The sequence below is a fragment of the Notamacropus eugenii genome, chromosome 2 (genome assembly GCF_028372415.1).
Source record: "Notamacropus eugenii isolate mMacEug1 chromosome 2, mMacEug1.pri_v2, whole genome shotgun sequence".
Taxonomy (NCBI): Eukaryota; Metazoa; Chordata; class Mammalia; order Diprotodontia; family Macropodidae; genus Notamacropus; species Notamacropus eugenii.
The window spans coordinates 478,247,969-478,299,403 of record NC_092873.1 but is presented as its reverse complement, the minus strand read 5'-3'; the positions used below and the strand labels follow the sequence as shown (position 1 = coordinate 478,299,403).

The 51,435-nt window shown below is 40.0% G+C and overlaps 1 protein-coding gene across 3 annotated transcripts; it reads left to right on the top strand.

Annotated features, from left to right (window-relative positions):
* Positions 1-9,278: 9,278 nt before the first annotated feature.
* On the top strand, positions 9,279-45,407 carry SFT2D2 (SFT2 domain containing 2). Of its 3 annotated transcripts, none has more exons than XM_072648714.1 (9): positions 9,304-9,542; positions 19,154-19,240; positions 19,459-19,544; positions 29,241-29,322; positions 30,990-31,025; positions 31,126-31,184; positions 35,885-35,914; positions 37,739-37,808; positions 44,828-45,407. In XM_072648714.1, the coding sequence occupies exons 1-8, from the start codon at positions 9,480-9,482 to the stop codon at positions 37,776-37,778; spliced, it is 483 nt and encodes a 160-aa protein (XP_072504815.1). In that variant the 5' UTR covers positions 9,304-9,479; the 3' UTR covers positions 37,779-37,808; positions 44,828-45,407. The 3 variants fall into 3 exon arrangements, with proteins under 3 accessions (XP_072504813.1, XP_072504815.1, XP_072504814.1); XM_072648713.1 differs by having other exon boundaries at positions 43,474-45,407; XM_072648712.1 differs by lacking the exon at positions 44,828-45,407 and having other exon boundaries at positions 9,279-9,542; positions 37,739-37,953.
* Positions 45,408-51,435: the final 6,028 nt, after the last annotated feature.

Here is a 51,435-nt window from a genome sequence, read left to right as displayed (position 1 = left end):
GTACTTCTGCAGATGTTTCAAGTAGCCAGTGCTTCCTGCTTCCTGGGTTAATGCTTTCTTTTCTTTGTAAATGTGGAGAGCTGTTCCTGGCATTATTATATAATTATTTCTGTGGTGATTTCTAAAATGCATTTGCATAATAGTTTATTAGTCATTCGTTACAGTAACCGTTAGGTAGAATGTTATGTCCATCTAAACACAAAACGATATATCCAGGGCATACACCTGTCTAGTTTCTTCATTACCTGTCTGATTCATTTCCATAAGGATTTAAATGCTTTCTATGTGACAGTCACTGTCCTAGACACTGGTGACATGAAGGCAAGAATTGGACAGTACTTGCTTCAAGGAAGTTATATTCAACAAGGGAAAACATGTTGCTGTCATAATTGTTTCAGTCATGTCTGACTTTGTGACCCCATTCTTGGGGTTTTCTTGGCAAAGATCCTGGAGTGGTTTTGTCATTTCCTTCAGCTCATTTTACAGATGAGGAACTGAGGCAGACAGGGTTAAGTGACTTGCCCAGGGTCACGCAGCTGGTTAAGTGTCTGAAGCTAGATTTGAACTCATGAAGATGAGTCTTCCTGATTCCAAGCACTGTGCACTATGCACTGTTCCACCATGTGTGTAAGAGAATACAAAAATATATGCAAAACAAATACAGATTAAACAAGAAAGTTCTTTAGTTGGAGGCCATTGCTCTGAGCCTTGGGAAGATGGGATTCCAAGAGATGGAGACCAGGAGAACAAAGCTACAAGCCTGAGGGGGTGGGTGAATGTGCAAAGGCCAGGAGTTGGATTGTCTTAGCCAGGGAACACTAAGTGGGTCAGTATGATAGGTGAGGGTGAGCAATATGAACCACAATTTTCTTTGGTGTACAAAACCAAATGCTTTTATGAATTATAATTCCATATGGATATATGTCTACCACTACTAACTGTGAGGTTATGCATTGCATTATATTTTTGTGTATTTTTGGCCAAAGCCTCTTAGTTTTTGGACAACATTATACCTTTGGAAAATACTACCACTGGCAAAAAATAAATACTCTCCAGTTCCTAGACCTTCAATATACTTGTAACAGAAGTTGACCACAACAAAACAATCTAGATAAAAGTTTATTGAATGATTTGATAAGTGGTGTGTGTATGTTGAGGGCAGGGGTTAAAGAAATTTCATTAATCTCACCCACAGTTACTACCATTAAATATCAATCAAGAATCACCAACAGGGACACTGAATATCACCAACTGAATTGTAGCTTCTTGCTGTGACTGAAGGCTTTGTGAAGTTCTTAGTTGATGGCAGAAGCTTTCCAATGAGTGACCATGTGAACTCAGTATCTAACTTACATGAAGACATGGCTAGCCAGAAAAAAAAATCACTTGCTAGAGGTGGGGATGGGATGCCATGGTCCTTTAAATGTGTGTTCACATTGGAGTGGTGGTATTGGCAACTACAAATGACTAACCTCTCCCTTTTTGTACAAGAAAAATCACCATTTCTGTCTTTTTAGAGATCCTACCCCCTTTTCAGTGATTCTAGGATGGTGGTTAGTGGGGAATAAAACATTGCCTCTACTTCCAATTCCATGTCATGGGATCTTTTAGCATAGTAATTAGTTGAAGAGTTAAGAATATAGGATTCAGGTGTTCCAATTTACTCCAAGTTAGCGATTGAGGGGGATATGGAGGATCTTTGGGTACAGGTTGACAACTTATGAAGTTAAAATTTGGGAACTGAGGAGACCTTGACTGGTTTTAGGAGTGAAAGTGAAAAAACAAGAAGCAATTAAAATGATATAGATATATAGGATAGTAGCCAGTGTGGTCATAATTGTTTGCCTAACTAGTGCCAGGAGGGTGGCTGTGGGTTCTTTCAAGTCATCAAAGGCCTCCAATGGAGGTACATATAACTTTCCTTTGGAATTCTGAATCTGAATGCTGACTAATTTCATTGGGGGGGGTGGTGAGGAGAAATGATGGAGGAAAATAAACTTTCAATATATGTTTCAGAGGATTGATGATAAAGCATTTTATCTATCCCCTTTGCTTGACAAGCACATATACAAAGAATTTGTTTTTCTTTCCCTTCTTTCTTTCCCTTTCTTTCCCTTTCAGGGAAGGGAAACAAGGAAGAAAAAATAATTTCTCTTAATTAAATTAAAAAAACTTTCAAGGGTTGAAGGAGATAGTTCTTAATACAGCTATAGGTAACTGCATGAATTGTATTATAGGGAGATAAAAATTCATTTTTGAAGCCTTTTTAAAAATTTTTTTGAGTTCTAAATTCTCCCCCTGAAGCCCCTCCCTACCTTATTGAAAGGGCTAACAATATGATATCTGTTATACACGTGAAGTTATGCAAAACATTTCCATATTAGCTGTTTTTTTAAAAAATGTGAAAAAAATATGACAATGCACTCAGGACTCATCAGTTTCTCTCTGGAGATGGAAAGCATTTTTCATCATGAATCCTATAGAATTGTTGTGGATCATCATATTGACCAGAGTAGCTAAGTACCTCTTCAATGTATTCCAACTTGATCTGGAAATAATACCTGGGAATGAGACTACTGCTATAAAATCATTGTGTCTGGAAAACAAATTTGGATTAAATAACATAAACCCTTGTGCTCCTATGACCCTTGGTGGAGATGGGTGAAGGGATTCTTTCCTGTTTACCATGGCAGTGACTGTAATGGCGATAGTTCTCATGCTGGCCTTATCATAGTCCCTGCTTTGGAATCTGACCATCATGGTTCCAGTAAGGTGGACCTGAGTTCAAATCTGGCCTCAGACACTAGTGGTGTGACCCTGGGCAAGTCACTTAACCCCAGTTGCCTCCCAGAATATACGTGTATATGAGACAGTATGTAAGTCCCAAATGAATGGTTCGGACAACAGGTACCAAAGCTATAAGTCGTGTAGGGTGACCGGGACTTTATGTCAGGGTGCCCATGTAGGAGTGTGACATCCCCCCCCCCCCCCCCATCTTGAGTTTTCTACCTGTATAACTCTGGCTGTCCTGACACCTTACCTACTAAGGATCCATTGCTGTGGTACCCCTGGGTGCAGTAGGGGGATAGGAGTTCACCCTGCCCTGAAAGCCTGGGTTTGAGACTTCTTGGGGGTGGACCACACCCTCTCACTACACAACTGCTTCTGAGATTGGATCTCTACTGCCTGCTCTCCCCTGGTGTTCCGCAGACATTGCCACAGGTGCAAGAAATCTCAAGTGTATTGTAAGAGTTTAGAGGAGGAAGAAAATCCTCCAGTTCCAGCATGACATGGAAGAGGTGAGGACAAGGTAAGCCTTGAAAAGGAATAATATAAAATGTTAGGAAAGGCAAGTAGAAGTCAGATTGTGGAGAGCTTTAAAAGTCAAGCTGAGTACTTTGTATTTTATCCTAGAGGTAGGAGCAGTGCAGTAAATGACATGATTGGTCCTGTGCCTTAGGAAAAAACTAACCGTGGCCACTCATCACTCATCAAATCAAGCCTGAAGTCCTAGAATTCAATGCTGTCTACAGCCTGGTCCTACCCTGTCAGAGGACATGTGATATAATAGAACACTGGATTTGGAATCAGAATACCTAGGTTTGAATCCAAATTCTCCTATGTCCTACCTGGGTAACTTTGGACAAATCACTTAATCTCTCTGGTCCACAGTTTGGTCAATTTCCTAATTGCTAAAATGAAGATGTTACAATAGATGATCCCTAAGGACCTATCAATCTCTAAATCCTGTGATAATTGATCATAGAATGACATAGGAAAACAAGAATTGCCTCAATGAAGTGTGTGTGTTTAAAGTCTGAAGAAGATCAAAGAAGGGATAAGGACCATTGTTTATGGTGGATAGGACAATGATAATGGGACGATTTTGAGAAGACAACTTGTACTTACTTGCTTCTGATTTCTCTGCCAAGGAGAAAGACCTTTGAACTGAAATGATTTAGTAAACAAAGTAATGTTTAGTAGGGAGTTGAAACTCAGGAGAATAAGAGAATAGTGCTTACCCATCTATGATGAACTCAATTCACCAGTTCCAGATGAATTACATTTTAGAGTACTGGAGGAATTGGCAGAAGTGTCTACAGAGCCACTGTCAGTGACCTTTGAAAGATCTTGGAGAAGTTGTGCCCCAGGAGTGGTAAGGGTCAAATGTTCTAATTTTTGAAAAAAGGAAAGAGAGTGAATTTTGCAAACCATGATCAGTTGATTTAGAATCCTTGAAAAATTTTAGAATATATTTAAAGAACGATTTTTGAACATCTACAACGGGTAGACTATGATATGCATACAGGATATGTTCGGTGTGTCCAATCACACCCTACCTGAAAAAAATTTATATTTTGTGTTATTTTAAAAATTTATAGTTTAAAAGTAAGATTCAGTTGTTTTTAAAAATTAAATTCACTCAAGTTTTAGTTCCTTTAGTTTGATGAAAAAAATAGTCTTTATGATTGAGTTGTCAACAAATGTTTATCTTAAATTCTCGGGGTGTATACCCCAATGAAAAATACTATGTATCCTTATTGTGGTCGCTAAGGACTGTCATGGCTTTATCTAAAATAAATGTCAGATTAACCTTACTTATTGACAAGGTTACTTGACTGGCAGCACAGCATAGTGGATAGGTTGCTGGAGTTGGAATCCAGAACATGTGAGTTGAAGATCTGCTGTGTAAGAATGGTCGTCATGCTGAGGGCTGCCAAGTGGCACATTGGATAGAGTGTCAGGATTCTTCTTGAGTTCAAATCCAGCCTCACATACTTACTAGCTGTGTGACCCTGGGCAAGCCACTTAACCCTGTCTGCCTCAGTTCCTCATCTGTAAAATGAGCTGGAGAAGGAAATGGCAAACTCCTCTAGTGTCTTTGCCAGGAAAACCTAAAATGGATCACGGAGAGTCTGATGAGACTGAAGTGACCCAAAATAACAAGCATGCTTTGAGCCTCAAACAGTTCTCTACTAAGACTTACCTAGTAAGTAATGGATAGTTTGTAATCTAAGTCAGTCACTGACAAAATCATTGATCCTCAACCTGTTGACATACCAGAATGGTAGATCGAGGGAATGATGCAGACATAATTTATATTCTCCCTGTTGTGGCAGCATATCATCTTCTGGCACAGGTTTTTTTTTCTTCAGGTGCTTAAATGTTTTTTGAATAAATGATGAGTCACTCTTATGAGTTTTCCCCTTCCCAAGCTGGGACCCAGCCAAAGAAAGGGCTCAACTGTGTCTGAGCTTTGGGGTCACTGTCTGCCTCTTCCGCTGCCAGTTCTGAGATGGACGTTTTCAGTCTGGGAGGCATTGTTGTATGTTTGAGAAATTGGGAGATCCTGGGTCTCAAATTGGAGGAAGACTGGACAAAGTAGTTATAGAGAGGATGGTCATCAGAAGAGGGAGGAAATCAACCCTTCTCCTGACTTTCCAGAAGACATGGACCTCAAGGAATTGTTTGTTCAGTGCAGAACCAAGGTGAAATGTAGAACGTTTATTCACAAGTCTCTCAGGTTGCATTGTTTTGATGTTTTAAGTATCAACTTTTCAGTAATTAAATGATTACTGCTGCTTCTTTAAGTTTTTCTGTCAGTGCCTACTTGTGACTCTTGTGTATATTAAGCAGTTCTTTTATAGAGAAGAAATAAACAGCTCTCTTAGATCTGTCCTTTATTGTACAAGAACCTTTTCTGTTTCCTCTTTGTGGGAGCCCCTAGATATGAACCAACCCTGAACGTAAAGTAATTCATAAACATGGTTGAGGAGATGGGTGTAAGAAAAGGAGAATGACGCCTTTCATCAGAAGCCACATTTACACCTTTTACCTTTGACAAAGTCAATTTAGGGGTCCAGAGCTGACAAGGGTCCCGCAGTGGAGAGGAACATCTTTAGCCCCCTGGACCCAACAGTTCTTATTGTTAAAAAAAAAAATTAAAACTGACTCTGTAAGTCTTCAGGCAAAGTTTGGATCAATACTTACTGATAGTGGTAGAGACAATTTTTGTTCAGGAGGTGTTTGGACTATGTGGCCTCTGAGATATCTTCCAATTCTGAGCTTCTGTTGTTTTTGTTCATCCTTCATTCTTGAAGATCAAGTATACCATTGTGAGAGTGAAGTCTTTCTTGACTTGTTCCTGAATTGGATTTAAGTGAGGCAAAGCTGCACAAAGTGGTCATCCTCACTGTATCCTCCAGAGTCATCAAAGTCCAGTGGCAGGAAAAAAGTCAAGATGACTGGCTATGACCCAGGTTGTAAAGGGTGACCTTGGCTTTTCTAAATTAAGGTTTTCCTCTGGTCTCTGTCTGAGGCGTCATCCATTTAATGACTAAGGGCTAGGTAAGAATTGAGACTAAAGATGACCTAATTTTCCTTCTCAAAAATATCAGTCCAGGAGGGGAAGACCCTAAGACCCTTCTGTTCTCTCCAGGACAGAAAATGATTGCTATTTACACATTCTAAAGCCATCAGAACCTAAACATTTAGCCATAGAAACTTGGGCTGGGGGCTATTATTGGCTACTCAGTGAAAGCCAGAGTGATTTGGATTTAAAGGCTAGTCAAAGGCTAGCTTCATTTGAAACACAATGAACTGGTCCAGAGAGTTATGACTGCTTTTAAAAATATTTTTTAAAAGTCTGTCTTTTCAGAGCTATATTTCAAGAAAATCGTAAATGAAAACTTCACAGGGCACAAATTAAATTGGCATGTAAACTGTCTTAACAGTTCCTCCATGGCCCTCCAGCTATAGACAGGAAACTTCATTTTTAAACCCCCTGAATCACAAAGCCATACCCTTGACCACTGTGCCAGCTAGGACTAGGGAGCCAAAGCTACCAAAATGACAATAAGAAAGATGAATTCACAGTGTTGGATAATTGGGAAGAGACACCATTTGAAGATTTGAACATACTAAGCACAGGAAGAATATATTACCTGAGTGATTAATAGTCTACAGGATAAGAGTTACAAAAGACATTAGGAATCTTCTAATCCCCGTGTATCAAACACTTATGTGGTCCACAACACTGATAAGAGATCTAAGAATGCTGTGAAGGATCCAGCCTTGGACCTTACGTCCCGCTGATCATCAGAAGCTCTCTGTGTGACAATGGCCTGGAGGACTATTCTTTAGAATTTTGGGGTTTGATTACCACCTTGCTAAGCCTTTTCTGAGTCCTAACGAAAAGTATGAAATCTTCTGGACATTCCTGGGACCCTATTCAACATTATAACCTACTACTCACCAATGTGTCATCTTTACTCTTAGCAGCTAGTTGGCACAATGGATAGAGAACCAGGCCTGAAGTCAGGAAGCCCTGAGTTCAAGTCCAGCTTCACAGATTAGCTATGTGATCCTGGGCAAGTCACTTAACACAGTTTGCCGCAGTTTCCTCATCTGTGTAAAATGAGCTGGAGAAGGAAATGGCAAACCATTCCTATATCTTTGCCAAGAAAAATCCAAATGGGGTCACGAAGAGTCTGACTCAATTGAATAACTTCACAGTTGTTACCACCTTAAAAAAACCAAAAGCAAAATTCATCACAATTGCTCTCTCCTCTGTGTCCATGATTGTTCTGCTTCCCTGGTTTTAAATGTCTTTCCTCCTTTCCATTAAGAAGCCTTCAATATCGTCTCCTCTTTTCTATTTTTTAGGACATTTTGAGAATTGATTATTTTCTATATACCTACTGAAAAATGATTGCCCTGTATTTTCTAATCATTTAATGTATATAGATAGACGCCCACAAGCGTGCTCGTTATTTTAAGACAGGGATCTCAGCATATACTTTTTATATCCCTCACTCTACTTAAAATAATTTCATGTAGACTCAGAACGATACTTTTGAATTGAAATGACCAACACAACAGCTTGTGCACAAGCTACAATACAGAAATTGGCTGTGAGTGTGACCCTAATGATTGATCAGTTAGCAGCCCTTGAATTCTGAATACGTCCTAAGGGTGTAAAGATCAATACGTGGCTATCACTGTTTTTCTAAGGCCACCAGAGCTTTTATAGAAGACAGCTTTGGGAGAGAAAATTAAAGGATTTATGGAGTGGCCTTCCCCAATAAAGCCCGTCTCTTTGACTTCCTTCTTCCTTCCTGTTTCACTTATCGTTTACATCTGAAGCTAATATAACTTCTTCCAAGTTTAATCTTGACCACTGCTCTCTGTATGGCCCACAGATATTCATGCTTGTAGGTCTGCTGTATTTAATATTTACATCAATGAATGAGATGAAAGCAAAAGTGGCAATTTATCATTATGCAGCTGACACAAAATTGGGAGGGCAGCTCACAGACTGAATGCCAATGCCTGGTACATAGTAAATCTTAAAAAAATACTTTTTATTGATTCATTCAAGTTTAGTGCCAGAAATTTGGCTACAGCAGTTCTTGACACTAAAGGCCAAGCAGCTGTGAAAATCAGTGGGCCGAGTACTGCATACTTCACTAGAATCATGGATTTATTTCAAGCAGATGATCTGGGCTACAACTGTCTTCACATTATCATCCTCATAAAATAATCCACATTTTTCATGGTACTTTGCTCACAACAAATCTGTGATGTGGGTAGAAGGAGAAGACTATGGCTCAGAGAGGATTAAGTAATTTGTCTCTATTAAGCAATCAACTGTTGGCAGAACTGGAACCCCCATGGAAGGATCCATGGAGGTCATGTAATCCAACCCTTTTATTTTTACAGATGAGAAGGTTGAGGCGCACAGAGGCGACTTGCCTAGGGTCACAGGTAGATAGACAGGTGGTGAGTTCACTTAGGAACCCAGGTACTCTGACTCCAGACAAATCTCAGGCTTTTCCTATCATCCGAAGACAATCATTATACCCAAATGTATGGGTTCAGAACGCGAAAGAATGGGGCTTTTTAGTGTGTTTTCTGTGACATTCTCAAGAAACCATCCAGAGAGACCACCTTACTTTCGTGGACCTCCCTGGGAGTTTCAAGCAGGGCAAACCCGAGGAGAAAAGAGGGTGGGCAGGGTGGGCAGAGTTGGGTCAGTTCTACAAAACAGAAGGACGTCCAACCTTTCCTCGGCTGGCATCCCTCCTTCACCTCTCCCGCACTAAAGCGATCTACAACAAAGCCTGTGACAGCCGCAATCTGAGCGGAGGAATCTCCCAGACCCCGGGCCAGAACAAAGGGATGGAAGGATCGGGCCCCAGGGGCGGTCCGAGCCTAGGAGTGGGAGCAGTGCATGCCGGGCTCTGTAGTTTCCAGGAATCACGCCACAGGTGGGTGTGAAACAGCGTGGGGTGGGTGGGGGGCGGGGCCGGACGACGCTGGGCCGGACTGCGCTCGGCGGGGTGGACCCAGCAGTCTGGTTGTGTCTCTAGAGCCGCGCACCTCGGAAGATAGATACATTGTTACAATAGTAACAGGAAGCGAGGGAGGGGTAGGGGAGTTTGCTTTGGACGGAGTTTTGAGTGGTGTCGAGGCCCGGAATGGACAAGCTAAAGAAGGTGCTGAACGGCCAGGACGCGGAGGATCGGGGCGGACTGGCCGAGGTGAGGAGGCACCAGGCTGGGCTGGGCTGGGCTGGCAGGTTGGAAGGTTCCTGGGATAGGGGCGTGCCCCTTCTTCCCACCCACGCGGTCCTCCCTGTCCCCTTTCCCCTCCTCCCAGGCCCCCTTCCCCTTCCTCTGCCTTCTCCTGTGCCAAGTTGAGCAGCCGTGGTTGTCTCAGGTTTCTAGCAGGTATCAGAGCGACTCGCTTCCGACCCTTGTTGGTGGCAAGTGAGACACACAAAGGAAGGAGGTGAACATCTCCCACCTCCTCTCATTTTCCTTCCCAAGGCCCCTGACAGGCTCAGAGAGGGCTCGAGGTGTCAGGAACGAGGCACTTTTCACAAGCTGAAATGTTTGGGAACTACCAGAAAAAAATTAAACACACACACACAGAAAGCAAAGGAGAGAGAAAGAGAAACTTTTACAAAACCAAGATCTGCTTCGAATCGGGGTCGGGGCAGTCCCTGAAGCCAGGTTAGTTCCCATCCACATCCTCTCCAGGCTGTGACAGGTCTGGAGCGAGCTCTGTGCCAGTCAGGCAGCAGAAGCCTGGTGTCAGGTAGGAGTGACTTCAGGAGGTCTGTAGTTCCTGGGACTTGGACAGGAGTCTGATCCCCCCCCCCCCCAACTAGTCACCAGGTTGGCTGTTTGAATCCAGAATAATGACATGGCCATAGCTGGCTCTCCCGTGTGTCTGTATTGTTTGGTGCTGTGCCCAGAATCCTGGTACATTTAGTTTCCTGGTATGTTTCACTGCAATCTAATAAGCGTTTGACGGGCTAGGAATGCCCAGCCCACTCCAAGTATCCCATTCTTAACCTTAATGACAGTTGATGTTTCTAGTTTTTTACAGAATATGGACTTGGAAAGCATGGGGTCTGTACGATTATATTATATATGCTTTATGCTTAGAATCATAGATTCAAAGTTGGAAGGAACTTTGGAAGTCAACTCATGTAACTTCCCACCCATTTCTGGAATCTCTTCTGTGGAATTCCTCCTCCCTACTTTCCTTCCACTCCTGTGATTTCATCTGTGTAAGACACTCCAGGCATGGAAAACCCATCTGTTAAAATGACTGCCCAGCATCTTGTCTTCTCACTTCCAGTATGAATGGAAGGCAGAGAACCCAGAAAGCCATGGCGCTGAGGCCCTTCAGTCCTTCCTCTGATGCCTTTCCTGTTTTGTGATATTCCTGATAAAAATTCATCTTTATTTTGCTTGACTCACTCCATTCAATCAGAGCTTATTAACCCTTGTGAGTGTTTGTTACACAGGTTTTTAGTGGAGCCACAGTTTGCCTCCTGGTAGCTTAGATCCATCAGTTCTGTTTTCTAGAGTGATGTGGAAAACCCCTGGTCTCTCCTGCTGGTGTCTGCCCTTTAAATACTTCAGGATAGTCTTGTGTAATTTTTGTCATAACTTCTTTTTCTATCAGGATGCTTGGTGAGATCCTGATCTGTGGTTGCCAGACCTGTAGTTTTACTTTGTCCATCCACAGTGGTGTCTTTTCATAGACTCACAAGACACTTTAAAATTCATAGCTTTCTGTTTTGGATATATACTATGGTGAATGGGGAAAAAATAGGAAGTAACATAACTTTTTTTTTCTTCTTACAAAGGTGGAAGAAAACAAAAAGTTATTTTACTTCCTATTTTTTCCTCTCATTACCCCCCATCCCCCCGAAAAAACCCAGGGCCTGACAGTTTTCATCGTATAAATAGAAAAAAACCAGAACTTGCTTTGCAGTCAGGAAAGTTCTGGGTTTGAAAGCTGATTCTGACCCTTATTGGTTGTACGACTATTTGTGAATCATTTCTCTTTGCTTTAGGTTCCCCATCTGTAAAATGGGGATAATAATATCAGTAGTGCTTGATCTCTGGATTATTGTGAATCTCAAATGAGATAATGTATGTAAAATATAATACAAATATCAGTTATTTTAAAAATTCTTTTAAATTATTTTTATGGGACCTTCCTTTTTTCTTCTAAAATTAGGGCTGGCCTGCCTTTAAAAATTAATAAGTTTTACAGACATTTATTATTTATTTCCCACTGCTCCTCATCTGAATAGTTAAAAAAAGACAAGAAAAAGGAAACCCTTCTATGCATAGTCCATCAAAATAAATTCCCACCTTGACCACATCCAAAAAGTGTTGGTTTCATTCTGCATTTTAAGTCCATCATCTCTCTGGCAGTAGGTAGATGGCAGGTTTCATCTTTAATCCTTTGGATTCATGGTTTTTCATTGCACTGATGAAAGTTCTAAAGCCTTTCCAAGTTATTTAGCTTTATAATATTGTTGTCATAATATGAATTATCCTGATTCTTCTCACTGTGCATCCGTTCATAAGATCTTTCAGGTTTCCTCTGAAACTCTTCATCTCATCATTTCTTATGGTATGGTAATAATATTTCACTCACCTATTGTTATATTAATTGTCCGAGATCATGAAGGCAGTATTGTATGGTGAAAAGAGATGAGGAAAGAGGTTCAGGTTTTGCTTCCAAAACTGACTATCTCAGTGACCTTAGACAAGTACTTCAACCTCCCTGAATCTCATTTTCCTTATCTATAAAGTGAGGGAATTGGGTTCTCTGTCCTTTGACGTTTCCCTTCCAGTTCTAGCCAGATCCTGTAATCCTTTATCTGTGATGTTATCCACCTGTATTCTCTTTGTAACAGATTCAGCTTCACTCTTCTGATTTTGAGATCTCACATCCAAATTCACATTGGCAGAGAGGAAGTTGCTCATATTCGGTGCCAGAGGTATTCACATGATATAATTAAGAAGAAGAGTTGGCATTTGCATGGTACTTGGAGCAGTTAGGCAGCTAGGTGGTGCAGTGGATAGTGCAGCAGTCAGGAGGACCTGAGTTCAAATCTCATCTCAGACACCAGACACTCATTAGCTGTGTGACCTTGGGCAAGTCACTTAACCCCAGTTGCCTCATCCTGGGTCATCTCCAGGCAACCTGATGAATATCTGGTCACTGGATTCAGATGGCTCTGGAGGAGAAGTGAGGCTGGTGACCTGCACAGCCCTCCGTCACTCAAAACAAAGTCAAGTGCAAGTCATGTCATCATTTCTCCGATAATGTGGTCTTCTGGCAATTAAGGATGAACACACACTTGGAGTTCTGTAAAAACACTTTGCCTACTTTATCCTGTTTGCTTTTCTTGACTCTGTGAGTTGTGAAAGTGTTATTCCTATTTTACAGATTAGGAAACTGAGGGATGTATAGATTGTGGCTTGTGTAGCGATGCAGAGCTGGAACCTGAACCCAGGACTTTTGACTCCAAGTCCATTTCTTTTCCCAGTAGACTACACAGGCAACAAGCGTTGTTGGAGTAGATAGTTTCCTGAGCTGTGCAAAGCATTGTACAAGGTAATCCTTTGTAGGGTGGGGTCAAATAGAAGAAAGAGAGTAATTAAGAAAAATAGGCCAATTTTTAAAACTTTTTTTTGGTGCTAAAATATGGTTACCACTTTCCCTTTCCAGAATGTGACATGCCATTTTGGAATAGGTGCCTTTGTATCAATACTGACCTCAAGGAATCTGTTTGTGGAAGGCATTTCACAATTGGCTAGTTTCATTTCAGTTGGGGTTTTGTTTTGTTTTTGTTTTGGGGTTTATTAGGTCATGACCTTTAAAAATGTTGGTCCTATTTTTTGTGGTTTTGTGGTTTATCAGATTTTTCAAAATTCAGATATGATAAAAGGAAGGGAGGCTGGTATTGATGGGAGATTGAACCAGATGACCTCATGTCAGAGTGAGAAAGAGCCTTGAACCAAGAGTCTGGAGGTCTGAGTTCTGGAACTATATATCGCTAGTGATCTGCTATGCAATCTTGGTTGAGAAAGTTTACATCTCTTATTTAGTTTCTTCATCTGTGTAATGGGTAGTTGGACTCAGTGTTCTTTGAAGTGCCTCCCAGCTTTCACCTTGAAAAATATCTCTTACGGGTCTAAATTCTGATTCTATAAAATGTCATTGCATATTTTTCTCACTCTGTAAGCAGAATAACGGGAAATGTAATTCTCACCCCACCCCCCCTACTTGTTTCCTGTTCTGTCTTTGATTTTTTTTAATGGTAAAAATATAACTTTCTAGTTTGTTTTTCTAAATTAGATGTTAGTTGCAAAAAATTCATTGAAATGAAAAATCCCAGCTAAATTTATCATGACTGTTTCAGTATTTATTTTTCATCCTGATGAGTATGGGTTTAAATTTCTCTTTTAAAAATTGTCTTTGAAATAATATTTATAACTACTTGCATTATGTGGCCCTTTAAGGCTGCACAGTACTTTTACATATATTATTTCATTTGATCCTTACAACTAGAAGGTAGTGTTTTTACATTTTACAGAGGAAGAAAGTGAGGCAATGAGAGGTTCAAGTACTTGTCCAAAGTCACTGAGCTGGCAAGTGTCTGAAACATGATTCAAACTCAAGTCTTCTGTACTCCAAGTTCAGCACTTTACCCTATCATCTTTCTGAGCGAGAAAAACAGGCTCTTATAAAATCTTAAGAAAGAGAAGGCAACCACTCAGTGAAGAAAATTAATTCAGTACTCTGACCTTGTGCACCAAGCCTGTTGCAGGTGCCACTCATCTTGGATGGTTCTTCTCCTGATCTTTCCATAAATCATCTGTAGAGGGTAAGGAGAATTTCTGATCCTGGGAGTGCTTTCAGGTTTGCCGAATACTTTATGAGCACTATGTTATTTGATCCTCACAACAATTTTAGGAGGTAGGTATTATAGTATTCCCATTTTGCAGGTGAGGAGAATGAGATTCAGGTTAAGTGACTTGCCTAAGGTCACACAGTATGGGTCTAAGGTGGGATTTGAACTAGGGTCTTGCTAATTTCAAGTTCATTGCTCTATCCACAATGAGATAATGTGTAGAGTTTTTATAAACCTTTAAGTGCTATATAAACATTTTTATTATTTATTGTTATTATTTTTGTGCCAGTAGTTCTTAGTGTGTGGTAGGAAAACTCCTGGGGGGCTCCCGAGACTCCTGGGGTCCAGGAGGTCAAAACTATTTTCATAATAAATGCAAGATCTTTTTTGCATTATAAAACTCTTTTCCTTACTAGGTATCTGTCTTCTTAATGTCAAGTTCTTTGCTCCATTCATTATGACATAATGTGTATAGTTTCTTTATATTGCCACAGATTGAATGCAGAAGGAGATAAGAGAACCAAGCTGTTTTTAAAATTTTGTCAGTTTTTATTTTTAACGTAGTAAATATTGATAGATATTACTCACATAAACAAAAGCTCTTTGGGGTCCACAACAGTTTTTAAGAGTGTAAAGGGATCTTGAGATTAAGAAGTTTTAGGCCTGTTGCCCTAGAATTCACCCAGTGTTCTGGAGGTTTTTGTTGTTAATTCATTTCAGGCGTGTCTGACTTTTCATGACCCCTTTCAGATTTTCTTGGCAAACATACTGGAGTGGTTTGCCATTTCCTTCTTCAGTTCATATTACTGAAAAGGAAACTGAGGCAAAGAGGGTTAAGTGACTTGCCCAGGGTCCTACAGCTAGTAAATTTCTGAGGTCAGATTTGAGCGTGGCAAGATAAGCCCTCCTGACTCCTATTTGCTGCGCCATCTAACTGCCCACTTCAGGAGGTACTCTTGTTCTTTTAAGTCTGTTGATACCTTTGCAACATGGAGAATGTCCATCTGGTGTTATTTTTTATCCATAATTGGCCAACCCTTACTTCCTTTTCCGTTAATACATGTTCTTTAAAACCATAGCCAATATACCACAGCCTATTTATAGCCACCATGTGTCTCTTCATTGTTCCCTGGGTCACCTGCAGTTGTGAAGTAGCAGTGAAATTTTAAAAAGATGCATTGAATGTAATCCAGTTACAGACTTCGAGGTTTACAGATAAATGTCAGACTTTTAGTTCCAAGGAGTTTCTTTAAAAAAAATGTTCTTGCCTTTCCTCTAAAAGGTTCTGGAAACAAGGCAAGTATCTCTTTTAAAACAAAGAAAGTTCAGTATTTCTCCCTTTTTTCCTAGTTCCCAGCATTTTTTTCCCAACAGTTCTTAGCTTTCCTTTCCTTTGAGCAGAAACTCATCATTCTCTCCCTCTGTCCCACAGTCTAAAGGGATCTTTTGTATACAAATACCGGTCTGCAAAGCTGTGATCAGATAGCACTTTAAAAAAAATGCTTAACTGAATTTCAGCAGTTCCAGTTTTCAAGAGGGTGTGTTAGCAAATATCCTCTATCCAGCCTTACCTGGGAGACCAGCCTTTTGACATAAATTCAGTCTCCAGCAAGTCTGTGAAGTTTTGCAAGAAAAGATGTTTGTAGCTTTGAGTGGAGATTATTGTTGTTGTTTAGTCATGTCCAAATCTGTGAGGCCCCATTTGAAATTTTCTTGGCAAAGAAATGGTTGGCCATTTCCTTCTCAAACTCATTTTTCGGATGAGGAAACTGAGGCAAAGAGAGTTAAGTGACTTGCCCAGGGTAAGACACCTAGTAAGTGTTGAGGCCAAATTTGAATTCACGAAGGTGAATCTTCCTTTCTCCAGGCCCAGTATTTTATGCACTTCACCACCTAGCTGTCCTAAGTGGACCTGAGTTCAGGTTTGAGCCTGTCCTCTCTGCTACTGGGCACCAGTGGCTGAAGCTGGTGGATGACTAAGCTTGGGACTTCTGAGCTGCAGTAGGTCTGAAGCTACTTGAATGCCCCCACTAAGTTCAGTACTGATGCCGTGATCCCCTCTCCCCTCAATCCGTGGGAGGGGTGTTGGAGGCACCAGGCTTCCTAAAGCAGGTCAAATGGGGCCCATGTTGGAAAAGGAGCAGGTGTTGGCTTCCTGGGCCATCAAAAGTGAAATCAGCCTGGTTAGCTGCGTTTCCAGGCTGGGTGAGATAGGGCCACCCGGTCTCCTCAAAAAGGTCCTTTCACTGAGTTTATATAGAAACAGATGATAACGTGCGCACATGCCACTTAGACCTGTGTGTGTCATAGGGCTTGGGCACAGCACCCCATGTCTTTTTTGAAGGAGTGGAGTGGGGTGTGAAAGGGAATAATGGTCATTAAAAATGAGACTCTTTGAGGAAGGGGGAAAAACTTAGAACTCAAAATCTTAAAAAAGTGAATGTCGAAAACCAAAAATAAATAAATAAAATGAGAGTCTTAAAAGAACCCAAAGTATCATTTTCCTTTTTGTAGGTGACAAACCCTTACAATAGGGTTAACTTAAAGACAAAAGCCCTTTCAGTAACAGAGTGCTTGGGATAATGAGCCTGATCTTGTCTAAGCTGTGACTTCTACACTTGGGTTGTTTGTTTTATAGTCTTAGTACCAGGATTGCCTTAAATTTTGTTTCAGTCATAATTTAATGATTTATCCCTAAAAAATGACCTGCTGACTCCACTAATAAACAAACGTCCATAGGAATTTTGAGTTGAATGTATCCTTTAGGGAGTATTTAGCCCAATTCTTCCAATTTACAAATGAGGCAGCCCTGGAGTGGGTGCCTGGGGATGTCTTGCCAAGGCCCCATAGATAATAAACAGTAGTCAGAATCTGAATGCAGATCCATAGATTCCAAATCACATGTTCTGTTATTTCATTCCAACATGCAGTCTAGTGTTTCTTTCCACCTTCATAAGGTAAGTTCAGCTATGTAGTTCTTGTATGAGTAAGATGAATGACTGGCTTCTCATGTCATTCCTCTCTAGGGAGGGTGGGGAAGAAGCTTAGTCAGAAGTAGCCTAACTCGATTGTCTAAAGACACTATTAAATCATGGTAATGATCGGCGTCACTGGTTCAGGTTGAAGAGGCTGCTGAAGTCTGATTGAGCCCTGCCAAGGCAGAGCCTCTTTTCGATCCTCCAGCTCAACAGATGTTGCTGTCCACAAATATCTTATTTGCTGCGTTCTTTTATGTCACTGGTGTTTGTTTGCATGGAGTTTTGGTGTGTATTGTGTTGCAGCATTAACAAGCCCTCTTCTGGGGTATGTGTGAGTGTGGGTGTGAATGGTGTGCAGAGGAGAGATGATAGGCAAGATACTGCCTTTTAAGAACACCCGATCCCATGTGAAGATTAAGTCCTGTGACATTGTTTTCTACATCTGGAGGTGACCCGACATTCCACCTTCTAGTTTCTCATTCAATAAGAAGACTGGAGGTAAGGGCTGGTCTCCTACAAGAAAGGACTCTTGCCCCCTTCAGTAATCAATCAGTAAGCATTTATTAAGCACCTACTGTGTATCAGGTACTGTGCTAACCACTGAGGATACAAAAAGGGGCAGAAGACAGTACCCGCCCTCCAAGAGTTATCACCTTCATGAATGGAGACTTTGGAAAATATGCACCCATGAGGTTGATACCCATGTGTCACCAGGATGTGAGGAGTGAATTAAGCTTCCCATTAGCCTACGTTTTTATCTAGCTCAGAATGATGGGGGCCAGGAGGCTATGGAGGTCAGGAAGTGGTTTGGTAACACTCTCCTATGCTTTGCCTGAGACTTCTTCTGAGACTATGGATAAAGATGTCCTACCAGCTTCTTGTGGGGTGCTACCCCACAAGTTGTTCCTTTTTGCCCTGTCCCCTCCCCTTTGTCTTTTTACCATGGGGAATAGAAAAGTTGGTAAAGACCCAGGAGGAACAAATATGGTAATTAATTGACCAGGATCTCTTGTAGCCTTGGCTATCTCTGCTACTTTCAGTGCTCTGTGGGCTGCCTCTACAAAGAGTGGGTTCCACCGTAGGACTTATTTTGCAGGCAGGAGGCTTCAGGCCCACATTCTATCACTGAAATCATTTCTTTGGTGACCCCTTTACTGAATACCTCAGGCCAGAATGAGTTATTATTAGAAAGCCCTTCTTTTACACCCCAGCAACTTCTCTAAAAGGAGCAAATATTTCTAACCATCCTACAGGCAACTTTTGCTCTGTGATGAAGAGATCTGGCCTCTAGGATATCTGTTTAGCTTATTTTCCTCTTTCTCCTGCATGTTTCTTATCTAGGGGCTGGGGGGAAAGGAGAAAGGAGCATAGTTAAAGAGAGTGTTCCTCACTGCCTTAGTCCATTTCCCTGTTTGCCCATTTCCTCCTCAAAGTGGGGAGAGTGGAGGCGACTTTTTGTATAGGGAATCAAAAGCCTTTTTTTTCCTTTTAAGGCCCACTTCAACTCCCCCCTTCTTCAGGAAGTTCTCCTTGATTTCTCTGACTTTCTCCATTTGAAAGAAAACTTTTCCTCCTCAAATTTTTCTGGAACCTTTTGTCTAGATTTCTCCTGTTACATCCCACTATGTAATATACTTATTTGTGCGTATGTTGCATCTCCTCTATTGGACTGCAAGTACTTTTAGGGTAGAAATTATGTTAATTCTTGGTGTTTCCTGAGCCTCCTAGAGTACCTTGTGTTTGGACCCCAGCCCTAAGATCATGGTCTGAGCACAAACACCCCATTGTCTTGGACATGATAAGAGCTTAATAAATGTTTGAATTGAATTGGTTTTGCTCAAATATAGTCTTATCTCACATTGTTTCTTTGCTACTCCACACCCTTACTTGGAAACTTCCTTATATGTATCCTTTGTACAATGAACGTATTTGTAAATTTCAGGCTATTGAAACACCGTCATTAAGCTGGGGCACAAGAATCAAAGGCTTTGCTGCTTGTTTCGCCATAGGGATTATCTTCTCACTGATGGTAAGATTGCCCTTCTGTGGTGCACTCCCCTACTGAAATTCTAGTAATACAGATTGAAAAAAAAAAAAAAGAAAATTTTACTAATGATTGGCTTGGATGGAGATGATTTAACAGTTCTGATTCATTCAATGAAACTTATTTTCCTTCATGAAGGTCCTTGGTCACTTTGTTGCCTTAAGAATGCTCATTGTTTACCTTTTCTCTTGTTCTTGTTCTAGGGGACTCTTTTCCTGTGGGTACCTCGGAGAGGACTAGTCCTTTTTGCAGCATTTTATACCTTGGGGAACATTGCATCACTTGGGAGGTAACAGACTTCTTTATCTAACCTGCCTAGTCCCTGGATGAGAAACTGGGGCTAGGTTGTGCTAGAGGTGAGGGAGAAAAGGGTTTTCAATCAGGAATTTTGCATTTTTAAGGATCTAGAGAATATAGAATAATACTTTTAGGAGTTATTTTATTGGATATGCCTTCATTCCTGTGGCCAAAGAAATGCGAAACAGTCAGCTGTCTGGTCATGAACTCCTTCACACTTAGTTGGTCAAGTTCTCAGTGACAGATACACTGTCTGCCTGGGGCCATATTCAAAGCCTTTATAACTTGATATGACGCTTCAGAGCTTTTGTTCTACTTGCCCAGGGTCACACAGCTAATAAGTGTCTGAGCCCAGATTTGATCTCAGGAAGATGAATCTTCTCAACTCTAGGCCTGGCACTCTATTGGCTTAGCTGCTCCAAGGCATTAGAGTGAACCTTTCCTTGGGTATGGTGCTTTCAACGTCTAAAAGAATAGTAACAGCTGCCATTGATATTTGTAGGGTGCTTAGCACAGTGCCTCACGCGTAGTAGGTGTTTAACAAATGCTTCTTCCCTTCCCCTGCTTTGATAGAGCGTTTTAAGGTTTGCCGAGTACTTTACATATACCATCTCATTTGCTCTTTGCAGCAACCCTGTCCAGTGAGCGCTGTCATTATCTCCATTTGACAGGTGAGGAAGTAGGCTGAGAAAGGCCAAGTGATTTGCCAAGTAATACAGCTAGTAAGTGTTTGAGGAATGTTTCAGACTTAGGTTTTCTTGACTCCGTGTCCATTTTACTGTCCACTCTACTACCTAGCTACTGCTAAAGGATGGGCATACAGATTATCCTGTTGTATAGCTTTCTGTCTCCCCTTTGAAGTGGATAGAATTGGAATCAGATTATCAAAAAAGAACAAGAAGGTATTTTGGAGCTCCTCTAATCAAGAGAGCTGAAGGAGCAGGCCCAGAGAATTCAAAGGCCTTGTCCTAAGGTTCTTTGACAAATTGTGGTAGAGCAAGGACCAAGAACCCTGGTTTTCTGGTTGCTAGTCTTATGCTGTCTTTCCAGTGTACTTTATTCCTTTCTTCATATCTGTTTTGCAGATGAGGAAATTGAGGCATCGAGAGGTTAAGTCATAGATTTGTGGAGTCCCAGAATTGGAAGGGACCTTGGAGGTCATTTAGACCAACCTGTATAAGAATATGAATCTTCATAAACCCCACAAGTGGCCCTTCATTCCACCTCCACTTGGAACACCTTCAGTAACTGGAAATGTACCTATTCTCCAGGAAGACTGCTCCAGTTTTAGAGAGGTTTAATTGTTTAATTTTGCTTACAATGAGTGTAGATCTGACCATGCCTTCACAGAACTTGAGTAGGAAAGGATGTCATGGTCCATCCAGATCAACCTATACCTCCCTACAAGAGGCCTGGTCATCTAGTCTCTGCTTGAATATTGCCAGTTAGGGCATAACTGGACACCTTCTGTTAAGTTGACATCAAACCATTAAAGACCGATTGCACTAATTCAAATACTTGAAAATAGAACTTCTTGGCTTGAAGGCTAACTCTTTATCTACTATGCTATACACTTGTTTTTTCTCATCATTTCATCTGACAACTTGAGAAGTATGCCCCCTGTGCTTTTATCCAAGTCATTGATAAAATACTAGGACTGGGTGGGATAAGTGCAGATCTCTGGTACATTCCACTGGACACCTTCTGTTGAACTGACATCAAGCCATTAATGACACTATTTCAGATATGAAAGCTCTGCAGAAATCTAGGTGAACTCCGTAGCTTTCCCCTGATCTAACAGTTCGAGTAAACTTGTCAAAAGAGGAAGCAATGTTAGTTTGACACTATCCGTTCTTGATGTAGTGTTGCAAACTCTTTCTAATCACCACTTTCTCTTCTTGGTATTTATTAACTGTGTCTGATCCATTCTAGAATTTACCCAGGAATAAAAGTCAAGGTCACTGACCTCTCTTTTGAAAATAAAGACAATATTTGCTCTTCTCTAGCTCTGTAGTACCTTTTCTGTTCTCTGTGATCTTTAAAATTTTTTAAGTTAAAAATATTTTAAAATAAATTTTTATTGATTTCCTTTGTTATTTATTTCATAATGATTTTCCCCAGTGTCTCTCCCTCTCCCCCTCCCAGAAAGGCATCCCATATAACAAATAGTATTTTTTAAAGAAAAAAAGAAAAAGGAGAGAAGAAAATCAGCACAGCTGATCAATAGACTGAAAAAGTCTGAAAACATGTGAAATGTGCAATACTCATGTACCTCCCACCTCCACAAAGAGGTGAGTTGTGGGTGTCTTCTAATATCTCTTCACTTCCGTGAGTTTTGCTTCATTATGACCATTGGCTCAGCAGTCCCATTTCTGTAGCCAAGGATGTGGTGCGTTTGGGTTGGGTGACTTACGTTCATCAAGGGCAGCTAATGCTCTCACTATTTTTTTTAACTTATCTTGACTATAAACTCTTTTCATTGTTTTTGTTCTGTCTCAGAACAAATTAATAATTGTGTCCCTCTGCTTTCTTTTGTTGTTGTCATCAATCCATCCATCTCAAGCAGTGATCATTATCTTTTTTAGATTTTCCTCCTTTTTTTTAAACACAGTTTAAAACACTCCTCTCCCTCCCCCTTTTTTTTTCTGTCCTTAGTTTTGGCCACCAGCCTCTCAACTTATTCTGAGCTTTAGTATTCATGATACTATTTGTACCGGACTGTGCCACACCTTTGTATTCACTATCTATTATTTAGAGTTGCTTCTGTCTTCTGTACATACCTTTTTAAAAAATTTAAAAGTTGTGTCTTCAGACTTTTGTTCCTGAGTCTGTCATCCTTCTGTGTTAACTTGCACTCTAGAAATGGGATCCGCTGTAGTCCATGGGATCCTCCTTATCCTTCTGAACCCTTTGAAATCTGCTTTGAAACCAGGGTACAAGTCAGACTTTGCCTGGCTCTCATTTTTCCCTCTCACTCACTCTAGGAAGAAGTACTAATTCCCCAAAGGTTCTCATTTTACCCCAGCAACCAGCTCTTCCCGGTAAGTGAGACAAAGATATCCGGGAGGATCTTGGAGGATCCCTCCACATTTTGAAGGGTGAAATGATCATTAAAGCAAAAGAAGTTTTTTATTCTGCTTTTGGTAGAGAATTCCAGCAAATGGCTATATAATTGAAGTTCCCTATCACTACTACATCATGTGTCAGTCTTATAAAACATTTCCTGAACTTCTCTATTTCTTCTTTCTATCTAGGTTTCTAGTATATTTGAATGGTAAAATCATTTTCGTTTCTCCCTTCATCGGTCATCACCCATATCTTCCCCAACATCCTTTTCCTTTTCGATTGCTCTATTTCTTTACATGGGGCAGCTAGGTGGTACAGTGGATAGAGCACCAGTGCAGGAGTCAGGAGGACCTGAGTTCAAATTTCACCTCAGACACTTGACACTCACTAGCTGTGTGACCTTGCCTCATACTAGGTCATCTCCAGTCATCCTGATGAATATCTGGTCACTGGATTCAGATGGCTCTGGAGGAGAAGTGAGGCTGGTGACCTGCACAGCCCTCCCTCACTCAAAACAAAGTCAAGTGCAAGTCATCATTTCTCTGATGGCATGGTCTTCTTGGGCAACGAAGGATGAACACACATTTCTTTACACGAAAGTACATTTTTAAGGTTAAAGGAGGATACCCTGCCCTATCCGCATTTTACTTGTCTTGTGTCTTTTGAAGAAGATAGACCCATGCAGAGCCATTCCAGTCATGGGTTTCATCCCACAAAAAGTTCATTCTTAGGTGTTCCAGTTATTTCTTTGTGTTAAGGTCTACTCCCATCAATTCTAGTTCTGCCCCTGAAACCAAGAAACACAGGTCTAATCTCTCTCCTATGCGATGGCTCTTTAGATACTTGAAGACACTTATGTTTCCATCAAAGGCCTTTCTTCTGTAGGCTAATTATCTCCAGTTGCTTCAGCTGTTCTTTCAATGATGTGCTTCTTTCCTTTTACACTTCGGGTTACTGTTCTTGGGATGTTTGCCAGCAGGCCCTTGTCATTCTTAAAATGTAAAACCTAGAATGGAACACAACGTGCTAGATGTGTTCTGGTCAGGGCAGAATACAATGGGACTCTCTATCCTTGTTCTGGCCAATGTGTCTCTCATTGGCTTGTTTTGGTTGCCAAGTCACCCTATTATTTCATATTGAGCTTGCAGCCCACTGAAACACCAGATTTATATCACATGGTCCATTTTCTTCTGTGTCTTGTACTAATACTTGTATGGACTTTACATTTCTCCCTTATTAAATTTAATTTCAGTGGATTCAGCCTAATATTCTGACCTATTGAGACCTTTCTGCATTCTGATTCTGTCATCTACCATATATTACCTGCTTATCACCTGCTTATATTATCTGCTTACTAGATAAGAATGCCTTCTACACTTTTATCCAAGTTATTTAAAAAATATTAAAAAAAAAAAAAAGAGGCCAAGGCAGTGTGGCATAGTGAATAGGGCACTATTTTAGGCATGAGGAAGACCTACATTCAAAACCCGGATCAGATGCTTTCCAGCTGTGTGACCCTATGTAAGTCACTTAATCACTATGTAGCTCAGTTTCTTTATCTGTAAAATGAAAGTTGAGGGTGATCCTGATGGCCTATAAGATTGCTTCTAACTTTAAGTCTATGGTCCTATGACATTATTGGGTCATTCTATTAGAGACTTTTCAAAATGACATTGAGCTATTAATTTGTACTCTCTGGTTCTACTCATTCAACTAGTTTTGAGTCAATTTAATTATGTTTTTATCTAGTCCAGACCTTTCCATTTTACCATGAGAATAGCATGAGGTGGTTTTAGATACCTCGCTGTAATCTGGTTATATTATATCTTTGGCATTTTCCCAAATGGAATTCACCCTGTCATTAAAGGAGATGAGGTTAGTCTGGTCTTAATGAAGCCATATTTCTTCTTGGTAATCACGACTATTTTCCTTTCTGTATACTCCCAAACAGTCCATTTAATAATACACTCTAGAATTTTGCCAGAAATTGAAGGGAAGTTCACTGTAGTTCACCTATCATTTGCAGATCCTACTTTCTGCCCTTTTTTGAAAGTAGGGACAATATTTGCCTGCTTCCAGCCCTGCAGACTTTTCCCCCTCCATGATTGTTCAAAGGTTATGGACAGTAGTTTCAATAATCACCTCTTTCAGTTCTTTTCAACACCATAGTATACAGGTCAGTAAAGGTCACTAGGTGCTCTCCTCTCTTCTCTTAACGGAGTTTAAATGCCCTGTTGACCAGTTTAGAGCTACCTTTCTCAGTCTAAACACCAGCACTTTTTGCTAGGAAAAAAATAGAAACAAAATAAAAATTCTTATCTTCTGTCATCTGATATTCATCCCATTCATGCAAGCAAACAGTCCAGTCCCTTCTATGAATTACCTTTTGCCTCATAGCTTAATTTAAAACAAAGGAAAGCCCTTTTCTGTTATCCTCAGAATTCATTACAAGCCTGAGTTTTAGCACTTCCGATAGTATTCTTATAGGACTATTTCCCCATCATTTGTATTCATCCTCTGTTACCTTCCATCGTATCTGTATTCATGTTTGTATCTATGTCTTCATCTATCTCTACATCTATGTCTGTATCTGCATCTATATTTTTAACTGTATCTGTATCTATATATCTACATCCATAGCTATGTTTAGATATATCTACATCTGTGTCTATATCTCCATAGGTGGCTCTCTATAGAGAATGAAAAAAATGAATTTATTATTAAGGCGAATGATTTGTCTTTGTTAACATTCCTGCGCCTATTTCTCCATTTGTAAAATGGGGATAACACTTGTATTATCTATCTCAGTGAGTTTTCTGAAGAACCCCAAAATGCTATGTGAATCTGAGTTGTGATTGTTAGTAGTGTTTTCTCACTCCCCACATTCCTTGCATTTACTTTTCTGTGAATACGTTGAACTTCTCTAGTAGAATGCAAGTATCTTGACTCTTGAATACAAAGGCTATTTTTTGCTGTTTCTCTAATACAGAACATAGTGTCTTGCACATGTCAGTTACTTAAAAAGCACTTGAGTTGTGTTGAACAGAATTTTAATAGTTACGTCACAGGAATTGTCCTAGTTATTTCACAGGAAGATTCCTAGCAGTGCTCTTTCTTACTGTGCCTAAAGAGTGATTGGATTATTTAAAAATGCTCTGCTTGCCCTGGCAGTACCTTCCTATCTTGTCTGGTCCTAAACTTAGTATTTGTATGAGCATGGACAAGTCATCCAACTTTTTTGAGCCTCAGTTTCCTCATTTGTAAAATGAAAATAATAGTGCATGAGGGAATTCAAGCTAGCAACAACCATATGAGAAAATGGTCCAAATCACTAATAATTAGAGAAATCCAAATTAGAGCAGCTTTGAGTTTCTACCTCGCTCCCATTAAATTGGTTGACAAAAACAGAAAATGCCAAATGCTGGGGGATGGGGAACACTCTGACAAAACAGGTACATTAATGAATTCTTGGTAGAGTTATGAACTTGTACATCCATTCTGGAAAGCAATTTGGAATTATTCCCCCAAACTTACTAAATTGTGCTTCCAGTGATACCACTTCTAGGACTTTACTCCAAAGAGATCAAGAAAAGAGGAAAAGGAACCATATTGACCAAAAAATTTATAGCAACTCTTTTTGAGTTGGCAAAGAACTGGAAACCAAGAAGTTGTCCCTCAGGTGGGAAATGGTGAACAAATTTTGGTATATAAATTTGATGGAATACTGTCATGCCATAAGAAATGGTGAATGGGGGCAGTTTTAGAGACATATTGGGAGACTTGTATGAACTGATACAGAGTGGAATGAGCAGAACCAGGAGAACGATTTGGACTTAATGCTGATCAGTGCAGTTACCAAATGCAACTCCAGAGGACCCATGATGAAACATGCCGCCCACCTCCTGACACAGAGACTCAGGGTACAAACTGAGACATGTATTTTTGAATATGACCAATGTGGGAATTTGTTTTGCATGACTATGCATATTTGTTACAGGGATTTTATTTTTCCTTCTTTTTCAGTGGTGGTGGTGGGGGAGGAGTAGGAAGTAGAAAAGGTAAATTTTCATTCATTGAAAGGATACATTTAAGTAAATTTTTAAAAAATGTACATGAGGTGCTTACCTCATGGGGTTGTTGTGAAGATCAAATTGAAATAATTTATAATGAGATATCTGCAAACCTTTAAACACTATATAAATGAAAGTTGTAAGTCATAGTAGGAGAGCATCACATATGTAAACATATATCATCTGAAGCAGCTGTATATGAGCATAAAAATATGGGCAGCTAGGTGATACAGTTGTTGGGCTTGGATTCCAGAAGACCTGGGTTCAAATCCAGCCTCAGATACTAGCTGTGTGAGCCTTGACAAGTCACATAACTTCTGTTTGTCTCAGTTTTCTCATCTGTAAAATGGGGACAGCAATAGCATCTGCATGAGATAGTTGTAAAGTATTTAGCACAGTACCTGGCACATAGTAAACAGTATGTAAATATTGTTATTATCCACAAACTTAGAGTTCTTTACAGATGTTGATTTATTTTTTTCCTTCATAGTAGTCACCTTGTTTACTGACAGTCTTCTCTATTGGTCATAAACACACTCATGAGTTTACATATGGCATATACTACATCTTTGACAAAAAGCACAAAACACCTAAAGCCACATTCTTTCTGTGGAACGTTTCATTGTGCAGTTGGTCACCTAAGATGAAGGTGACGTTAAATATTTCTAGACAAACAACAGCTATTTATATAAGGAGGAAATAGGTATATGATGTACATAGGTATATGTTATATGTAAGATGTAATATAATGTATATGTAATATGTAATATACATATGTGTCTAATAAACTCATAGTTATCCTTTCCACATCGTGACTTTTCCCCATTGTGGTTTTGATATATCGTGGGTCAGCCTAAGGAACTAAATGAGGATTCTTTGGGAGTTTTGCAGAAGCCTCAGATGACATGCAAAGTCTGGTAGACCACACAGAAAAAGGTTAGAAACTCAGAAATGCAAGAAACATATGTATATATGTATAGTATTATGTAATAATATATATAATATCAATACATATTGATTATATTATATTATGATTGATTACATTATATATAATATCAATATATATTTCTTTTAATACCACAATAATTCAGACTTCTCTGGTCCGAAGGGAGCAACAAAAAATTTTATGCAGATTTTCCTGATGTGGAGGTGCTGGGTCCCTAACCCCTGTGATGTGGAAGGGATAACTGTATTGTTGTTAACTAACCTTGTCATCATCATCATCATCATCTTAGCTTATAGATCTCATCATCATCCAGGAAAGGGTTTAGAGGGAAAGTCTTAACATGGTTTGCTGGTCACTTATGGCTCTATCTGATATTGTGACCTCTCATCATTACTTAGACCTCGAGTGATGTAATATATTAATTCTTTTTCTTAGGTGACTGTGCAGTGCAAGGTTTCCTGAAAAATAATACTGCTTTATTTTTGAGTTTCTTTACATTTCTTATTGAAGTTGTAATGTAGATTATATATAATACCTGGTCAAATCCCAAAGCAGCTGTTCTCTCATTGTTACCTAGGGAAAAATAAAATAAACCATCATCTGTAGTGTTTGTGTTGCTGTGTCTTTTTAGTCATATCTGACTTTTTGTGACCCCATTTGGGGTTTTCTTGGCAGACATACTGGAGTAGTTTGCCATTTCCTCCTCCAGCTCATTTTTACAGATTGAGGAAACTGAGGCAAACAGGGTTATGTGACTTGCCCAGGGTCACACAGCTAGTGATTGTGTATTTACTTGATGCTGCTAGTTGCTGTTTATGTGATCTTGGGCCAGTCACTTAAATTCTCTGGGCTTCTCTTATCTGTCAAATGAGATGTTTGCACTAGATGACCTCCAACTTTAAATCTCGGTGTTCTATATATTCATATATGTATATGTGTGTATGTATGTATATATATCTATTTCTAGATACACATATATAGTTCTGTTTTTTAATAATAAGTTAATATACTGGCTAATGTTTAGTAATAGACGTAAATTAAGTGCCCTCTTGAGGAAAGATTGCAGATTTAATTCATCAAGTCAACAAAGGAAGTCATGAAATTGACCAGTAGAAAAGTCTACTTAGAAGAGTAGGTAGGGCATCTTGCTAGTGGTGGGTGCCATAGTGTTGGCTGATGTTGGACATTATCCACTTCCATAGATCATAGTAGTAAAACCTTGGGGTTGCTGCTTTTCACCAGGTTTCAGAGAGAACTCATTTAGGTTTTCAGAACCTCCTTGTACTTTGCCTCACTCATTGCTTGTTTCTTTCTTAGTTGCCAGTTAATCTCACTGTCCTCTTTCAAACCTCAAATACTTTTTGGAAAAAAAGGGAGGAGAGGAAGATGATTTTGTCTTAAAAGCATAATCAACCTTATTAAAATCCTCCTTTTTGTGGGTGGAGGGTCTAATGTGCACATTGGCTTGTGATGGTGGAGGGGATATCTTTATTAGATGTCCCTCAGAGACATTTGTCATGAGGGTTTGGGGAAAAGAACACTACAATGTTCATTGTGTTCCTTTAGCTGTGCTGGTCTCAGACAGGATGTGTTTTGCTCACTGCAGTACTATCTTTCTCATGGGACCAATGAAGCAATTGAAGCGCATGTTTGAGCCTACACGCCTGATTGCAACCATTGTGATGTTGGTAAGGATTGTATTTTAACAGGTATTCTAAAGGGGGAGTTTTTAATTCTGTTGCAAAGTCTGACTTTTTTTTAAAATGGTAATTTGTGTCTTTCTTTGTCTTTACTTTGAACTAGGTCCCATCTTACAATTAGTGTTAAAGTAGAGGACCATAATTTGTTTTCATCTAGTTAAAAACCAAACCAAACCAAACTATCTTAGGAAATAGTTCATTGGTGATTTAGAAATGCCATTGCTGTCAAGCTCCTCCAGAGGGCAATGCCTGTCAAGATTGTAGTTTCTTAACTGACAGGTTAATTAAAAGATCAGAGTCAACCTTCTGGTGAAGAAGGAAATGTACACAATCCAGGTGCCGTGTAATTTATTGAAGAACTACAAAATTCCTTCTATTGGTGTCACCTAGTTTCCCAAGATTAGCATTCCTTTTCTTCATTCTTGATTGACCTGTACCCTTTGGCTTTCTCCTCATCTTCCCACCTTCTCTCCCCTACCCCCATGTTCATTCCATACTCTCTGCACCTTTGCAGATGCTGTTTCCTCCACTTTTGTGCCTTCTTCTCATCTCTCTGGCTATTCCTTCATTCCAGGCTCAGCGCAAGTGCCACTTCTACTCTGAAGCTTCTCCTGACTATTCTAACCTACCTAGGATCCAAGGATTCATACAGGGACCTTTGATCATCTAGCCCAATCTCTTTACCTTGTTCCCTCCTTTGAACTCCTATGATACATCTTGTCGGTATCATGTAACTCTGGGCCTCAGTTTCCTCATCTGTAATATAAAAGGGTTGGGCTAGATGGCTTCTGAAGTCCTCAGATTTAAATCTGTTCTACCAAGAGCTTGGGTTTTATTGTACTTTCTTAATCTTGTGTTCTCTTTAATGAAGGATATGATTACATCTATAGTTACTGTATCATTTAGCACATTATAAGGCAAATAACACACCTGTCATTTGCTTAAGATCCCAGGAGGTTGGGGACATGGGTGACTGAATTCATAAGAATCAGGTCTTCTGGGTCATTCTTTGTCTGACCCAGACAAATTTGAAGATGGTTTTCAGAGGCTTGTGGAAACCATTTGGTGGCAAACTGAGATCCCTCTTCCTCTTTAAGGTGTGATGAGTCTGGTATTGACATGTATTCTCTCACGACTTGATTACTTAGACTTTTTTAAGCTAGAGGGACTTTGCATGCAAATGTGTTTTTGGGAAGAGGATTATGTTATTTTGTGGGACACTGTTTCTCAGCCCTTTGCCAGAGCAGCAGATTACAGGTGGGCTTTGATGGTTAGAGAGACCTTTTTTTCCTTTCCAACTAAGATGGCTTTTTTGCTAGCCAATCTGACTCTAATTCTTCTGTCACATGTATATGTGCAGTTGTTTCAGATGAGAGGTACTTTGGGGCATGGTGGTGATAAGGTTATGAGGCCTGAATTGTACTATTGTATGTTTGTCAGGAATGATGGATAGATATAGTTGTAAAATGAGGGAGGGGGGGAGCCTTTTTTGGTTAGAAAAAAAGATCACTCAGAATAAGACAAACTTTTAACTGTCTACTCTTTTTTAATATATGAGGTATTTCTTTTGCTAAAGTCCCTGCTATATAAAATTTAAATTTTGCTTTTTTTTGTTTCTTAATAATTTTAATGAACATCTTCCTTTTCCCTTCTAGTTGTGTCTTGCCCTCACTCTGTGTTCTGCCTTCTGGGTAAGTATGGTTTTTTCCCCTTCTAGTCTCTCTGGCTTATGGTAGTTGTCTACTTGTTAAAAAGAAAAACCCAAAACATGATTATTTTTTTCCTTTTCAGTGGCACAACAAGGGACTCGCTCTCATTTTCTGCATTTTGCAATCTTTGGCGTTGACGTGGTAAGTGACGTGCAGGTGCCTACTCTGTGCAGAGTCCTGGGGTAGGTGTAAGGGGAGAGATGAAGATAGTCATTTTAAAACAATACTTCTGCCTTACCTCCACCCAAGCTTTGGCATTTCTGAGTCCATGTAGCATAAGGAGATAAAAGTCAGTACCTGTCAAGTAGGAGTATTAAGACGGTAGGTGAATTGAGTGGAGTATGAAGAGCCACGAGCATCTGGCTTCCTTGTGTCAAACTGATTTGGTCCAGCAAGGGTATCTTTTATCACTTTCATTTGGCATTGTGGCCTTTTAAAAAAACCTAATTTCTGACACTGCCCCTCACTTATGGACAGCTATTACCTGCTCCGTGGCTTTCCATTGTTTTGAGAGACCGTATGGCTGTAGTTTTTTGTTATTGTTTTCTGCAGTGTTTTGCTGATAGACTTGTACTCTAAATCAATGTTTCTCTACTTAGTAATGAGACTGAATGTTTGCCTGCTCAGAACGTTTCTGGCTTTTTTTGGTTTCCTCATTGTGGTGCTTTTTTTTTTTTTTTTTAAACATCAGACTTCTCAGAAAGATGATAATATTTGGAGGCATTGTCTTTACGTTAACTTTTTTTGGCCTGTTTTCAAAGTAAGTTCTTATTTAAAGAGATTGGTTTGTGACTGTTCACATTCCATGAAATCTTCACTTTTTCTTCTAGTTTGGTATTATATTGGCCATCATTCTCACCAGTCACTGGTCTGACCTTTGTGTAGGCTGCTGATTTTGAAATGATTCCCATGTCGAGAACAAACTATATTTTGTCCATTTGTATGGAATCCATTTTATTTTATGATGATTGGTGCTCTAAACAACCTATATGTGGTTGACCTTTTCCATTTTCTTAATTTTGAATACACATGAAGATGGCAGAGTAGAAAGACGCACATACACATAGCTCCGAACCCACAACCCACAGAACAGCTACAGGGGAGTAACTCACAGCGAATTCTGCACCCAGAGGCCACAGAATACTGGAGCGAGGGAGATTTCTGTTCCGGAGGGACCTGCAAACCTCTCGCGGGGGGTCCTTCGCGCTGTGGACTGGGCGCCGGGAGTGGGAGCTGAGGGCAGCCCTGCCGCGGCCGTGGCACCGAGAGGAAAAGATCTGAGCGGGCTTCGGGGATGGGATCTCCAGCGGCCACGCGGGTCCCTCCACCCACAGAGGGACCTGCAAACCTCTCGCAAAAGGTCCGTCGCGCTGCAGACGCGGAGCCCAGCCCAGCCCAGACCTGCTGCGGCCACGGCACCAAGAGAAACAGACCCGAGCAGGCTTCAGGGACGGGATCTCCAGCGGCCGCACAAGTCCCTCCACCCACAGGTGATGGGGGTCGGTGAGAGAGTCTCTTTGGCGGGTCGAGAGGGGAGTGGGGTGCCCCCATGATTTGGGCCTCCCGGGAGGTAGAAGCTGCAGACCGGGGCTCCCCAAGCAGGCGGGAGCCTGAATCCATTGTGGAAGGTCTGTGCATAAACCCCCTGAGGGAACTGAGCCTGAGAGGAGCCCTGCCCCCACCTGACCACCTGAACATAATCTCATACTGAATAGCAGCCCTGCCCCCGCCAAAAGCCCTAAGGCTGGAAGCAGCATTTGAATCTCAGACCCCAAATGCTGGCTGGGAGGATCAGGAGGCGAGGTGGGTGTGAGGAGAATATTCAGAGGTCAAGTCACTGGCTGGGAAAATGCCCAGAAAAGGGAAAAGAAATAAGACTATTGAAGGCTACTTTCTTGGAGAACAGGCACTTCCTCCCTTCCTTTCTGATGAGGAAGAACAATGCTTACCATCAGGCAAAGACACAGAAATCAAGGCTTCTGTGTCCCAGCCCACCCAATGGGCTCAGGCCATGGAAGAGCTCAAAAAGAATTTTGAAAATCAAGTTAGAGAGGTGGAGGAAAAACTGGGAAAAGAAATGAGAGAGATGAAAGAAAAGCATGAAAAGCAGATCAGCTCCCTGCTAAAGGAGACCCAAAAAAAATGTTGAAGAAATTAACACCTTGAAAACTAGCCTAACTCAATTGGCAAAAGAGGCTCAAAAAGCCAATGAGGAGAAGAATGCTTTCAAAAGCAGAATTAGCCAAATGGAAAAGGAGATGCAAAAGCTCACTGAAGAAAATAGTTCTTTCAAAACTAGAATGGCACAGATGGAGGCTAAGGACTTTGCGAGAAAGCATGATATCACAGAACAAAGAGAGAAGAATGGAAAAATGGAAGATAATGTGAAATATCTCATTGGAAAAACAACTGACCTGGAAGATAGATTCAGGAGAGACAATTTAAAAATTTTGGGACTACCTGAAAGCCATGATCAAAAGAAGAGCCTAGACATCATCTTCCATGAAATTATCAAGGAAAACTGCCCTGAGATTCTAGAACCAGAGGGCAAAATAAATATTCAAGGAATCCACAGAACACCGCATGAAAGAGATCCAAAAAGAGAAACTCCTAGGAACATTGTGGCCAAATTCCAGAGTTCCCTGGTCAAGGAGAAAATATTGCAAGCAGCTAGAAAGAAACAATTCAAGTATTGTGGAAATACAATCAGGATAACACAAGATCTAGCAGCCTCTACATTAAGGGATCGAAGGGCATGGAATAGGATATTTCAGAAGTTAAAGGAACTAGGACTAAAACCAAGAATCACCTACCCAGCAAAACTGAGTATAGTACTTCAGGGGAAAAAATGGTCTTTCAGTGAAATAGAGGATTTTCAAGCATTCTTGATGAAAAGACCAGAGCTGAAAAGAAAATTTGAGTTTCAAACACAAGAATGAAGAGAACCAAGAAAAGGTGAACAGCAAAGAGAAGTAATAAGGGACTTACTAAGGTTGAACTGTTTACATTCCTCCATGGAAAGACAATATTTGTAACTCTTGAAACATTTCAGTATCTGGGTACTGGGTGGGAGTACACACACACCCATGCACACACGCACACATACATAGAGGCAGAGTGCACAGAGTGAATTGAAGAGGATGGGATCATATCTTAAAAAAAAAATGAAATCAAGCAGTGAGAGAGAAATATATTGGGAGGAGAAAGGGAGAAATGGAATGGGGCAAATTATCTCTCATAAAAGAGGCAAGCAAAAGACTCATTAGTGGAGGAATAAAGAGGGGAGGTGAGAGAAAAACATGAAGTCTACTCTCATCACATTCCACTAAAGGAAAGAATAAAATGCACACTCATTTTGGTAGGAAAACCTATCTCACAATACAGGAAAGTGGGGGACAAGGGGACAAGCAGGGTGGGAGGGATGACAGAAGGGAGGGCATGGGGAGGAGAATGCAATTCGAGGTCGACACTCATGGGCAGGGATAGGATCAAAAGAGAATAGAAGTAATGGGGGACAGGATAGGATGGAGGGAAATATAGTTAGTCCTATACAACACAACTAGTATGGAAGTCATTTGCAAAACTACACAGATTTGGCCTATATTGAATTGCTTGCCTTCCAAAGGGAAGGGGTGGAGAGGGAGGGAGGTAAAGAAGTTGGAACTCAAAGTGTTAGGATCAACTGTAATGTTCTTACCACTAGGAAATAAGAAATACAGGTAAAGGGGTATAGAAAGCTATCTGGCCCTACAGGACAAAAGAGAAGACGGAGACAAGGGCAGAGAGGGATGATAGAAGAGAGAGTAGATTGGTCACAGGGGCAATTAGAATGCTTGGTGTTTGGGGGGGGAGGGGATAAAAGGGGAGAAAATTTGTAACCCAAAATTTTGTGAAAATGAATGTTAAAAGTTAAATTAAAAAAAAAAATTTTGAATACACACACACATTCTTGTTTTCTTTCTCTGTCTCTCCATATGTGTCTTGGATATATATGTATATACATATTCCATAATATGTGTAATATATTTATGAAATGTATAAGATACATTTATAACACATGTGAATTGGATGTGGGCGTGTACATGCACGTGTATATTTATGTATACACATTATGCCTATGTAACATACATCATATATCATACACATGTATAAGATGCTTGAATAATAGATGTGATATATGTGCATGCACACACTTGTATGCATGCACATATGTACATGCACACACAACATCTATAGTATCCATACCACATATTATACATATTTGTACCCATGTTCATCTATATTGTACTCATAACATCTTATACATTATATGTATGTATATTACACGTATTTTGTACATATATATCATACACACATATGGAGAGATAGAGAGAATGAGAATGTGTGTGTGCATTCAGGATTAAGACATGGAAGAACCGAAGGCATATAGGTTGTTTAGAAATCTCCAGATATGATGAACACCAATGATCAAAATAAAATTAAACCTGTATAAAAGGACAAAATAAACTTGTGTATACACACATATATGTCTGTGTATATATACACACACATATGCAAAAACATATGAATGAAATGGGGAAGATTTTAAAACTTGGAAAATTTTGAGTCTTGTTTTCCTTTTGGACACCTAAAATTTTTAATCTATTAAAAATTTGCTCTCCATGTGGCCTCCCCTTTGTTGTATTTTATGGTTACAGATGAGCCTCCTAAGTCTGGCCAGTGATTTGCAAGTGTGTAGGTGCCTTTGGTCACAAAGGCAGTGATGTAAGGGAGTGTGGGTGCATTAGCACTCTCAGTGAAGAGATCAGTACTTTTGATTTTAATATTTTTTTTGTTTCTAGGTACAGTCTTTCCTACATACCATTTGCAAGGTAAGCAAAGTTTAGTACACTTTTATAGCAATTCATTTAATATTAATGCTTTCTACCCCTCTAAAAATATACTTGAGTGAATATTCTTGTAGACAGATCATTAGTATTATTGAGGTTTTGATGGAAGAATTTCAATAGATTTTTTTCCCCTCCTTTCTTCATTATGCCAATAATGGGAAACCATTTCTTAAAATTTCTTTTAACTGGAAACAGCACTTTGTTGAGTATTGGGAGATTTGTTTTCTTGCCACAGCTTTTACACTAATTGTTGTGTGACCTGGGGCCTTTCATCTCTAGAGTTTTGGTACTACAGCAATCTATACAGGCATTTATGTCATTGGACATCTCAAGTTTTGGGACTTAGGATCTTGGTTCCTTATTTTCTCTTTTATAACTTACACCTATAATCACCAAACCTTTTCCAAAATTACTATTGTCCACATAAGTACTGTTCCTGCATGTACTGATAAGATGAGAGAGTCTGTGTGTATTGGAAGAAGATTTTTGTCAAGAGTGTGCCTTATGGGATACCTACCCCTCTACTACTGCTTTTGGGCTCTGTTAGTAGTCAGCCACAGAATGAGCAAGGTGTACGTTATAAACATTAAGGGGACCGGGATGGGTCAGCATGGGATCATTAATCTGAAATAAGCCGTCACCGGTGAGGACAACAGTGACAGTCTTTGATAAAGGATAGCTACCCTTCATTCCTTGTGGCTAAGTTAACACTTGTGTTGGGAACTTAGAAAAGTCAGGAAATTAAATAAAAGGAAAAAACTTCAGTACAAGAGATCACCTTCTGTGTAATAACAAGCAGATGCCCACCAGGCTTGCTTTTCCGTTTGATGGTAATCAGCCTGGCCAAAGTCTTTATCTTTGCATAATTCTCTGGGAATTTGAATTTACTCTGGATTAACATTTACTGATCTGCTGCTGCGCAAGAGTTGGATGTATTCATTCTCTGCCTGTCTCCCCGTATGTATGTATGTGTACATATATATATATATATATATGTACACACATACTATATATATATACACACACCATTACACATACACAGTGTGTGTGTGTGTGTGTGTATATGTATATATACCATACACTATACACACACTACATATATTTTATATATGTATATTCTAGATGAAACATAATTGTCAATGGTGGGAATAGAGTTGGAAAATGTAAAAATAAAACTAAATCTCTCAATTCATAAATTATCTGTGACCCACTATATTACTTGATATAGCGTACATGCATTGACGGCTTTCAAATGAAGAGGCTGGACTAAATGAAACTCTGAGCCCTCTTCAACTCTAAGCCATATGCTATTGAATTTAAAACCTATTCAGGGACAAATGTCACCCCTTATCTCTGCTCCTGCTACCAGCATTTTTAATAGCAGTAAGGACTGAGGCCACATGGAAGGATATCAGGGAATTAGGAGTCTTTGTGCTGCATTGAGGAGAGGATTATGATTGCTTTGTAAAGCGTGAAACCGTGTTTAGTGTCTGGAGAAAGTCTCTTTGAGCTAATGACCAAGAGGGACCAGCACTCTCTGTCCCCTGAGATGGCTCTCTCAGTAGCATGGAGGGAAGAACGTCCATGAGGAGTCTTTTCCTTAGGGCTTGTAGTAGGGTTGGTCTTTGCTCTTTAAAGTACAAGCCACATCTTATCCACCTTCTTGGTTTCCCTCAGTTTGTACTTTTTTAACAATTATTTTTACGTTGCTCTCCATTTCTTGAAGAGTAATAAAGGGAATGTGGGAAATTGAAGATTCGTTTCTGTGTCTGAATACTTGTATTTCTATTTGTGTTTTCTTTGTAGGGATGCTGTAAAGAAGTGTTTGAATGCTTGCCTGGCCTAGTAGGCAAAAAGGCACTTTGGAAAAGCCTTGGCAAGTACAAGAGACCAATTTCTGACATGGTTTTGTAAATATTTTCCTAATTCTGTCTTTTTTTTTTGGCTTGCAGCAGGGTGTTGCTTGCATTGAAAATATTGATGGTTGTTTTTGTAAGCAATGATATGTTTTCAAACCAAAATGTCCGTTGCGCTGTGTCAGTTTTTGTGTGCCTGGATTTTAAAGAGAATGTCACTGATCTGTCATTGTCCACTCCTCTTCCCCCTCCCCATTCCCTTTCCTTTCTCCCTCTCTCTCCTTTCCTCTCTAAACCTCTCTCTCTCTCTCTCCTCTCCCTTTCCTTTTTCCTCTGCCCTTTCCCCCTTCTCTCCATTTGAAATTTCATTGCATTGTTGTTTATGATTTTACAAAACCAGATTTACCCAGCTATGGTTGAGGCTTGGGGACCCATAATTTCTCAAACAGATGACTAGTAGCCTTATTTCTGAAGGGCAACATTTTTTTCACTAGGGGTAGTATGCCCCTGGGATTTTGGACCTGCCCAGATTTAGGTCACTGAGCATGGTCCAACCTCAGCCCCTCTGGGCAGTGGCCAACATCACTACTGCTTAGAATGTAGACTGGGCCTACATTCGTCATTCTGAAGGAATGTACAGAGCCATTACAGGAGTGGGGCAGATTCATGAAGCGGGAAATGAGCTTCTGTTTGTTGGGGGAAAAAAAACCAAACCAAACCCAAACTCTATGTCATTTCTTATCCTCTACCCAGCTGTCTGTGCTCTTACAATTCTAAATGCCTCCCTAGGGTACACTTTCCTACTGCCCGGACCATAGTATCTCCACTTTTCCTCCTTCCTTTTCCCTTTGATTTTTTTAAGAAAGAAGAAATTACCAATGTTCTTTGTGGGCCAGAGCAGGCAGCTTTGCTGTGATCTGCCTTTCTTATTTCTTTCTGCCCCTGCTTCATTATTCATGGTTGGGAGAGTGGCCTAGGGTCCCTGAAGCCTGGAAAGCTTGAGTTCTGGGCCTACCCCTGACACATTCTGGCTCTCTCTGACTCTAGGCAAGTTACAGCCAAGGTGCGAACCAAAGGGCAGCTAGAAATCACTTCCTTGGAACTTCTTGTCCCAACATAATCATAGGTCCCTTCCCCATCCTTCTTTACGACCAAAGGCTTCTGGAGGGAAATAGTTTCCTCTCTTCCGTAGAAGAGGAGCCAAGGAAGAACGTGTATAAGAAATACTTCTTATATCTGCCATTCTTCTAGCAGGATGTGGGAACTTTTACCAGATGACCTTTAAATATGATAGCATTCTGACTTTTGGCTGAAAATACCTGGAAGTGGGGATGGAGGTGGGAGTGGGGCAGGCATCCTATACAGGCTGGGGGCCAGGATGGTCAAAGCTGACAGTTCAGGGCTATGTACCTAATAGAGGTTTTTATGGCAGCGACACCTGGATGTGCCTCATGGTATCCCTCATTCAGTTTACTCTTCTTTTTATAGCTTACTCTCTGCTTTCGCTGAGTCCTGCTTAAAGCAGACTTTGGGCTGTGGAAGATGTTTAAGCTGCACCAGAGCCTTGCTTTGATTCCCCTTTTCTCATCCCTTGTTTAGGGACAGGAAGAGGGAAGAAGACTAGATCTGAAGTCCCAGGAACCTGGGTTAGACTCCAGGCTGGTATGGGACTTGGGCATGTCATTTCAACCTTTCTGGATCTCAGTTCACTCATCCATAAGATGAGGGTGTTGGACTTAACCTTTCAGTAATCTAAAGGCACCATGGTACAATGGAATTTAGAAATAGAATTTAGAATGGAATTTAGAAGACCTGAGCTCAAAATGCAGTTTTGCTACTTAATTTACTAGCTTTGTAGCCACAGACAGTCACTTGACCTTTTTTGGCCCTCAGTTTCCCCATCTGTAAAATGAGGTTTTTTAGTTACTTTTGTAACAGACCTTTCCCTCTAACCTTATGGTGCCATACTCTTAAGGCCCCCTTCCAGTTCTGATAGTCCATGAACTATACAGGTTTCCTTCAGCTAGGGAGAAGAATCTTTTGTTGATCCTTTGGTGATTAGCAGAGATTAAAATTCCCCAGTGGTTCATTTGGATCTAAAGTCACTAAAGGATTAAAAAAAAAAAAAAAGGTCAGGTGCTTTGTTTATAGAAATCCCACTGCCATATCCCCTGAGAACTTAGTAAAAAACTCAACAGGGTTGACTGTTGCAAAAAAAAAAAAAAAATAGGACATCTTCTCTGTGACCAAATGAGCCTTTGCTTAGCTAACCTTTGGACCTCACCAACTGTTCTTCTGTTGTCTTCTGTACTTGAAGAAGCTTATTAGTATAGTGTAGAGAATATTGGGCTTGGAGTGGGAATGACTTGGTTTCAAGTTCTGCCTCAGATACACTAGCCATGAAATCCTGGGTGGATCATTTAACCTCTCTGGGCCTCAGTTTCCTTCTCTGTAAAATGATAGATTAGATGATCTCTGAAGTTCCCCTTTATAGCTTTCCTTTGTCTTTGAATATTGTTTTCCTGGTCACTTGCAGAATTTGGTATTTCTCATTGAACACGTTCAGTTGAACCACCATGAGTCTTGGAGTTTCCTCCCTTTTAGATCTAATGTATGGCCCTAGAGATTCCAGCATCTTACCTATCTTTTCCATTGGCTGTCTCTAGTCCCCTGACGTCAGCATAATGAAATAGGTAGATTGACTCATTTTTTTTTTCTCCCCAGCAGCTAAATGGAGGGCAGACTGGTTAGTATCAGTTAGTTATTTTTTAAAATCTGTAACCCACTTAAGACCCTAGATTTATGTATTTTTTTTAACCCTCAGGCTTAATCTGTGATTTCCAGTTTGCAGAACTGATGTATCAATATCACATTTGTTTGGCACCGTAGGAATTTGGAATCAGAGGGGACCTTAGCAATCCTTGGAGCATGTTTGTGTTTACGTTTATATCACAAATCCATTTCTGCTTTTCCTGCCTCTGTCAGGTTCTCTTCACAAAGCTTTGCTGATTTGATTACCTGAGTTGGGGGAGGGGAGAGGGTAAAAGGTGGCATCATTCTTAGGGTCACAGAATCTCAGAGCTTCCAGGAACCTCAGAAACAATCTCATTTAACACACAATGCAACAAGAAAACCTTACAACATATCTGACAAATGACTATTCCAACCTTTATTTGAAGACCTTTAGTTTGGGGGAATTTGCTGATTTCTGAGGCAACTCATTCTGCTTTTGGACAGCTCCAATGGTTAAGAAGTTTTTACTTCTTACATCAACTAATGAGTAGAGAACTCACTACTTCAAAAGCCCTGTGTATATTAAAACTTCTTCTGTTGAGTTGGAATCTTCTCCCTATAAACCCATTCTCTGGTTCTGTGGTTTAGAGGAAGTTACAGAACAGTTGTGATTACTTTTTCCTGTGATAGCAGTTCAGGTATTTGAAGACTACAGTCACGCTTCTTGCCTCATCCACCCCCTACCAACAAAAAAGCATTTTCTTTTCAAGACTCAACATGCCCAGTTTTTCTAATTAGTCCTCATAGAGACTGATTTTTGTTCCTTCACCATCCATGCAGTTCACCTTGGACTGGTTCTGTCTTGATGATAGCCTTTTCAAAATGTCACATCTGGAGCTCAACACAGTACTTCCCAGATGGGATTTGATCAAGGCAAAGCTGTCACCTCCCTTGCTGTGGAAATGACTTCTGTGAATGCAGGCTAAGGTCTCACTGAATTCTTTTAGCTTCTACAATGACACTGTGAGCTTGGATTTTATACTTCAATAAGACTCCTACGCCCTTTTTCTCATGTGCTGTCCAGCTATGTCTTTCTTCATCCTGTCCTTGTGATGCTGATTTTTTCAGAACCTCTGTGCAGCACTTGACAGTTGTCTGTTGTAGGATAAGTGCATATAGTTGTGGGATTCTTTTGTAGCTGCTCGTTACCATTCTCCTTGACCCAATGGTGGCCTTCCTAAACCATTCTTGGACTCAGACCTGCCAATGTGGAATGACTGGATTCTGATTTGGTAACATCCCTTTTACCCCCATTTCCCTGACCCCTGTGAAATGGGGAGGGTGGAATATGAGTTTGCCAAACACTGCCTCGCCTCTGACTACACTTAATTAGTCCTTAGGACTTGCAAAGGGCTTTGGTTTGAGCTATGATGAGCCAAATGGTAAGTATCCATATAGAGACTAAACTTTGTAGGTTATTTACAGCAGATTTTTAATCGGTAGCCAGCACCTTCCTGCTCCCCAGCATGTCTGGGAGCTCCTTCCCTTGTGTTATCGGTTGGTGTGTACTCATGGAATGAACAGACTCATTTTAGTGTTTGGACTATCTTTGAGACTTAGGAAAGGGAATCTGCTGTTACAGAGTCATCTATATATCACACACACACACACACACACACACACACACACACATATTTTGGCTTATTCAAATCACTGCCTTATCTATAATAAACACTGCATACTGACACTGTGCTAAGCAGTGGGGTCACTGAGAGCAGTCCATACTTCAAGAGAAGCCTGTTCTTTCGTCCCCTTTTTGCTGTTAACCAGGTATCACTGTGGATAAAAAAAGAAGCGACCTTCCTGTGGGCAATCAGAGGCTACTGATCAAATTCAGACTCCTTAGTCTGAAAGGCTCAGACCAGTCTGACTTCAGCCTGTACTTTCACCTTATTCCCTTTCCCGTTTTCTCTGTGTTCCAACCAACTTGGCCTGTAGTCTGATTCTATGCTGGGCATAGGATTGTCAGTTGAAAAACTTAGGGATCTTAGAGGTCATTGAGTCCAACTTCCTTATTTTATAGATGAGGAAACCAAGACTTAGAGAGATTAAGTTGCTTGCCCAGGGTCAAATAGTTAAACTTGAACCCAGGTCTTCTTGACTGCTCATCCAACGTGCTGTCCTTTATATCACCATCTCCCACTTCTCTGCCTGGATTGTACTGCCTTCACAAGCCATCCCGTGTCCCTTTCCTCTCCCCAGACTGAATATGCTTTCTTCAAGTTTGCCTAGAAAACCTAGTCTCCATGTTTCCTTCGTCCTCATCAAATTCTGCACTTCTTGTATTTTACTTATGTGAATGTATCATATTTCCCTTATGATTTGATTCCCTTTGATTCACCTCCAGTGGACAACTAGCTCCTTGAAGGCAGAAGCTATGTTATTTTTTTCATCTTTGAATTCTCCTTTGTGTAGGGTAGACATAAAACTAATGCTTGTTAAAGTGAATCGAAGAAAACATGTTGGTACTTAAACAGTGTGACAACATAAATGAAGACCACTAGCGTCCTCCAACTATGAAATCTGACATTTTGCATGTGAATGCACACTACTCCTTGGTTGTCTTTTAATGGGCCAACCCTTGGGGTGTACATGACTCTTTATCTAACCTCACTTTCTTATTTTGAAAAAAAAAAAAAACCACATACATCAGTGTTCCAGGCATGGAACATGTTGACCGACTTGGTTGCAGTACTTGGTTTTACAACTCAAGGTTTTTGCACATTTTAAAAATGTGTAGTAGTTTTCCCACAACCTTTTAAAAATAAATGATTTTTCAGAAGTCCAAATAAAGTTGAATGCAAGTTTCTGTCTCTGCAACTCCTAGTGGATTGCAAGGATTAAATATTTGCAAAGTCTTTTAAAATCATGTTTTTTTTTTTAATTCCTAAGGAATTAAAGGGAAAATGACAAAGAGAATGGGACTTTAATTTCTTCCTTTCAACCTGAAAGAACCTGTTCATGAAGGAATCATATACTTTAAGGTGGGAAGAAGGGTTGAAGATATATGACAGCTTCATAATTTCTTTCTGGATTATTACAATTTTTCATTTACTTCCACTGCTGTCCAAAAATGCAATGGATAGCCTCAAAGAAGGGTAAGCTCCCTGTCACTGGGAGTATTCAAGAACCGTAGACTCGATTGCCTTCTGACACTGATGTTAAGGAAGGAATTTTCCATGAGGCAGGAGACCTTTGGGTTCTCCATAAGCTCTGTTTCAGTGAAATATCATGGTCCTCAGGAGTACTTTGTAGTTGAATAAAATGAAATTGCTGATTCCAGTCTTGTTTATTTGTTCTGAGAGTGATACCTTTGTGATGCTGAGACCTATGGTGGTGCATAGGGGATAGAGAGCTGGTCTAGAAGTCTTACCTCCCACACATAGTGACTACCACCATGGGCAAAAATCATTTAACCTTTCTCTATGCTCCAGAAAACTGAGATTGTAAGTTTGGGGAAGTTGCTGATTTTTTTTTTGATGAAGGGAATATTCACACTGGGACTTCCCTATACTGCTGAAATCACAGGTCCTTGCTCCCTCACCTTGCCTTTCCCCACCTACCCTCCCAAGCCCCAGCCTCACAAACAACCATTTCTAGTAAGACATTTAGGTACATCTAGCTGTCTTCATGCAAAGAAGCTCCCACCATGTGATTGTCACATGTCACATGTTCGTGTGTTCCAAAGTGAAAACCACAACATATGATCTTACAGTTGATAATCCTTTTGCAAGGCCTTATTTAAAAACACCTTTCAAAAAAATAGAAACCAAGACTATCCTGGAAAAATCTATGCTGTACTTCAGGGCGCAACCACAATATCCTTTTTTTGTTTCTTTTGAGGAGGGCTCTCCAAGTCTGACCATTGTGTAGGGGGAAAAAGTCGAGGGGGCTGGCTTATCTATCTCCTAATTTAAATTGTTAAAAAGTTGTTGAAAGGGGATTTCTTTTATAAATGCAGACGTGAGGGACATTTCTTACGAGATTTATGGAGGCCTGAAACATGCTGGTTTCTGGAAGCAAGCTAGATTTAAAGTGGGGGAGAAGAGAATTTTAAAAAAATTAAATTTGCAAACTGGAATTTTTATTTTAAAATAAGAAAACAAATGAAAAAAATGTCCTTCAACGAATAAGATGTGGAGGTGTGGACTTTAGTTTCAACACAAGTCGTATGTAAAGCACAGAGTGAGGTTACTGTTTGCCAGCTTATTTCTGGCAAAGTAAAAGTTAATATATTTTGTTCTAGGTACAAATGGATCTTGTATCTGCCTCATTTCTTAAAGAAAACTAGTCGTTTCCTCTGGACTATGGCTTTTCTGCTTTGAGGAGCGCCATGTTTTCTGTTGCCTTTATTGATCATGGTGTGTTTGCTCAGCAGCCTTGAGCCAATAACAGGAGCTGAGCCCCGCCTGCCTTCTCACTGCCTCTGGGCAAATCTGTGACTTCTGATTGTGAAGTGGCAGCCACAGGGTAGAGTGTGGCTGACTAGGTGTTTATCTGCTTTTAGGGCACTGGCTCCGTTAGAATGTGGTTGGCTCTGTAAACAATTTCTTAAAAAAAATGACCTTTTCTAATTGTGTGGAAACTCATTAACAAGGTTTAATGCTGCACTTTGCTCAATGGAACTTTTTATAACCAAAAATAGAATTTTTTTGTGGACTGCTTATAATAATATCTCTTTGGAAAAAGGAGTATTGTTTCTCTTTCCTACCTTATTATCAAAAGACCTTTTCGTGTCACTGAGCTGTTCCCTCCCAAGATATGTGTTCATTTCTACATTTTTGTTTGTTCTTTCAATAAAGGTTAGCATTATATTCTATATACAATCCAGTGTTGTCTCTTGTTTTATTTCTCCTTTTGCAAATCTTGGAATCCCGTTATTGTAAGGTCAACTTACAAGATGAGTACGAAATAGACTGCCTTTTAATAAATGCCTCGACTCTGAAGGTAAGAAGACAGTGGATTCAACTACTACCTCCAGTACTTTACCAACCATGTGACTTGGAGCAAGTCCCAGAACCTTCATGATCTCAGTTTTCTCATCTGTAAAGTGGATTGGACTGGCTTCTGATAATAAAGTCAATAAAATTGGTTGGCTTCTGAGGTCTTTTCAATGATCCTGTAATAATATAACTGATGAGGCCTGGAGAGATAGAGGTACAGGAACTCCAAGACTGGAGTTCCCTGCGTAGGCCCTCTGGGAAAGAATTCACGGACTCAAGCATTGTTGAGATCAAGGATTTATTAAAGATTTATTACGCTTTTCAGAGGGCAAGAATTCATATGGAACCTGTAAATTTAAAGAGGTACAGATAAAGTTTATATAAGATACTCTATAGTAAAATGTGTCAAATATTCCAACTAGGTGATTCAGGGTGGTATTAGGGAGTGGTTAGTTCTTAAAGGAACATGCACTTTTGGTATCTACTGTGCAGATATTTTACCCAGAGTTCATTGAGAAATAGCCCAAGGTGGATGCTACATAGAGGTGTGGTTTTAGGCCTGAAATGTCACTAAGTCAACTAGTGGTTAGGACTGACTGAGGAATACCAGGCTGCTCTCATCAATGTCTTGTTAGACAACATAAATGTAAGGGAGTATACGTGTGTCTAAGTCTAGGATACATATGATTGGTCAATGAGGTATAAATGTTGTTATGACCCAGTACACAACCTGTTCAGTTGGTATATGACTGGTTCAGACTAATAAGTTCTATAGGTGTAGCTGGCTACCGAATCAGGAAAAGAGATAGTGGTTTTTGCTGGGGCAAGCTGTGTCCTTGGGCTGGGGAGAAACTGCCTGGGATAGTATTTTGAGACTTTTTAGGGAGAAATGTGATTTTTAGAGAGAAATGTGATTTTAGAGTTGAGGTCCAAGTACAGGCACCCAAGCGCCCCATCATAACCACCCTTCTTGACCCTTTAAAAGTGAATCCAGCTGTACCTGACTTTAAACAGAAGTTACTCTGACAATTATATACAAATTAAATATTTGTGACTTTGGCTAATTGTAGCATCAAAGGTTACCTTGGGGAGCATTCTGTTTTTAGGACATTCTGTAGAGACCTAGCTCGGTGCGTTTGCTGGTAGGCCCTTGCTCAGTTATCGAGTGAATGAGTGAAAGTATAGAATTGTATGGAATTTCTTCATGAAATCAAATTAATCCCCTTATCTTATATTTTTGAAACTCACATTTCTAGAATACTTTTAGGCTTGCAGGGTGCTTAGCCAGATTCTCATAAATCAGGTTTTCTTCAAATAGGTTCTCTTTTTTTCAGTTGATGCTATGAAGGAAGGAAGTACATTCTGGTCATGTCATTCCTCTGTGCAGACATCTTTAGGGACCCCCTAATTGACCATTAAGTCAAGTTCAATCTCTTTACTTGGCGTTCAAAGCCCTCCACAAGTTGATACCACTCTTTTATATCAGACTTTTCCCCTTATGTTAATCTCTTCTCTACACTCCTAATTACTGTAGCTAAACTGAGCCCCTCACTAATTTCCTGAATATAATGTCTATTTTTCTGACTTTGTTGCCTCTTTCTCTTCATCTGATGTATTTCTACTCATTCTTTAAAGCCTCGATTCAAATAGCCTTTTCTCTGGGAAGTATTCTTAAATTCATTTCCAACTGCACAACCTTCCCCTGACAATTATTGCCTCATAACACCTCACACAACACTAAACCATTATAGTGGCCTATGGTTGTGTCTTCCCTCTACTAGCTTGTATGAGTTTCATGAGTAGAATGGCCTTTGAGTAGATGAATGAATGAAAGGTCTATGAACTGAATCTGTTTACAGCTGTATCTCTACATATATATACATATATGTATATATGTGTGTATACACGTGTGTATGCCTAAATGCACACCTTTGTATATGTACACACATTCCCCATTACACACACATACACACACACACACACGCACATTTCACACTCATTACATACATTCTGTAGCTGAAGTGCTTGTAACATTTAATTATTTGCTTTGACCAATGGCAGAATTCATTCAACCTCCTTCCTCTAGCTTGATTGACCAGTCATCAGGGATACTCAGCTTTGGCCTAAAATAAGCTATTCAAGGGTAGGTTGAGATGTGTCAACAAACAAGTAAACTAACGTTTGGAAAGATGAATTGGATGTTGACGTAGAAAGCTTGAAAACGTAAGCCTTATAGTTATGGGAGAACAGGTACACTGATGCACTGTTAGTGGAGCTGTGAACTGGTTCAGTCATTCTGTAAAGCAATTTGGAGCTTTGCTCCAAAGGCTATTAAACTGGGCATAACCTTTGACCCAGCTGTACCGCTGCTAGGTCTACCTCAAAGAGATCAAAGAAAGAAGAAAAGGACCTATATGATGGGGAAGAAAAGCTTATAGTAGCTCGTTATGGTGGCAAAAAAATGGAAACTGATGGGGTATTAATTGGGGAATAGCTGACCAAGCTGTGGTATATGATTGTGATGGAATACTTTTGAATTTGTAAGAAGTGATGAAAAAGATAGTTTCAAAAAAACCTAGGAAGACTTATATGAACTGCAAAATGAAGTGAGAGCAACTTTGACTTAACTCAGATTAATGAGGAAACATCCTTCCTCCTGACAGGTGATGGACTTCGGGTCCAAACAGACATTTTTTGGGGGGGCATTGTCAATATGGGAATTTGTTTGTTGTTACCATGTATATTGTTACAAGTTTATTTTTTAATTTTTTTTGGTGGAGGAGGAGGAAGTAGGAAGAAGGGAAGGTAGAATTTTGTTAATTGAAAAAATACATGAAGTTTTTACAGGGTTTTGAAGATTAACTGAGGTAATTAATCTAAAGAACTTTGTGAACTTTAAAGTGCTACACAGATGACAGTGTTAATAGCAGCACAGTATCACCTATTGAACGATCAGCGGGTTGAAACATCTTTTCAGACTTCAGATGGATGGAATTCCAATGCTGGAAGTTGTTTTGCCTGACTGTGCAGATTTGCAATGGGTTTTGTTTTTCTTGATTTCTCAGTGGGTGGGACTTGGCTAGCTGGGAGGTTGAGAATTCAGAAATGAGTATGAAACAAAATTCAATTAAAAAATAAGAGTAAGCTCCATACATAATGACCTAGTGATTGTTAGCTGGCCTTGGAACCTAAAGGATCTAATCAAAGCTGAATTTGTCTTCAGAGGTAGGCTAGCTGGAACTGGATGGTTTCACAATAATGATCGTTAAAAATGCAATGAAGATTCAAAGGTGACTCTATTTGTTACTTTCCGTATTACAAACCTAAATAAGAATAAGGAACTGAGACTGAGGGCTGAGACTGTATCTCATCTAAGCTTTCTATCTCCTCCAGCCGCTAGCTCCCTGCTTTCCAAACAGTTAGGTGTTTAATAAATGCTTACAAAATTGAATTGACTATGTTTCATCTTTACTTTCCCAATCTGGAGAAGATCCTTAGATTCTCACTGCTTTAGCCAACTAATGTTAAAAAAAATGCTGAGTCTAGATACTAATGGTATGAATATTAAATGTTTTTTCTACCCTCACTCATACCCCCAAATCACCAAGACTTTGAGGATTGGTTCTGTCTTCCGAATGTACCTTCTGGGGCCATCTTTGCTGTTATTTTAGAGTAAAGGGAGAGGGAAACCAGAAAAGAAAGATGAATAAACACATCAGATTTCATAATTCTTCCCAAGATCAAAACTCTTGGGGAAGCCTTTACATTTAGAACTAGGAATTTTTGAAAAGAAGCTCTTCAAACACTAACATTAGTGAAAAGATTTCTAATGACTTTGCTGGTGATAGGCTTCTCTTTATTTCATTCATTTATCCATTTGCTGACAGGAAGCAAAGATGTCAATTTTTTGGAGATAATTAGATCATTCATATCTTTCCTCCCAAAGCACTTCTAATTCCTAAAAAAACCAAAAACCAAAACCCAAGCAGAATTATTATTTAATAATTTGTTTTACATCTTAATTTTAGGTCATGTAAATGGCACATGGAGTTGTATTTTTGTTGTGCCATATGCATACCTTATCATACATCAAGGTTTCTTGTACAGTTGTGTGCTGAACTTTATGCCTATTTTATATGACTTGGAACATTTTAAAAAAGTGACTTTATTGGTATGGGGAGTTAATGGCGGATAAACTTCTTCAACCAAGGGGCCTGTGACTTCTCTGCAACTGTGGTGAAGCTAGAGAGAGGTTCAGTAGCTTCCAATATTGGTCAGAGGTGGCATTTGACCCAAACTCTGGTCGTTCTTGACTCTCTCCAGTAGATCATCTGGAATCATTGCTTTTATTTCCTACTTATCCTGTCTGTAACTTGCTTTGCATGTATTTGTTTGCCTGTTGTCTCCCCCCTTAGACTGTAAACTCCTTGAGGCCTCTTTTTGTATCCTCAGCTCCTAACATGGTGCCTGGCGTATAGTGGACGCTTAATGGAAGTTTATTGATTGATTGATTTTATGATATACTACTTGTCATGTTTATGATCCTGAGTGTCAGAATGCAGTCATATTTATTATATTGATTATATTTATGTTAGTTATATTAATATATTTATATATATAAAATTATATTAATGCTGATTCTAAGAAGAACTGTTTTTCCAGGTATTCATTGTATTCTCTTCTACTCCAGCCCCTATTTCTTAGTTCCTATCAAGCACTACATGCCCCTTCCCAGCTGGATCTTGACCCCCCAGCTAGTAACCCCCAACCTTTAGACCCACTATTTTCCACAGCAGTCATTGAGTCAGGACAACTCTTCCCCCTATCTATTCTCTAACCAAGGCAGGTGAGGAAAGCGTTTCCCTCCAGACCGCTAAAAATATTCTGCCTTAATAGCTGGGTGGAGGTGTTAGGACATTAACAAAGAGGGAAAAGGGCTGGGATGGGGAGGTGGGGAGTGGTGGTTGATGAAAACGTCTTCCCCAAAGCACTACAATGGCTTCTTTTTTCCTCTGTGGGTCTATCCTCTCAGTCCTCAAGTACTAGGATATCTCATCCATTTCCATGACTTCAGTGATTAATTCTATGCAGATAACTTCCATATTCATTCAGCTAACCTCAAACTCTCCTCTGAATGAACCAAAAAATGCATTTATTAAATGCTTATTATATGCCAGGCTCTGTGCTAACATTCACAAAAGTTTTCCAGAATTATGAAATATCAACAAAAAACCCAATACTCAACAGAATATCTCTTCCTACCTAGTCCAACTGCCCACTGAGCTCTCCACCTAGCGGCCTTTTTCACTGTCACCAAAAGCTCAGCATATCCCAAATTCAACTCATCATTTAACTCTAGACCTGTTCCTCTATCCAACTTCCCTATTTCTGCCTGAAATATCAAAATCATCTCCGACTTTCCCCACTCTGAATTCCACAGCCAATCAATGACTAATAATGCTAATGCTAATGCAAATTACCATTTTTGTAATGCTTTAAAGTTTTCAGAACACTTTGATCTGATCCTCACAACAACCGTGTAAGGTCAATGTTATTGTTATCCCCATTTTATAGATAGGAAACTGAGGCAGACTTCCTGACTCCAAGCTCAAGGCTCCCTTCGCTTTGCTACCTAGCTGCTAAGTTTTATTGAGTTTTCCTAGGCAATATTTCTCACTTCTGTCCTCTCAATCCCCCACATCTCTACCTACTTTAACTACTCCTTCCCCTCTTGGCTTGTCAAATATCTCCTATTTAATGGTCTTTTTGTTCAGTCTTTTTTAGTCCTGTCTGCCTCTTTATGACCCCATTTAGAATTTTCTTGGCCAAAGATACCAGGGTGGTTGACCTTTTCCTTCTCTAGTTCATTTACATATGAAGGAACTGAGACAAACAGGGTTAAATGACTTGT

Excerpts from the sequence above, each read along its gene's own strand:
- SFT2D2 (XM_072648714.1), top strand. The coding sequence starts at position 9,480 with ATGGACAAGCTAAAGAAGGTGCTGAACGGCCAGGACGCGGAGGATCGG. Across the intron at positions 31,026-31,125 it reads CTCTGTGTTCTGCCTTCTGG|TGGCACAACAAGGGACTCGC; the intron begins GTAAGTATGGTT and ends TTTCCTTTTCAG. Across the intron at positions 35,915-37,738 it reads TCCTACATACCATTTGCAAG|GGATGCTGTAAAGAAGTGTT; the intron begins GTAAGCAAAGTT and ends TTTTCTTTGTAG.